Source organism: Triticum urartu, chromosome 6A (genome assembly GCF_056163025.1).
Source record: "Triticum urartu cultivar PI428250 chromosome 6A, HENAU_Tu73, whole genome shotgun sequence".
NCBI lineage: Eukaryota > Viridiplantae > Streptophyta > Magnoliopsida > Poales > Poaceae > Triticum > Triticum urartu.
The window spans coordinates 59,642,111-59,713,656 of NC_141878.1; the positions used below are offsets into that span (position 1 = coordinate 59,642,111).

Sequence of the window (71,546 nt, forward strand, 5' to 3'; positions counted from 1 at the left end):
CGCCGGCCACAGCCGTAGACGCGCGAAGGGCAATCCGCGTAGAGGGATTTTTTTTGATACTTCTCCATCACCAAAAATTATGAAAAAATACCATCGTTCCTATAGCACATGTGCCCACGTTGTGCAAAAAAACTCATGATTTTATCGCACTCCGAGTATTTAATAATATTCACGCCGCATCGTTACCGCAGAACGTCTACTACCGTGTCATCGCCGTCCGTGAGGGGGGGCCACGCCCCCGAGATGCGTGCCGCCTCTTCGGACATGCCACCACACCATCCCGCATGTATGAGGGCCCGGTGCGACGCTCCGGTGGGATGCGGCCAAGTCTCGATGCCAAGGGCAGGGAGACCATTTGGGGACGCTGGAAGCGTGTCCATAGGGAGGAGCGCGAGGAGCATGCTATGGTGCAGTACGCCGGCGTCAAGCATGCCATGTTCGGGGTGCCCACTCCGCCTAACAGTGGGAGTGAATTGCCCAACCAAAAAACTGCCTTCGTCGACATCCTCCAAAACACAATTATGCCCAAGAAACGCGGTCCCGACGGCAGCCAGGAATTCATCATCAACATGAACAGTGCTAGTTCTGAGAGTGTGGACTTTTCTGCTTGTAAAAGAGTGTGTGTTGAGAGAGTTGAGGCTGTAGTTGGGATAGATGGTATAGTCACTCATGTAACTAAGGAAGTAGATGGGGGAGAGGAAGTGAATCAAGGAAAAAAAAGAGAATCTGTAGGGGAGGGGAGAGCTGTAGGTGAGATCACTAAGGAAGCTACCGACCATGGGGCTGTCGGTCAACTGACGGGCGCGGATGTGAGCGCCCGTCAGGAGCCATGAAAATACTTAGTTGGAACTGTCGGGGTTTGGGTCAACCTCGCACAGTTCAGGAGCTAGTGTGTATCTCTAAGATGCACCAACCCAATGTTATCTTTCTCTCCGAGACAAGGAAAAATAAAGATTATGTTGAGCGTTTGCGTTATCAATTTGGTATGAGTAATGTTTTTACCTATTCCTCTCCAGGGAAAGGTGGTGGTCTTGCGGTGTTCTGGGGTGATTCTTATACTATACAGTTGAACAAATATGGGGAGCATTTCATTGATATGTTTATCTGTACTGCTAATGGAGCAAAGTGGAGAAGCACCTTTATCTATGGAGAGCCTAAGGCTAGTCAAAGGTACGTCATGTGGGAACTTTTGCGGAGAATTAAGCCTATGGGTTCTGGTCCTTGGTTCATGGTTGGAGATTTCAATGAAGCGATGTGGCAAAATGAGCATTTTTCTCGGAATAAAAGGTCCAATTCTTTGATGGCTGATTTTAGGAGTGTGCTCTCTGATTGTAATCTTTTTGACTTGGGTTTTCATGGTACGCCGTGGACTTATGACAACAAGCAACAGGGTTCCAAAAATGTTAGAGTAAGATTGGACAGAGCTGTTGCGTGTCCTCAATGGTCGGCACTATTTCCGGAGTGCAGGGTGTCTCATATTATTAGCTCAAGATCTGACCATTGCCCTCTGCTCATTCAACTGTCAGGGTTGCCTCGGCAAGGTAATATTGTTAAACAGCTTAAATACGAGGCATACTGGGAGAGGGAAGGGGTGGTTTTAGAAGAGCATATTAAATCTTGCTGGAACGAAGGTATGTATATTGATGATTTGAAGGATGTGGCTTCTAAGCTCAAGAGAATGCTAGGAAAATTGCATGATTGGAGTCGAAAATATATTGGGTATCTTCCTAGAAAGCTTGAGTTGGCTAGGAGCAGACTCAAGGTGCTTTATAACAGGAATGATCATGCCGCTGTGATGGAGAAAAAGGCTCTTCTCAAGGAAATGGATGAGTTGCTCTATAAAGAGGAAATGTTATGGAAACAGAGGTCGCGGATTGATAAAATTAGATGGGGAGATCGGAATACAAAATTCTTTAGAGCTAAGGCTACTTGGAGAGCAAAGAAAATTTTTATATCTAGCCTGAAAAGGAATGATGGCACGGTTACTGAGGATGTGGCGGAAATTCATAGCATCACTAATTTGTTTTTTAAAAAGTTGTATACTGGCGATGGTATGGTTGATCCCTCTTTGATTATTCCATTGGTAAAACCTCTTGTCAGTGAGGACATGAATAGTGAATTATGCAAACCGTTTACGGACCAGGAAGTTAGTGATGCTCTCTTTTAAATTGGGCCGCTTAAAGCTCCAGGTCCTGATGGCTTTCCGGCAAGATTTTTTCAGCGCAATTGGGGAGTGTTGAAGGAGGACATTATTTGTGCAGTTTAAAAGTTCTTTCATACAGGTATGATGCCGGAAGGTGTTAATGATACGGTAATTTTCCTTATACCAAAGGTAAAGAACCCCCAATCGATCAAAGAATTTCGGCCTATCAGCCTCTGCAATGTCATTTATAAAATTATCTCAAAGTGCCTAGTAACAGATTGAGGCCGCTCCTTGATGGTATGATCTCGCCAACACAAAGTGCTTTTATTCCTGGGAGATTGATATCTGATAATGCGCTTATTGCGTTTGAATGTATGCACTCTTTAAACACTCTCAAGGATGGGCGGGGTGAGTTTTGTGCGTATAAACTTGATCTAGCTAAGGCTTATGATAGAGTGGATTGGAATTTTCTGAAGTGTATGTTGAGTGCGCTCGGGTTTGCAAGTGGATGGATAAAGTGGATTATGGCCTGTGTTACCTCGGTGAAATTCTCTGTTCGCTTCAACGGACAACTCTTGGAGTCATTTATGCCTTCATGTGGTATCAGGCAAGGAGACCCTCTATCTCCTTATTTATTCTTGTTCGTGGCCGAGGCCCTCTCTGTGTTGTTACAGGATGCGTGTAATAGAGGAGCGCTGCTAGAATTCAAGGTGAACAGGCAAGCGCCGGGTATTTCACATCTATTATTTGCAGATGACTGTCTTTTATTTTTCAAGGGAGCCATTGATCAAGCGTTGACAATTTAAAATATTATTTCAACATATGAGAAAGGGACTGGCCAATTGTTGAGCCCAGATAAATGCTCTATCATGTTTGGTAAAAAATGTAGTATGGAAGTTCAAGTGGCTGTCATGGTAATTTTGTGCATTACCGCCGAAGGATTTGAGGACAAATATCTTGGTTTACCGGTGCCTCAAGGTCGAATGAAGGCGGGCAAATTTCAATCCACTAAGGACAAAGCTCTCAAAATACTGACTGGATAGAGAAATATGCTTCTTGTGGGGCAAAAGAAACGTTGATTAAATCTGTTCTGCAAGCTCTTCCGGTGTATGCTATGGGTATTTTTAAATTCCCGGCGTCTCTGTGCGAGGAATTATCTCAGATTATAAGGAATTTCTGGTGGGGGGATGAGGAAAACAGAAGGAAGACTCATTGGTTGGCTTGGGATAAGATGACAAAGCCTAAAGCGGAGGGTGGTATGGGTTTTCGGGATCTCAGATTATTTAACCAGGCTCTTTTAGCGAAGCAGGCATGGAGGCTGGTGGTAAATCCGGAATCTCTGTGTGCCAAAGTGATCAAGGCAAAATATTATCCACAGGGGCATATTTTAGACACAGCTTTTCCGCAGTCGGCTTCTCTCACATGGCAAGGTATTCTGCATGGGTTGGAGCTGCTTAAATCCGGAGTTATTTGGAGAGTGTGTGATGGGGCTAATATACATATTTGGAGAGATAATTGGCTTCCTAGAGCTTCTGGACTTAAAATCTCTGCAAAGAAGAATAGAACTAGAGTTAAATGGGTTGAGGAATTGTTCATGAGTGGTGAAAGGAGATGGGATGAGGAGCTGGTTAGGCATTTATTTTACCCTTATGATGCGGATGAGATTTTGAGGATGCGGATCCAATCAAATGGGGAGGCAGATTTTGTTGCTTGGCATTATGAAAAGTCAGGGTTGTTCTCAGTTAGGAGTGCGTACAAGTTAGCGCTCACCCTTAAGGATAACAAAAAGGATGAGGGACAATCCATTGAGGCGGTAGGGACGGAGAGGAAAATTTGGAATATTATTTGGAAGGCAAACATTCCTCAGAAGATTCGTATTTTTGCATGGAGGGTTGCTTCCAATAGCTTGGCCGTACAGGTTAATAGAGTGGCGCATCATCAAGCCTCTGTTAGTACGTGTTCTATTTGTGGCATGGAGGATCAAAATACCTTCCATGCGCTTGTCTTGTGCCCGAAGGCGCGTGCGCTTCGCATGGCCATGAGGAACATTTGGGCTCTACCTGATGAGGAGGTTTTCAGATATACGGGGTATGATTGGTTTATTGTTCTCCTGAGTCAATTAAACCCCGTATTGCGAGACCAAATTATATTCTTATTCTGGAGGACCTGGCATTTGAGAAATGATTTGATCTTTGGTAAAGGAAAGGAATCAGTTTCAGCTTCTGCTTGCTTTGTGGACAGTTATTGGGCGTCCTTTGGTGCATATCATTCTCCGAGGCCGGTGGATTTTCAAAATAAAGGAAAAGGGCCGTTGGTCCGGATTAGCGAAGTTCCTAATTCTCTGGGTGCGAGTAGTGGCTGGTCCCCGCCTCCTGCAGGTTGGTTCAAGATTAATGTCGATGCTAGCTTCGTGGAGTCCATTAGAGAAGCCAGTGTGGGGGTGGTGGTCAGGGACGAGGAAGGGGAAGTTATTGTTTCGTCGTGGGATTTCATTGGTGCCTGTCAAAGTGTGGAGGAAGCGAAGCTTAGAGCTTGCATTGCCGGTCTCTACATAGGTATTTCTCTTCATAATCCTATAATTTCAGAGACTGACTGCGTTTTTGTGGTAGCGTCTCTTGCATCAGGGGACTATGACAGGTCTGCTATGCGTGACCTGAAGATGAAAGCGTTGAGTATCTCGAAGTTGATCAACAATCTTCAATTGTCAAAGATTAGCCGTACGGCCAATATGGTGGCTCATTTAATCGCTAAGTATAGCTTTGATAATAGATTAGATGGTATTCTTGTAAATGATGTACCGCCCTGTGTGGTGAATATTGTATCGAATGAGTGTACTGGTGTGGTTGGTTTATTAATACTCCCTCCGTCCGGAAAAAGTTGTCCAGCCGTAGTTCAACTTTTTTTTGCAAAAAACCCCCTCAGAGATTTAATTCTCGTGCAAATCACCCCGCCTCCACCTTCCTTCTTCCCAGTCGGCACCGTCGAAATCTTTCCCAAGCGGAGCCGCCGTCAGGCCTCGCGCGCTAGTGCCGGCCCAGCTCGCAGGGCTAGCGTCGCCGCCCACCTGCGCCGGCTCCGCACCTGCGTCGCCTCCGCCCACCTGCGTCGCCGCCGCTCACCTGCATCACCCCTGCATAACGTGTACGGCCTCCGCCGCCTCGCCGAAGCCCCCACTGCCGGCTTCCATCTCCTATGCCGGCGCCGGCCTCCATCTCTCCTCCGTGCGGCACAGGTGACGCCACCCGTTGAAAAGACGGCGTACAGGAGTCGCGCCCCGAGCTCCCGCTGGTGCGCTTGCTCTGGCCGGTGCGCTTCCTCTGGCCGCCGCCACCCACCTGCTCGCAGGACGAGTGCCGCCTCCCACCTCTGTTGCTGCCTCTGCTTCTAATCGATTGGCCTCGACTTCTTCCCGCCTCCTCTTCTGCCTCTGCTGGTACTACTCCATGACTTCCTCCCGCCTCCTTTGCTGCCTTTGCTGCAAAGTGTATCATTCAAGTGAAATTGAGCAATGGATGAGGAAATTGAGCGGTGTGTTCAATTGATGCTTGTTAAACTCAGATCATTTGAGCACTGAATTGAGTGGATCAGGAATAATCAGTGTACACCCAGGAAGAAGCACAACCTGATGCAAACTGTTAGAGCATTACTTGACCTGATTCGCTTAATCTTGTCTGAGAAGTTTATTTGCAAGAGTAATTCTGATTCGCTTAATTTTGTCTGAGAGCTACAGCCAAGAGTAATTTGATGGAGTAAGAGAAATTTGATGGTAACTTGATTCAGTGTACAAACAGACAAATGCAGAGAATATCTAATTTGATTCAGTGTACAAACAGATAAATGTAGAGACTGTAGCTTAAGCATTGAGTGTAGCTAAGTGTACAAACAGACAATGCAGAGATATGTACTGAACTTGAAAGTGAAATTGAAATTCAAATTGAGTAAAGTTTGCTGGAAAATTCTGAACACTTAGTCTGAAGCTCTGATGCAAAATCATTCTGATGCTCTGATTCAAATTGAATTTCAGAATGATGCAAAATCATTTGCTCCGATGCAAAATCATGCAGTGTAACTCTTGTAATTATTCAGATGCTCTGATGCAAAACCATGCTAGTACCATCCTTGGGTGAATCCAAAATTAACAGTACCTCATTTGGCTAACATAAATCAGAGCCGTCGAAAGTCTATTTTGCATCTAGCAACTCAACTCCAACTGGATGACAGGCCTATGTGTAACCTGTAACTAGCCCAACTACAGGGGAAAGGATCACAATTAACTTTGAGCAAGAATGTTTTGTTGAAAGTTTTCTGGAGTGATAAATGCACTCCAAAGAAGTTCAGTTAACTGTTACTGTTGTTGTCTGAATTTACACTGTCAAGAAGAATCAGTAAGATATGTAACAGTTGTCTGAATTTACACTGTCAAGAAGAATCAGTAAGATATGTAACAAAGTCAAGAATATGTTGAGCCATCAGTCAGTCTATGTAAATGCATATTCCAGCATGGTCATATAGCAGCACCACTACATATAGCAGCAGAACAATGATTCCTAGATGCAATAGTAATCATTTTGTTTAAAACTTCACAAAAATATCAGTCAACTTTTGAACACAAGTACAATCAGAATATGATCATGTTCAATAGTGATCATGTGCAGTAGCTGAATCCAAGTCGACGAAAATTTCAGTTAACTTTTGAAGTTTCGGTAACTACAGTAACTGAATTTACAGTAAGATTTCTCACTCCATTACTCTGCTGTTAACTGTCTTATTCTGATGTTAACAATCAGAATTAACTGTATTATTCAGTCAAGATCTTTGTTCAGTCAAGTTGATGTTCAGAACCTGTCATTTTCTTCCAAAACCTGTCAATTTCTGTCAGGTTTTGATCTATCAAGTTTACTGAATTTTTACTCAATTAGTTTTGATCTGTCAGGTTTTGAACTTTTGATCTGTCAAGTTGATGTTCAGGTTTTGATTCCTAGACACACAAGTTTACTGAATTTTTACTCAATTAGTTTGAGATTGTCATGCTTCCTAGTCAAAACTGTCATGGTTTTATCTTATCTTACTGGACAGTGGCATGTTCGTCTCAAGCATATGTTCATGCAAATTTGCAGTTATACAGTCAAGCATACTGTATGTTCATCTCAAGCATACTGTATGTTCATCTCAAGCTAACAGTAGTTGAACATTGGAGATCAAAGCATACTGTATGCCCAATGTTGTTTCAATGTGTGGTTGCTCTCTGGAATTCCATGGCTAACAGTAGTTTTAAAATCATCAAGGGCGCATCTGTACTCGTCTAGCAAGCTCACCTGAGATTAACGGAAGCAGCATCCGTACTCGTACTCCATTCCTCTGCACCAAGTCCTCCTCCAATCGCTGCACAGTCCAAGAGGACAAGAACAAAACCAGCTCAGCTGCTTGCTTCACTAGACAGAAATCAGCAGCTAGAAGACGGACCTGCGCTACCGTGGGCGAGCGGGCAGCAGGAGCAGAGCAGATGCGGCAGCAACGGCGCCGGTGCAGCGAAGAGGGCGGGTCCTCCATCATCAGTCCGCCAGCTCGAGGAGGGAAATGGCAGCGGCAAGACGAGCACGGGGCAGTGGCATGTGGCTGGAGCAAGTCTTCATCTTCCCCATGCCGTGGTCGTCTTCCCCACGCCGTCGAATTCTGCAGCAGCCGCTCGGGGTCTGGAGGAGGAACTGGTGGATGAGGAGCTCGAGGACGAGGAGCTCGAGGATCTTCCATGCCTCCAGATCAAGCCCCAACTCCCTCCAGGACATGAGCACCGCCGCCGGAGCCGGGAAGTCGCGGGCCTTGCAGAAAAGGGGATCCTTCCCTCTGGATCTCCTGGTGCGAAGGAAGAGAAGCGGCGAGACGAGGGGGATGAGGCGGCCGGCGCGTGGCGAGGCGACGGAGCAGGCGGAGAGGCGGCAGAGTAGGCGGCAAGGCAGCGGAGCAGGCCGCCGGCGCGTGGCGAGGCGACGGAGCAGGCGCGATGGGCTGCGTGGCTTGTCGGAAGAAAGGGGAGGGGTTTTTCGTAAAACTTCGGCGGAGACAACTTTTTCCGGACGGAGGGAGTATAAGTTGGTGTTAAAAAAAGTCAAAAGCCAAAAAAAACCCGCACGACTCCTTCGTCAAAAGCCAAAAAAAAACTACAACCCACGCACACACGTTCCCGTGCCGCGATCCCCAACTGCCGCTTGACCTGGGCAAAAGCAAAACCAGTCGTTCTCCCCGCAGGCAACTCCATATCCAGCGCGCGTGCTCCGCCTCCCCAATGCAAATTGGTTTTCCCAACGCCGCTGGCCAGCATCTCCCTCTCCCTCGACCTCCCCAGCGGCCTGCCCTCCTGTCCCCAAATCCAGGCGAGGCATGTGGGCGGCGGCGGCGGCGGCGGCGGCGAGGTGCGCCTCCCTCTCCCTCGAGATTCGACCTCACCGGCGTCCTCTCCCCCAGTCCATGCGGTGCGAGGCATGAGGACGGCGGCAGCGGCGAGGCGACTACGACGCAACGGAGGTGAGGTGAGGCGACGGGACCACGGCACGATCTAGGTTGGGCGCATCGACGGCGCGGAGTCTCCCCTCCACGACAATAAACTCGTCCACGCCCTCCTCTACTCCAGGGCCAGCCTAGGTGCGTTCTATCCATCACAAAGACTCGCTATGGTCCTCTGCTTCCTCGTGATCCGATATTGTTGCTGATGCGCCAGACAGACTCTTCTACAAGAACCATTGGTCTCACGTCACATCACCTATATATGTTCATCCACTTCTGTGAATGCTCACCTTTGTTCTTTTATTTGCAGGTTGAATCATGGGCATTGCGTAAGGCAATGGATTCATGGAGGTAGAGATGGAAGAACAATTTTTTAGGTGATTCGTAATTTCTTCTTTGACTCGATGAAACGGAATCCTCAGAAAATATTCTTGTCTCTTCCTTTATAGCTCATATAAGGCCTATGCAATTCCTTAGTTCCAGACTATTGTGAACCTCGGAGGACTAAGGTAAAGTTGCTGAAAGCAAGAAAACACATAGCAAGTTTTTGAAGTTTGACGAAGTTTAACTTCATGCTTGAATAGAATATTTGTATCAAATCTTCCTTAGAGGAGTAACGTTAGGTTGCTGAAAGCGTTAAAAGAAGTTCAAGCTTGCTAGATTGACAAAGTTTTCACTCCATTCTCTAGCTAGCTATTCCTATCCCATTTTTTTTGGGGGGGGGGGGGGGGGGGGGGGGAGCAGGTCAGGTAGGCATAGCAATAACATTACTATGCAACTCTGCATAGATGACTGATTTGGTAATGTACCTGTCCAAACTTGTTACATATGGATGACATCATTTTATTCCATTTGCTTGCCCACAACTTTTCTATTTAATATATATGGCGGGTACTGCCCTACTGGTTGTGTGAACGTCATCCAGATGATGCTAATGTCTTGAACACAATAGTCTTGTTACGCCATAAGTATTTGATTTTCAGAAGAAGAAAAATGCATTTTGATGATGCACTGAGCACCATATTTTTTGTTGATATGACTTCCTATTGACTATCCATAAGGCCATGTGATCTACCACGTAGAGCCTAAGGGCTGCCCACCGATTTAACATGGGTGAAGCATCTGCTACTTTTCCTTTGCTCATTTGTTAATCTATTTGTTAGTTGCCATCGTATTATAATGCCTCCATGAGGTGTTCGGTATGCTGCTTGTGCTCACGGGCGCAATCCTGAGACGTGCCTATGGGAAGGCATAGATTCATGTTTGATTGTGTTCCTTTTTGGATTTTGTGAGAGATGAATGGACCCGGATTGTGTAATGTCGATGGATGGTGCAGAGATAAATTCCTATCATGGACTCTTAATCGATTGACAATAAACTGGATGGCGAGCCATGAAGCAATCAAGAGCGAGAAGCATGGTGGCAAGGGAGAGAGCGCCAATGGTTGCTGGAGAAGATGTCAAGTCTTCGTCATGACACGCGGTTGAGGCCATATATAGGTTGTGTTCAAGATTTGTTTTGATCAAATATAGCCACCCTGATCAAATCATCTATATTGTTTCGTTGCAATGCGTTGGCACATTGATATATACCATGCATTTGAGAACTGTAGGCCTTTATTTATTGAAATGGCTTAAGATTTTTGCCCATCTGCAGGATAATGTCTGTATGATGTCAAATCATAAAACACAGCATCCAACACTTCAGTTATATTTAAGGTGAGTTTTCTTTCATACCTTGACATGTATGTGGCACATGTAATCTGCTGATTGCACGTAATAATCTAGAATATAATTTTTTCGATCTGCAGATTAATTAAATGTCTAACATATTTCACCTTTGCTACTCTCGCAGCTAGACAGACAGAGTGACTACGTCAGCGACACCAATCAAGAGTGAAAGTGTCACCGATCGACACATTCAAGAATAGTGGCAAGGGACCGGAAGTCAGATGGCTCTAACAAGCAGGAGCACCTGCAGGGCACACATCATTATTTCAAGGACACCAAGGTCGCATCGGAGTTTGACATGATGTCCTTGCCCTACTACACTCCATTCAGCGGCATGGTTAGTATGACTACAAAGATGCACTAGAGAAATGGTCAGGCAAGCTCGCAGAGTTGAGCGTGGGAAGGCAGCCAGAGAACGGCTATGGTTGATGTTCTGATTAGAGGTTCAGAGTGTGGGGGGCATGGTAAAATTCATCCCTTCTTTTGAAATTTGTAGGAAACCAGAAACAAGGGCACTCTTGTATATATGACGACACTTGGTCCTGCTTGTGTTAACAGATAGTTTTGTCAGAGAGGAAAGCAACTCTTTTTGAAATGAACTTGTATGTAAGTTGTGGAGTTTCAATGCAATTTTTTATTTTGTTTATTTGTTAGTTGTAGGCAGCCGGATGTAATGTTGTGATTCCCTTTTTATAATGTTGAAATAAAGCCATATTTCAGATAAATAGTTTGTGTATCACTGACTCATCTTGTTGCGTGATCTTTGTTGCATGTCACTAAGCTTAATCTCTATTAGACATTCTTCTGGTGAACTAATGAATGGCTGCATGGTTACTTGTTATATGTTGCATGGTATTTTCTTGTATTTGATGTACATGATGCAAATAGAAAAACTAAAGTAAATAACGAAGTTCTCTTTTTTTACGCTCGGGAGGAGTGCATTAAGAAGTAAAGTTTCATGGTTTGAGTAACAATCATGGGAAGAACCCGAGCATGATTTCCATCTTTAATTTATCTTGGCCACTGCTACCAACCGTGTAGTAGCAGATGTTGCCGCCGGATGTCTAAGTCCCTGTTTGGTTCATAAGTCCTAAGACTTTTTTTAGTCCCAACTTATAAGTTCCAAGTCCCTAAAAAGTCCCTACATGTTTGGTTTCGGGGACTTATAAGTCTCTATAAGACCATATTACAACTATAAGTCCCTATAAGTCTCTCCTTGAGAGCCTTATTTCATAAGTCCCAAATGCCCACTTTAAGTCCCTATAAGTCCCTCATGTTTGGTTTAGATGAGACTTATAGAGACTTATTTAAGTCCCTAGACCAATAAGTCCCTGGAAACAAACACTCTCTAACTCTTCATTATCCATATAATTGGCTAACCCTTCATTATCCATGTTAATGTGAAGTTCTTAGTACATGACCATATTGTTGGCCTCCTACCTCAATACCTAACTGAGAGCAGAGTTTAAGAGGAGATGGCACACGATGCGTGTAGCCGGAGATACATTGACACTTACAGTTGTTGTAATTTGACCGCTTATTGCCTTTATAAATGTTTATGTCCCGTGGCAACGCACGGGCATCTAATTAGCACATATACAAGCCAAATGCAAAAGGAGGACCTGAGAAAATGTCCACAATCTGAATGCATGGTGGTATACAATATTTGACTCAAATTTTGGTGTCTATATATAAGAAAAACGCTAGAAACCAATTAACAGTTGTACGTACGTCTGGTTTTGTTATGTTGCGGGGTATGTAGCATAGCTAGCGGTTGAGTTCGGAGTCAGAGAAGGAAACATGGAAAACGTGGGTATCAAGCAACTGCATGCGTTTGTAACTGTCTACGGTGCATTCGTGTATATATTACGTCCTCTGAGAGTGCATACATACCGTACCGCGCACGTATTCCAGCTTGCGGTACGTCTTGCCGGTCGACCCTCGTCTATACTCACACGGCCGTTGGATGGAGTGATTCATCATGCATGACAGAATGTACGGCCCTTACGCGCAGAACTCTTCCCAGCCACACATGTAGCAAGCGTGCGGCCTACGTATACATGCAGCAACAAGCGCGCGTTGCGGCTGGCATTCAAACAAACGCAGCAGCCAATCTCTCCCTTTTTAAACATTCGCGAGAACGCCGTCGACGGTCGTGAAACTCCATGCATCGTGAACTTCTCTACCTCTCTATGTGCATCTCTATCACAAACAACGCTATTGCTGAATTGCAAAGCACATTAGTTCGACGATGAGACCGAAGTTTGTTTCAGCGGCGATCTTGATGGTCGTGACGGTGCTGATCCTCCTCGCGTCGAGCTCGGCGCGGGTGTTGGGCGGCGAGGCCTTCTCCGGCGAGCCCATCATCAAGCTGTGCCGGCATTTGTATAGGCGGCGGCTTGGGGGAGGGCCAGGGTCATCGTGTGGTACACACAGCCCACACGGTGGTTGCCCACCCACCGGTTGAGAAGCGGCGCACATACCAACCGGGCTGAATGTGTGCCTCGGCCGATGTTAGCTCATCCGTCCTTCATTTTTGCACTTTTTATTGGCTTCTTCGTTGGTAGATCGCTCGGCATCGCCTGGCAATCTTCTGGTCGTGGATGCGGTCGGTGTGCATCACGTGTGATTGTTCTGTTGCTGTCATGTTCTGGAGGTTTTAATTGCTATTTCGTATTTTGGCTGTAGGTTTCTTCACATAGGTCTGATGCCTGGTGAGGTGCAGTTTCGTAAGGCCCCCTTTGTCCCATGGACCTTGTGAATCTGATCATGTCGTGTGTGTGGTGTTAGTGGGTTTTTGCCCCGTGGTAGACGTCTCTATACTAAGCATCTACAGCGGGTTTCCCATTCATGCCCCAACTCGCTTCCCCTTACCCGCCCCTTTTTCTGTTTGATCAGTGGTTACTTTAACTTGTACTGAATATTTTTGTTAATAAATTAATGGAAAGGAGTATCGTCCGCGTTGGAATTGTTGCACGTTCCAATTTTGTTTAACCAGAAAATGGAATTGTTTACATACTTCCTTCATTCCTAAATATAAGACCTTTTAAGGATTTCATTATAGACTACATATAGAGCAAAATGAGTGAATCTACATTCTAAAGTATGTCTATATACATCCGTATATAGTTCATAGTGGAATCTTTAAAATGTCTTATATTTAGGAACGAAGGGAGTACACCATTTTGGTTGATATTTCTGTGCCCTTCGATCATTTTGTACGACCTTCTTGTTTCTGTAAAACATGTTCCGTCTTAATCTTGTGGTTAGGTGATTGATCGATGCGGATGAAGGAACCATTCTAGAACACTTGTACTGGTTGGGCACCTTTGTGGAACAAAATAAAGAAGCTAATGTGCGCACCCCTGTCGGGTTTTGTTGGGATATCCTCCTCGCGTGGGCTGTAAAAGTATATTAATATTTTTTTTGAAAGATCTAAAAGGATATCAATATTGTCAGTCCTAGATGACACATGGATGGAAGAACTATTTCACCTTTTGCTACTATGCCCTCAACCTCCTGCCTGATCTTGTTCATGTGGGAAATCAACAACCTGTCTAAGAGAACAGCAGCCTATGCACACGAACTGAATGTTAGACCTCTGTATCTTCACGCAGCACAACATCAAAATGTTAAGCTCCTCAACCCTTTTTTTTTAAGAAATTTGTTTCATACCATGTATCAACTATTCACAAATGGGACACATTGCTGCTAGTATTTTGCAAATAAATAACTAAATACAGATTTGCTCAAACATATTGTGATCCTTAAAGGCATAAGTTAAACTAGACCGGATCCCTGAAGACTCCAACGTTATGCATACAACGGTCATTGATTAACGTCCTACACCTTCATAGCTTTCTTAAGATCTTTGGCTTTACTGTTGTCGGTGAAGTGGCCACACACAATATTCATCATCCTGTTCAGCGCCTTTGTAAGAGCCAGCTTCACCTCGGCGGGATGCAGAGCGCCGCTTTCATAAGGGCATCTCCAGCCGCGCTCCCAACAAGTTCTTTCATGGGGATTTTGCCGCGCCGGCGTCAAAAAAATGGCCCAGTCACGCCCTCAGAAGCTCGTTTTTCACCGGCTCGGGCCAAAACTGATGCCGGCGGACCCAGGCCGAACCCGGCACCCTGGGGGGCGCTTGGGGAGCCGGCACAAGCGAAAAAGACGCGTGATCCGCCCTGGCGGCGATCCGAGGGCCTTTTCCCGCCATTTCTTGACGCTTTTCCCTCGCATCTCTCCCGCTCGCTCGTCTTCCTCCCGCCATTCCCTCCCTTTCTCCCGCCAAACCCCCTCCCGCTCGTCTTCCAGTCGCCACCATGCCGCCGAAGAAGTACGCCATGCCGCGCGCGGCGGCAACCGCGAATGGCACCGTGACCCAGCCGAAGCAGAGGAAGCCGAGGGCGCCGCCATCGAAGCCACCAGGCCTGTCGAACGCCGAGTGGAGGGTGAAAGTTCAGCGGCGCGACGCAGTCACCGCCGACCGGCGGGCAGGGCCATTGCCAAGAAGGCCCGCGACAACGCGGCGCGCGCGGCGGCGTCTTCCTCATCTGTCGACCAGGCGAGGATGGTGAATCCACCCGTCGTCAGCCACGCCCAGTATGCGTCCTGGGGACAGCAAGGCGTCAGATCTCCATGGGGTTCGTCGTTGCCCGGCTACGCCGACGGCGACGCGCACGGTGGCTTCAACCCAAACGTGACCTTCCTCCATGGCCACCCTGCGACGCGCACACCCTCGTCCGCCTTCGTCGGCGTGTAGTACCCTCCATACAACTACTCGCCGCCCGCCACCTACGCGTCAAGCTCCCGCGCCCACGACCACACGGACGCCAAGCCCGAACGACGCCTCTACATCGCCGCCCAGCAGCGCCGAAGCCGCGCCGACACAGTCCAGCACCGAAGCAGCTCCGACACCGCCGAGCCCGCGCACGCCGACTCCGCCAACGCCTGGAGCCGACCCCGCCGAGTGAATCATTGCGCACGCGAACTTGCGGCGTGCTTGTTTTTTGTAACACCAGACTACGCCCGATCGCCAGATTTGTAACGTCTTTTGAGAGTGGGAACGACCAAGTTTAAATTTTCCGGATTCTGGGGCCGGCCGAATTAGCGCCGGCACGCCCCCAGGCCGCTCTATTTAGGCGCCCTGGGGGGCCGAACGGCTGGAGATGCCCTAATCAGCGATAAGCTCCTCCATCTTGTGAAACATCCTGCTAATGCCATCACCGTTCTCTTCCTTGCCGGGCACCTCAAAGCATCCAAACCATGGAAGCACAATATGTTTGATGTACTCCAGGCACGGGTTGCCTTCTGCAACTTTCGCAGGATAGTGAGTGTTCGTTATCTTCACAGGTACATCTCGCTCCTCGTCTTCCATGAAGATGGCGAACATTGGATCTTGTATCCTAGCATGTTCATGGTCTAATATCAAATTGGGGAGCTTACTATGGGACAGAATAATAGGCCCATGCTCTTCACCCTTCATGTCTCTGCAGTATTCTCTGGTCAGCGTGCCGACATCCTCATGATCCATGGACAGCAGCCATACGTCCGCCTTCTGGAATAGCACGGTAGCACACTGCATGCAGGTGTAGACGACCCTCGCGCCCACCACATCGCCCCGTTCATGCGGCTTGATGAGCTCTCGGTACTCCACGGACGGTTCCGCGATGCCACAACACCTTACCGTCCTCCCCAAACTGTTGTTTCGTCGGAGTCCGGGCAGTTTATTTCGTCCGACAGCCACACGAACTCCACCCCGTTGAGGTCCAGACCTGCCGCCTTCCATATATCGATCATGCAGCGTCCGATGGCCTGGATCTTGCTTAGGTCTTCGGATTTGCCGAGTATATGGGCGAACCAATCTGCCATCAGGATCTCGACCCTGCAACCGGCTTTGATGAGCTTGTTGACGTTGAACACCAGCATGATCCCCTGGCCGATGTGTACCCATGGGGAGGGGTCGCACCAGACGTAGCACTGTAGCAGACAGGTGCGGCCTTCCTCTCCTCTCCACAAGGATACTGAGCTCGTCCTCGTCGCTGCTCTCCAGCCCGATGCTCCTGATTGATTATAGTGAACCTCTCGTCCAAACTCATCATCGGAAGTAGAGCGTTCCCTGCAGCGCAGATGGGCGCCTCGCCTGAATTTTGCATGGGGGCAAACAAAACTGGATCGTAAACGCGTCTCAGGGTAGTCGAGCCGTTTCCGGGTGATCAGATTCGGGGAGATGACGATGCGACGAGGTTTTGAGCGAGGCAGCGGAGGCGATTGAGGTTTGCCTGGATTGCGTCGTGGGGTATATTTGGGCCTTTAGGACAGGGGGCGCGTGTTAGGCGCCGGTGGACCGTAGGATGAGGCTCACATCAGCCGTACGATCTCGTCCCTATGCCCTGAATGCAACCTTCCTCCTCATCAAAATCAAAAAACGAATCGGCCAACCGTTCAAGTGATCGCGGCCGGCAACTCTCAGTCCGCCGCCGTAGTTGATAGAGGCAAGGGTGCCATGGCCGGTGCAGCAGAAATCAGGGACCGGTCAGACTTGAACAGAATCATGTAAGTTCAGTTTACTCAACTGTGGATATATATATAAACTCAAGGCAATGTCGTACAGTTTCCAGGCGCCACATTTTTCGGGTACAGTATCGCGATAACAGACACCTTAATGCCTGTAGATCATACGGAGCCAGGAGCATGCAACAAATCAATTGAATGAATGAAGGTATTGAAAGAGTTTAACAGAGATGGAAAAAGAACAGCGGCAGCTCATGGTTCTAACTCAGGCAGAGCCAAGAAGAACAAGTATCACAGCAACGTGTGATTCTTATTCAGGGAAAAAGGATAGGCGCCGTGGCAACTCGAACAGATAACCCCCTGTATACCCAGGACAAGAACAAACAACAGAAGTGCTGCAGAATGAACTCCGGAGGCACAGAAATGCTGCAAAATAACCGATGCCTACGCTCGTACTCCTGAAATGCTCTCAGTTCTCAATTTCTCACCGCAACGACTTCCATGCTGAGCAGGCATCAGTTATTTCTAGTTAAGCTCCAGAAGAAGCAGAAACAAAAAGATATATAGAGAGATTCCAATCAAACCATTATTTCAGGAGTACCAGCGTCTTTGTGGGGAGCCAGTACAATCAACTCACACACACACACACACGCATTGCTGTTGAACAGCTCAGACTGGTGGTGGAACCATGGAAGAAGCTGTGTCTTTCAAATCAAGATTTGGAGAAACAGGTGTGGCATTATCTTGATTTTCCATTTAAAAAAGGCTAGCATCCACAACAAAAGACCTAATTTAATGGCTAACATAGCCTTGCTCTAGAATTAGACATTATGGAGAGCACTCAAACTGGAGCAGTCAAACTTAGGAAGATCACTAGTACACTATCCTCTACTTAAACGGCTAAGCTAAACAAATTCCTCACTATCAGCAACCCAGGATACGTCAGGTTTAAGATTCACATCAACATTTTCCACCACGCGGATTGTGATGAACAAACCCAGAGCCCGGCGTACAAAAGACTAAGAGATGAATCCCGGCAGTGGCATGACTCAAAAATGAGCTAAAAAAAACTAGAAGCAAACAGAGGTGTAACATGTACAGTTAAGTCAGACCATGAAAATCACATTGAGTGCAGATACGAATATAAGTAAGCCACAGCCGCAGCCATGAAAATCTCATCGATTGGAGAAATAAAAGTAACAGTAGAGCTAGGGATGTCACATTACATGCAGGTGCAGATAACTAGTACTACATTTTACATATCCAAGTCACGAGAAGTCTCAGTTCATCGGTGTTGCTAAACCCACAACCTTCTGTTGCTGAACCCCAAATCTCCAACGCTCCAAAAAGAGCTGCTAGCTAATGCTACATCAGTTCCCTTTCACAAGGAAATGCGCCATTCAAACGATAAAATGCTCTAGCAGCTAATGAAAACGCTCCATCGATGCCGGCTTAAGAGATAAACGGGTCACCGACAGAAAGATCAGACGCTTCGTCGTACCTCCAAACCTGGCCTGCCGCACGTCCACGGACCTCCAAGGAAGTTCTGCCCCAGACCTTAGTCGCCCACATTTTCTTGGAAGCCAACGGCTGCAGCTTGTTCGTGGCCTCGCGAATCGAGATAGAATCCGCACCGGCCAGCAAGACAATCACCTTCTGCAGCAGCACAGCTCTCCCAAGAACCAGCTTCAGGAACTCAACCTGGTTGGTGCCCCCGGTGAACTGGTCGAACACCAGCTTCTGGACGCGCGACTTGACGCATTTGATCGGACCGACCCCCTGCCAGAATGTGGACTTGAGCATGTCGCTGGGCTTGACTTCACCCGGGTCATCGTAGTGGTCGGTGTCGTTGTCGGACTGCAAAATCAAAGCACACAATTCAGCGAGCCAACGATGGAATGCAAGCAGTAAAAATTGGAAATTTTGAATGCAGAGAGAGTGAGAGAGCCAGAGGGTAAAACTCACAGCCATGATGTGTAAGGTCTCTACTCCAGGGAAGCATCTCAAGAAACACAGCAAAGTTCTGACTTCTTTGGGCACTCTGAAACGGACCTTCAGAGCCAACACCTTCACACTTGGAACCACTGTATTTGGGTTTGTCACCCCAGCCTGCACATAGTCGCAACATCGATCAATTGATGCTACAATTCGATGCAAATCAAACCTGATAAAACTGATAGATTTGTGAGAATTGGACTACCTTGATGATGGTGTTGCCGATCTCAAGCTCGTGGGTGGCCGTGTCCAAGTAGCCGAGCACGGCGAGCTGGGGAGCATGGCCGATCCTGACCTTGGTGACCCCGTCATCCTCACTGGGGTGCGTACAGTAGATAATGATGCGCTGCAGATTTGGGGCGGACACGGCAGCGACCTCGTCGGCCAAGGAATGCCAGACAAGCACGCAGCGGAGGCTGCGGCTGCCGATGCGGACGCGGTCGGGGTAGCCGTAGTTGGAGATGAGCGCCAGGGTCTCCAGCTTGGGGCTACAGGCGAGCACGTAGTCGAGGTCGCTCTCCTCCGTGATGCCGTGGCAGAGGCCGAGCTCCTGGAGGTGGGGGAAGACGCCGGGGCCGCGCGGGAGGCCGGTGGTGAAGGGGAAGAGCCAGACGCCGAGGTAGAGGCGGCGGAGCGAGGTGCCGCAGCGGAGGAGGGTCGCGGGCAGCTGCACGGGCACGTCGAAGGAGTAGGGGCGGTTGACGAGGGTGAGGTCCTCCACGCCCTTGTCGGCGAGGTGGCGGAGCCACTCCGGGAGGAGGGCCTCCTCGTTGGACTCGTCGACGCGGATCTCGGCGATGCGGACGGCGCGGAAGGGGCCGGGGTGGGAGGCGAGGACGCGGGACACCAACGCGGCGGCGGGGGCGGGGGACGGGAGGAGGTGCGCGTCGTCGAGGGCCAGCGGGGTGGCGCGCCAGAGCCCGCGCCAGCGGTGCGAGAGCGCGCCGGTGCGGGCGGCGTCCTTGACGGGGAGGCGGGAGACGACGTTGCGCAGGAGGGTGTCGGAGAGCGCGCTGATGCGGTCCTCGCCGTCGGAGGAGGAGGTGGCGGCGGAGAGGTGGGCGGCGGGGGAGACCGGGGAGGGCGGGAGGCAGCAGTCCGTGACGTGCTCGAGGCAGGCGATGTCGGCCGTCGACATGGCGCCCGGCGACGGCGGCGGCGGCGGGAGAGGAGAAAGGTGTGGGTTTTCCCTTGGGGGGGAGCAGGTGTGTGTCCTTCCTTCCGACCAGTGAGTGAGAACTGAGATAAAACTGAGATGGCAATAAAAACAAAATGAGTTTGGTCTCACTGTACTCCATTTGCTAGGGTTTCGTGTCGGTGGGCCGGAGCAGAATGGGCCTTCTCCCTTGTTCGTTTGTGATTTTATTCTGAACTTCGACTAAACAAATTCTTGCCAACTTCTTGGTTATTTTGAGCAATTTATTGAGGTCAGAATCAAACACCCAACTAGATGGTTTGCGAATATAAATGTAATTTATATTAGTTTTGATGTTCTTTGGACTGTTTTGACAATTAATGAATAAATCAAAAGCTTTCAAATGCATTATGTGTACTCCATTGTAAAGCTATTTTTTATTAATTTTATTAAGATCAAGACTTTTAAATATCCCTTTCAATTTAGATCACTTCAACATTTCTCCTTCACCCACAAAAAAAAAACATTTCTCCTTCACCCGCACTCGTTATGCAACGCCACTCGCCGGTGGACACCAGCAATGCCGCCAGGCCGTTGTTGCTCGCATGAGGAGGAATGGCCTAGCCTACGCCTGTTGCACTGCTACGAGCCCTGAAGGTTGGTGCTCTAGGTGCATGCGAGCTGGCGCCACCCCGAGTCCCCAGTTATTGTCCGCCTACACATCACCTTTTTTGACTATTGACGCTAGCCGTCAGTGTTTTTTCATGTGTCGATGATTTGGTGTACCTAGCTATAAGAAACTTGTTAAAATTGCAACTGTGCAACAAACTGCTATGAAAAAGATTCAAAAACTACTAGATAAAAACGATGATATGTTGGATAAGGAAATGGATCGTAGGTAAGCTCTGATTGCGATCTCAAAAGTCTTGAGTCAAAGTATGACGAACTTCAAAGTCGTCATGTGGCTCAGCCGATCATGAGAAGCTTTCCTATGAATTTTTTCAAAATTTCTTCAAAGGAAGCAAGATCTCGAAGAACTGATAGCGTCTCATGATGATCTTCAAAAAGAAAATGATTCATTGCTCGCTCAACAGATCAGTATCGCTCAGGAATAATTTGTCCCACCTTGCTTGAAATGCCTTGAACATGATAATGAAAATTCTTCAACTGAATGTTCAAATGCTTCTTAAACTGCAATATCTTCAACTGTTTTGTGGTTTCAATCCCCTCATCTGAGGACGCACAGGCGTGTACAAAAGCCTGAAAGGGCATCAAACCCTTTGCGATGTGCTCAAGAAGCAGATTCTGAACAGGAACCCTAGGAAGAGGGTATTGCATTTTTAAGAAAACTCAATGCTGATGGATCTTACTGGAAACCTGAGCAGTACCCCAAAACCACCCGGGTTGCTGCAAAAGGACCTCCTGCAAATCTATCCACTTTTATCTGGCTATGACTGTGATACTTCATATTCCTCTGATGAGTCATTTGACTCTAATTATAAACTGTTCAAAAATCAAAACGATGAAGTATTTGCCAGGTTTGTTGGAACTAACAACAAGAATGGTCCCCCAATGACAAAAATCTGGGTGCCCAAAAGTCTTCTAGAAAGTCTTTTAGGTGAATGTGGTCATGACACCACCAATGAAGAAGAAAAAACCCAGGGAAAATTCTTCACATGGGCCAAACTCGCCAAATGGTCGCAGACCTACTAATGATCGTGCTAATGCTTCTGCTTCGCAGGGAAACAATCACCGGTCTGATGAATATGTGCATTATTCTTCGAACCACTATGTTCACAAACCCACGAAGAATTTCTTTGCATATTCATTTGAATATTCTACCCCCCCCCCCCCCTAAGAGAAATGCATTTTCTTCAATGCCTAAATTCTCAATTGGCGCACTTTGATACATTGCTTCTCAGCCACCCTTACAGATGTGGGTGGTTAAGAAGAACTAATTTCTTCTGCAGAGTCAGGTCTTCAGACGAAATTCAAATCAGATAAAATTGATGGAAACCTTCAAACTGCTTGATGAGACGCAAGCCAATCATGAGGAAATGAATTATTCATTTCTCACGTCCTCTATGCTACTGAAATTACTCTATCACTAGACGAAATTCTCTCTGAGGAATTTGATTGTTATATTCTTCACTCTAAAGTATATGAGTTTGTAAGTCAGACTAATTCTTCTGCAGGAAGACACGCCGAAAGCCACTGAATGGATAATGGACATTGGTTGCACGAATCATATGACTGGTGATAGGAATTTACTTACTGATGCTCCCCTCACTCCGTCTCATCTGAAGCATATCGCATACGCTGACAAAGGGAAAAGTAAGGCATTGGTCTTGATTTCTCTGTAGGACCTCAGCCTATCACATGTCTATTGGCAAAAGCTTGAGAATGCTGGATGTGGCATTGGCGACTTGGACATGCTGGCATGAGGAATTTGAGCACCCTCCTGAAGAATAAACACATCATAGGTGTCGAGAGTGTCGAATTCGTCAAGGATCATCTTTGTGGTGCTTGTGAGTTGGGAAAGATGACGAGATCAAAGCACCCGACAATCATGACCACTACTCATCCCTTTGAATTGCTTCATATGGATCTGTTTGGTCCTACTCATTATGCCACACCAACGAGTGCAACATCACTATATGGTTCGTCATTGTTGACGATTTCTATTGTTACACTTGGGTGCATATCATCATGTACAAAACTGAAATGTAGGATGTCTTCAGACGATTCCGAAACCAGGCCATGATGGTGTCAAGATTAAGCACATCAGGAGCGATAACGACACCGAGTTCAAGAACACAAGTCTCAGTGACTATCTTGACGAACTTGGCATCACTCATAAGCTATCTGCTCCCAATACACCTCAACAGAATGGAGTCGTGGAACACAAGAACTGAACCCTCATCAAGATGGCTTGCATAATGCTTGACAAATACAAGACTCCTTGTCGATGATGGCCCAAAGCAATTGATACTGCACGTCACATGATCCTCATCACAGTTCTAAATTCCTCAAGAAGACTTCATATGAGCTTCTTACTGACAAGAAACCCAATGTGACTTATTTCAAAGTCTTCGATGCTAAATATTGAATTAGAGATCCTCATCACAGTTATAAATTTGCACCGAAAGCATACACAATTTCATGCTTGCTTATGGTAAGGACTAGCACACCTATAGTCTTCAACACCTATCACAACAAGGTTGTTGAAACTATAGATGTGCGGTTCGATGAAACTAACGGCTCGCAAAAAGAACACCTGCCTCTTGTGCTAGATGAAATGACTCATGAGGAATCCATAAAGTTAATAAGCACTGGTGAAATAGTGCCTGCTGAAGAAATAGCTGATGATAAAGTGGTCATCCGTCACCGTGAAGAAATTCCTAAGCTTGAAGAAAATGATGCTTAGGAAAATGCTCAACAACAAACAAGGCACTCGACCAGTACATCCTCGAAAAGCAAATGAATTGCAAATTGACCAAACCAACCTTTTGGTGCCCAATAACTAATTTTTGGTGCCCTATTATAGGGCTGTTGTTGGAGATGATTTAAAGTAGTTATTAAACATGAAGTAGGCCCCCCGCAAAATAAACATGAAGTAGGGCCAACAACAAATCATCTGACCGACATTTTAGTTACATCTCATTAAAAATTGCACTAACATGAAGTAGGGTTTCGATTTGTTCACGGCGCGGAGAAGAATGAAAATGGGGATAAGAGATAGAAAGGGCCAGGAAAAGATCTAGAACCCCCCCCCCCCCCCCCCCCCCTCAATGTGCATGTGTGCATGGCCCGACAGAACTCATGGCATACATGGGAGCGTTCGGCGAAGCATGAGATCAGTCGGCCAAGATTCCCATATAATCTAAGGTCGTTCAGAATCAAACTAGAGTGAAGTTGGCCGATCGATTGACGTAACAATATTGACGTAACAATATCCAGACACTCTGCAAATACTGTTTTCGTGCAGTGAATACCGCACCTCATGAGCTAGCTAAGTTTAGTTTCTATAATAGGTGTCAGATAGTTGGACAATAGTTGGACAGATGAACCGCCTGCATGTGTCGTTAATAGCCTTGTGAACGATGTAATTTATAATAACTAAGTTAATAAAGCTAGCCATGATGGCCTTTCCTTCAAAAAAAAAGTTGACCGATCGAGATTTTGGCCAGCCTAGAATAATCTTGTAGAGGTGAAAATTAGGCATGTAAATGGCAAATAAGCAGCGTCCAAATCCCGTCTAGTTAGCTTTTAGCTAGCTCCATAGTTTATTTTCCCAACAAAAAAATTTATTGAACTTTTAGATCATTATTAGTGGGTTTAAACAGGACCCAGTTTACATCCCTACTGAAAATGCTCCTCTGCCAAGGCAAGAACTTTGGTACCCACTGAATATTCACCAGCAAAAAAAAGAATATCTGAATAGTTTACAACAGCCTTTTCAACCAGGAAGGCAGCCATATATGCTTTTAGGAAGCATAGGGAAAAAAGGAAGGAACAAGTCACTCTGTGCAACATTTGGATCAAATATATACTGTATTTGTTTATGTTTATCTAACGTTGGTTGTCGTGTCTCCTGCAGCTATACATCTCAGCGCCTTCATGGTTTTTACAATGAATGAACAAGTCATTTACAGTGAAATGGTGTGTGGGTCATGTTCAACAAATGTGGGCCCTGTCCTGCCTCAAAATTAGTTTCCTTTTCAGTTAGTCTTCTAATTTACAGACTCATGGCCATGGGTTCGCTCGCATCTATCATCTCACCTTCCTATATGATTCTTCTTCTAACTGAGAAATAATCTGAAACAGATGGATGACAATAAATTGCAAGATGACCGAACCTGGACGAATCATTATAAGATGAAAAAAGAAGTACCCTCTACCTTCGAATATTGTCTCAGGAGAGAAGAACCATGCTAGTCCAAGGACACATCACTCAGGAGAATCCTATGCAGCTCGAGCACATCACATTGGTTGAAGCTTCGACAGCCGTAGTGGCAAATAGTCTGGCTGCTGCACAGAACAAGAAAGGTCCAATGCTTCACTATTGGGCAGTACGACAAGAACCCCAGTATCCACTTGTGATTTACAGAAATTGAATGTAAATAAAGGTAAACACATCTATATGTTTGGTAACAGATTTAAGCTTTAAAACAAATGCTTTCTTTTTACATCCTCCGTTAGTTTTGAAGTGTCATGTCAGCTACTTCTACTTATTGCACAAGTTTAAAACAAACGAAATCTTACTGTATAATGCAAAGGCACAACTTGGCATCATTGTGATGTGCTTGTGGGACCAGGGTTTTTTTTTGTTGAGCAGACGATTGATATAGTGCCTCAAAAGGCACCAGTGTCAATTGAGTCTAAATCATTTTCTCCAAAAAAAAAAAAGATTAAGCCTGAATCTGCTTAGTGAGGGGATCTTATTAAGTCTCGACATTTAGAAAAAATATCAATGATGATCTCACAGATGACAGAAGCATACAAACACTCTCAACAAAATTACCAGCACATAAATATCACTGAGCTACATACCGTACAATCAGTAGTCTACCGCACTTGATTCTTGTCAGAACCTGCAGAAGATTTTAAAAGGTAAATAGACAAATAAGAATCCAAGATAAGATCAATACTGTGATGATCATGTTTGTTCAGTCAACCAAGAGAATCAGAGACTTACTGAATATGCTTGACTTTGGTGGAAGCCAATTCCCTGATTTCTTTGATTTTGGCTCCTTCATGTGCCATATTTTCTGTGTTTTTTCACTTCTAACTGAATGTCTGCTGGATTCTCCCACCAAACTTACTCTCTTTTGTATCTTTTCATGATATATGGCTGGCGGAGAAAGTTTCAACGGGGGTACAGTCTCAATATGAAAAGACTTCTGACCTTTCTGGAGATTGTTCAGTATTTCAAACTGCAAAAGGAAATATCATGGCAAAAACTTTAGCTAGTACTACTATAGAAGTACAGAGTATAGGGCCAGATCCATTTTATCACCATTGCAAAACTAGAAATTAACTTAGATTTTTTATTAACTAAATTTAAAGTATTAGAGTGGACACTAAATTCTATATCACTGACCGAAGCATAACCAAGTACACAGCTGATATAATATCTAACACAGATAACTAAAACAGGATGTAATATTATATTCATTACAAGAGAGATATCACAAGTTATAACTGGACCAGGGCTTCCAAATATCACAAGTCAAGTTTTTGGAAAGCGCCTGGTAATAATAGAGAAATTTATTATACTAGCAGAAAAGAAATATCTCAAGATATTCCTACCCGTGACATCTGGTGAAGCCCACGAGATCTCTCAACATGATCTGTCTCGTGATTATGATGGACGCCATATGGTACTTCATGTTCAACCACGGGATAGTTGGGTAGCCCATTCTCAGCTATTATAGGTGATTTGTTCCGGGCTTGTGTGTCACTCATTGAGAGACAAACCGGACATCCATCTTTAAAATCCTTATTGGATGATTTGCTTTGTTCAGACTCACAGTGAAGATGTGTTGCATGTCCACAACTGAATACTCGAACTGCTGAAATAGCACCTTCTTTAGAAAGTGAGCAGTTGCATACACAACAGACAAAAGTCTGTGGAGCAAATCCATGACAAACCCCTCTCTTTAATAAGCTCAAGGTATAGAACGAATCATCCTCGATAACTGACTTAGCTGTTTCCTGCAAGCAGGTGCGCAAGGTATCAGAGGCACTATAATTTTTACACTACTGGATAAAATACAGAAGAAAATAACCAAAGAAGGTGATGAACTCGTTTCACCATAGTTAACTTAACTGGTCTTCCATATAGAACAGGAAATATTGCAAGAAAATACTGAAGAAACAACATTTAATTGAACAAATTAAGAAATTAGTTCAAGATATCATTGTCTCGACACTAGTTAGATCAGTAGGAATATGTTAATTGATCCATAAAGTGTATAAGCGCTTTACGGCACTTGGTTCATGAATTTAGCTAAAAAATGTAATATTAAAAGCCTTGGGTTATTTTCAATCACTTTAAGCACTGAAGCTTCAGGACAAGGGATACAAATCAACTTGACATAATGTAACAACTCTGCTCTATTGCAATGGAATATGTAATTTGTTATGTCAAAGATAATGGCCTATTGCCCAGTGATTGGTGTTTTGCAAAGCATCAAACGCCATGCATGTTATACTTACTAAGTAAACGGCAAAGGAAGGAAAATCAGTATGTGTGTACCAGTATTCTTTTTTCGTAGAGATACATAGACAGCATTCTATGTATGACAAGTTTAAAATCACCAAACTCTTGACTTCCATTGTCAGATAATAGCTTTGCCATAATTGCTGGCAGGGGTATATACCCAGACATTGCCTCAATTATCTCTCCAACAAATTGTGAGAAAACTCTCCGCAGAGTATTCAAACACCTTTGATAAGCTGAATTCACCATTTTTTGTGAGAATCCTTTGCCTGTTGGATGTCCATTTGTTGTTTCACCACCCACGGACCAACAACCTTTTCCATTTACAACCTTGCTTCCATACAACTTTTTCAGTGGATCTGAGAAACTGCACCAACAACATAATGGCATTAGCAGAAATTGTATCTACCAGCACGATAGAGGGACATTCTGATATGATGGCCCCTCAACAAAGTAAAAGTGCAACAATACTTTACACTGCTTGACAGATATCTATCAGTATTTAATAATAAGCCTTGCTTGAGATAATTGAACAGTATTAGCTTCGAGAATGGCATAAGATCAGCAGTCAGTACATTTTAGGATCATATTCCTAGCAATCTGTACAACTATACAAGGTACAAGTAGGGTGTGATCCAAATGTTTTTAAGCATCCGTGAGATCAGACTCACAAATTAAATTCCACCCCTGCAAATTACCTCAGAATTGCATCAGTTACAAGAGAGTGGAAAGTTAATCATCACTTAAGTGAGATTTAATTGATCCTATTGTTATACTCTCACTTGTCCATGCGCAGCTCCTGTGGCAGTGCCCAGGCCAATGACCAATAGAGATGATGCCTTAAGGTGGATATTTGGACAGTGCACATGCTAAATTACTAGTGAAAAGAGAACCATATCACATGATTCACATCTGCCAAATAACATATCACTACTAACAAAAACCAGCAACGACTATCAAATTTCTAGTTATAGATCCAAATAATAGGACAAAATGCCAATACATTGCAGTGAGAAATGATTTTGAAAGAAATTATTTATGTATATAACTATATATTGGCACAACTTACGAGTCAACCAGTTGAAACCAATGTAACTGAGACTCCTCTGGATCTAAACGCTGTGAATTCCTTTGGCACAATCCAATGGAGGAACGTAACACATCAAGCACAGGACGAGCCTGAATGAGAATATCAAATATGTTATCAACTGTACAACAGAGGATACAAATATAGGTTAGTATTTCAATGGGGCACAAGAAAAAGAACCTCGCTCATGTTTAGAACAATGTCTGGTTGCTCAATTTCAGAGATACTCTTTGACGATGTCCGAGAGAACACATTTTCCACCGAAGCGATAAACTGGTTAACTTTCTCATCTAGTCCAGCTAGAACAAGTTCCAACGCGCTCGCAACATCACCAACTCTCTCTTGCAGAAATGCAGCAGCATCTGTAACTCCATAATCTAGACAAAGGAGCAAACACCTCTCCAATCTGTAGCTATCGAAAGTCTCCAGAAACTTCAGAACTGACCTTGGTTCATACTGACACAGAAGCTGTGCAAGAAGGCGTATTTGATTAACAAAAAAAGGATGATGATCTCGCAAAGCATGTGCTGCCACTAAAAAAACTTCAACCTAACAAATTGCATCATAAAGGTCAACTTTGCACCTCTTCAGAAAAGTGGCAAATTTTGTACCATTCACCGTGACAAAATGAAGAAACAGCAATTGACATATTGGTTTGACAACAACAGTTTCAAATATAATATCGGAGTCTAAAGCTCCAAAAAACTAGAGTGCAATACTGCCCACAAATATGTTCTCAAGGAATCCTCTGGTTTTTCCAACCATGATATCTCACCAGGACTCAATCATCGTAACCAAACAATCAACTCTAGATCTGAAGTACAAAACTGCGCCCAAGGTCAGCCAAATACAACTACAAGGATACAATGATACCATCAGACTTCGAAGTCCATGTGAAGTACCTGATGACCGTACCTTAGTTGCAAGGAAATTTTTGCTTCTTGGTTTCATGTCATGATATTGACTTAGTGTTCAACCAACTGCTGATAGTTTGTTCAGATGAGAACATTTTGTGCAGTATAATGGTCAAGGTTCAAAATAGTGCTGATTCTACACTGGTGCCCCTCGAAGGTCGCCTAAGACCACTGCCTAGAGGTGAACCATAACCAGGCTCCGGCTAGTGAGTAGGCAATGTTTAACATCGCCTTTTGGGACATTTATAATGGTTAACATTAAGCAACTTTGGAATATTGCTTGATATGTCTAACAAGGGAGTGCTACTAACACCAAAGCCTGTAAAAAGCAGCTATGTCTGTGTTGTATTTGCAAAGCACATACTGCTCAATGATTCAATATAACGGTTATGGCAAATCACTGCACTACCAGTTGCCGATAGATTGTTCTCCCAGTACAACTTTTGTGACAATATAGTGGTGAAAGGCTCTACTAAAGTCTACACTGATGGCTTAAGGCTCCAACCGAAGGTATTTCATTATGGTTAAAAAGCTCTATTTCAAAAATACTGATGTTAAAAATCTGTCAAAAAACGTACCTCCAGATAGAGTTCAACTAACTTATCAGTCATAGAAATAGGATTGCGGTCAAACAACTTTGGGAGATTTGATAATCTCTGAAGATAATCTTCGAGTTCTCCAGAGTACAGACTTTCAACAATTTCATAGTTTCTGGCAGTAAGTTCACTGAAGTCAAGTTTTCCTGACAAGTGTACTTCGATTGCAGTTTTCAAGAAAAGAAAGAGGCTGCGGTGATCAGAATGAAGCTCTGCCAATATTTGCTGGATCTCATCATGAAAATGATCAATGACCAAGACAAATGCACACTCCCTAAGAAAATGAAAGGATAGGAGAGAAATTGAGCACATTCGGTAGAAAGACAAGCCAGCAAGTGAAAATTTAAAGGGGAAGAATATTACTAGTTAAAACATTAATTAACAAGCTCACCTGCTTAGATTGACTAGCTCAGCAAAACGAGATATTACTGTGGAACGAAACGACAAAGCTTCATCACTTGCCAATTGAAGTAACTTTTTGTTGATGAAGATAAATGCATGGTATGGTTCCATTGTATCCTTCATGTAACTATCTAAAGCAGCCAAATTCTGATTTCTGGCTGTATATATCATGCCACAGGCCTGTATAGTAACAATACATTTACAGTCATAAGCTGAAAGATATTTTTGAGCAGCAGAGCTATATTATACAGGTGAACTTTCCAAAGGTAGTAGTGACAAACCTGATGAAAATGGGCATCTAAACAAAGATTCAACACATAATCAGAATTCCAGTCAGTTTGAGGAACCACGTTGAAGAGCTGAAGAACTTCTTTCTGAGGTGGCATCTTTTTATCATCATATGATGTAGTGGATGACGTGAGGTATTTAAGAATGTGCTTGAGAACTCTTTGAGATGCATTTGCCCTTTTATGGGAAACAAAAAAGGACACAAATTCAATTATATGACCGAAGTCATTCACTGAAGGCCAAAGTTCCGATTCTTCGGACTCAGCAGTACCCACAACAACGGAATGGATCGCCTCATTTTCTAAACCAACAATATGAATGATGGTGTCAACTACACTTTGTAACAAAATATTTTGACTATCTGGGCTTTGAATATCAGTATCTTCTTCATCCTTAGATACAGATGCATCAAGAGTACTAGAAGTAGATTCAAAATTCTCTTGTGCAAAAGCACACTTGACAACTTCCAAAGTAGCTTCCGTATCCATCCATAGTAGATAGCATATGTTTGGGCATTTTCCAGAAGAAGAACTAAAACCCTTAAATACTTCAGAAGTGAGCATTTTAGAGTCCTCGAGCATGAATCGCAGAAGTTCTTTTCTCACCGCATGAAGTTGGGCTCGGGGAATTCTTCCATGCCCTGCAAAAATAGATCATGTGATAACATATCATGGAGTTGAATTGTCTTATAAGAGGATCCTATATAGCATTAGCATGTTCATATGTATTCCTAGTTCAGAACATAATCCTGTTGGAAGTATGCAGATGTTCCCGTGAAGAAGACACAACACCAGCACATTATAGTAAATCTGAACTTTCCAATTATAGAAAATCACAATTGAAGCACATAGTTTTACTAACACACTTTACAATCTACCAGATTCAAGGCCCACCAAAAGCCCAACAGCACAGGAAAAACAGTCTAAGGTCAACATTAAACTAGCATAGAACTTATGAAATAGTAAAAAAAAAATGCCGTGAATGGCTTACATTACTAACCTGGAGGAAATGCTAGGCCCTGGAAGCAATACTTCAGATAAACAAGCATTCTGTAGCTGTTAAAGTGAAAATATGGTAAGATACTGGCCTTCCGCATAGCACTAGTATTATATTCTAAAAGAAACAGCAATTGCATATACAAAACTAGGCCGCTAGAAGTATCAAACAGAATCAAGCAAGTCTAACCAAGCCCTTTGAAAGCATGGGATGTTTTTTTGCTTAGTATCAACATTTTTATTCACACTCGTGCATATCATAGAGAAATCTCAGGTGAAACATAAAGATGCATTTCAAATGAAGATTCATGTAAAATGCAATGATAAAGATTCATGTAAATTGCAATGATAACCAGGTAACTAATGCTAAGAAAATTATCAAATTCTGATTAATCAATTTACCAGAACAGATATTCAATCAGGAACTTCGGAATAACACAAGTATGCTCAAATCACATATCAATAACTTGAACATAACGTGTACTATTATCTCATCTATACGAGCAAAATGATTGATTATAAGCGAGTTTAATACAACTCTTACTGGCAGGAGTATGGCATACCAAGTAGAAGTAGCATCTTTTCGAGTAGCATTCTGGATGACAGATAGAAGTTCCTCCAGAGGTGTACGGAAATCATTCAACCCTTGGTTAAATAAATAAATTAGAGCACCATATAACCCATGCTCACGACATAGTCTGACTACCTGCATACAGAACAAGTAGAACAATATCGTGCGGATGCATCAAATTACAAAAACGGTACCAGAAGATACTGAAAAGGGTTTTTTCTTGGTCAATGAATGTAAACAATGACAATGAAACATGTCTGATAAAGCTCTACAAATGTGCCTCTTACACTACTGATGCATACCTGATTAAAATCCAGTGATGAAATATCCATATGAAGAATGCATTGCTCGACTCGCTGCAACCATCCTTTGCCACTATAATGCTCTACTAGAGCTTGCATGATCTACAAATCAAATTGGCATAAATGCATAATCATTTGCAAATTCATGTGCTAACACTAGAAAATCCTCAGTGGCACTCACCTCAGGGGGTAAAGAACCCAGCATATCTTTCAATATATATGGCTCTAGTACCTCCAGAAATATACCTGTTATTTATGTCATGTCAGCCTTTTCAAGTTATAGCAGTAATTTAATAACAGAAACATGTGCGTGCACAATCTTATCAGCAAACAGATCAATTGACATACGCAAAACATTTCTTATACTATACCACATGAAAATTAATATAAGATCCTCTAGAATATTCCTTTAAAGACTGGAATCTTCAAAAGTGCAAGTAAAATTATTCCAAATTAAATGGAGTCAGAGCAATAAAAGAAAGAAAAAAATGCCTGGCTACGCAACTAGAGCCCATTAAAGCATCCATCAAAAGAGATTTACAGAATGCCTGCAACTTAGAACTGAAGCAGGAAAGTATCTTCCTTTGCGTTCTTGTAGAGAAAAAATTAGGAGGACCACAGGATGTATCAACGAATGATCTAAAGAAAGATGCACTAAACACGGAAGGGAGAATTTGCATCAACTTCAGGCATGAACAGAATAAACATCAGAGTTAAGCAAAATAAGAAGGTTGCTAGTTCTTATGAGTTAATTAGAACAAGCCTACCTCCACTTTGGGCAGCAACAAACTTAGAGAAGACTGTATCAAACAGGATGTCATTCCGCCCAATGTGAACACAAAACTCAACTGCAACCCCTCCTACACGAGCATATTGTTCTTCTCTCTGTGTCAGCAGGGATCTATCGGCGTCTATCAGGCCATCTGCTGCTCCCCCCTTTCCAGTATGATTTGACAATGCAATTGAAATATATTCAAAGACATAACCTATATATGACAGCAGCAACTCTACTAAATACGGCATTATGGCTCCCCTTATAGAATCAACTGTTCTCGGAAGATCAACAACACCCTGTGTGTGACCGTCATAAAGCTTCATCGCCATGTCCAGTGCACCCATCCAATCACCAGCCATTTTTAGTGCTTCAATCCGCTCTTTCCATGGAAGAAGTCGCGAAACTGTAAGAAAGCTTGGGCCAAGAATATATACTGTAGCACCTCTCACTGCTACTGAGTTGTTAAAATGCCTCTCAGGATTGCCAAACCTGTTAGAAAAATGTGTATGGTACAGTATGCTGTCATCGAAGACAAAACCATCAAGAATAAAGATAGTCCTGCGAAGCTCACTGCCATCTTTTGAGAACAAACAGAGCTGCCCTTTCAAGTTAAGGACAGCTAACATCTGAATGGAAAAAAAAAGTAATTTGATTTTAGAACTGGGAAAAAGACACAGACTAAATGAATAACCAAAAGGGGAGACTTTTGCATGCCTGATCATTTAACCAGGCAACGCCAACAGCGGCACTATCAAGCTTCCAGTCCTTATGTCTGATCATCTTCGATTTAACAAATTTTGCAACTTGTACTTGACGGTCCCATGCAAGCGCAAGCCAAGATACCCGCTCTTCATCTATAGTGTTGTCATTTTTAGCCCAAGAAACTAAAATTTACCAATATAAGGAACCACCAATCATTGTCAATGTCTAAGGAGGTCTAATCTTACCAATCAGCGATGAATCAGTGGAGGGCGATGTGTATTTCCATGCAGCATAAGCAATTGACCCTTCACGTGCTCCTTCTGGTCTAGAAAAGTTCTCAATATGGTCAACATGGTCAATGTTGGTACGGAGTCTAACCTAACAGGAGAAAGACATAACAACATAAATCAGTACAAGAGTCACGGTAAGTTCACGAGATAACAGATAGTGAAAAAACTATAAAATGTTTCCATTATTAAATATATCATCCGTACCACAAGAGCGTGTTGATGCATAATGAACATGACTGTAACACCATCCTCCAATGGAGAAGAACCTTCATTGAAAAACTTCCATCCAGAATCTACTCCAACTACACCTCCCATCATGCTCCCAAGACCACCACTGGAGGAAGTTGGTAGGTTGCCCTGCGTAGATGAGTTGCCAGAACCAAAGGATTCATCCGCTAGAAGAGGACAGGCTGAGAGCACGATTCCAGTGTTTCCATCAAAAAGGCGCTGGCAAAGTGTAGCTATGTTTTGTCAGAGCAGTAATATATTTAAAGGGGGATCAAGTGGATTAATATGTGTACAATGGAAGGAATGATGTTTTTTCATACCTGGGTTCCCTTAACAGTCAAGCGATTAATGACGGGGATAATAGAGAATGTGTGCAGAAGAACAAGCCCTTTTGAATCACCAGTGATGGCTTTAGATTGGCGGATAAAACAAACATGCACTACAGCTCCTGTATGTTCACCATATATAACTTTTGCTGCAGTAGCCTTCTGTACATCCCAAATTGTCATATGACCATCACCATATCCTACTAGCAGAAGATCCCCTTGTGGGTTAAAGCACATGGCAGTCACTGGTGATTGGGTTTTCTCACCTTGGTTCCAAAAGAACTGCATCTGAAATAATAAAAGCAATCTTTACAGACCGAAAAATCAAAGTGACATACAATTCCCAGGACATCAGAACCACTAATCTACAACAACTGTCCTCATTTCAAATCATAACCAGTATTAGGGTTTTATTATGTTCCACATTTGAGTTCATCCAACAAGATTTTTGAATAGCAAATGGCTACAGGCTTATAAGATTAGTAGCTATATGTGCAGCCACTGAATTATTATATGACTGGCAAACATTTGAAATGTGCAGTACACCCCAATCCAGGAGATTACTTTTCAAGTTCATGTACTATCTTGGAAAAATATTAATTTTCAGCGAGCAAGCAAGAGAAGAGAACACAAGGGTTAATTGTTCAGAGATTAATTGGTGAACTGTGGAACAAGAAGTTAAAAGTGCCTTGATGATTTGGGTGAGCAAAACATTAAAAAAAAACAGTTTCTTCTGGTTCCTTGTTTGTAAAAGAACATAGAGATGTATCATAATCATCTGAAACATCTGGATGCATCTAACTATTTCTACCATTTATGTATGGCATGGTAATCAATGTCACACAATCAATCAGCTTTTTAAATAGAAATTATGGCAAATCAATCAAAGTTGGCATGATTAGATTCTGGCACAAAGGAATAGTTGCTTTAAATGTATGAATATTTGAGTAAGGAGCCCTTGTCTTCTTTTGTTGCCATCAACTGCTAAAGACTATAAGTGGGCCCCACTATGAAGGATGTGGTACTGTTTGGCCTATTTTCCACAGCCTTGCCTTAGTGAACTTTGGACATAAGTGTGAGAACAGGGAATAGGCGACACAAAGAATTTAGTGTGTACATAAACCCCACATGGTCAACTTCTGGCAACACCATAAAGCACGCAAATCTGACAGGGTGATGCACAAGTCCTGCTGACAGTACCAATGTACAGCAACAGATAAGTATTTTTTATATATTATTATGTGCTGCATGTAGTGTTTTCTTCTTTATTCCCTATTAAACAACCAGATGGATTACCGAAAATAACAAGCTCCAGTGTGTAGATTTATTCCAATGTGTTACTGTCACTGATGCATAGCATAGCAGCAACTGGAATTTCAGTCATGTTAATAGGGCTCAGATGACAAATGAGCCACTTGAGCAGATTCCTTGTGGGGACCTTATTCTACCTCTTGTTTCTGCTCCAAATCTAAGATTCTGTATGCTTTTGAAATTCTACCTAAATGCCATGTTTGTATTCAAGTCTCGCATACTAGGGCAGTAATGGGAACACCAGATGTTTGCACATCAAGTTCAATATCATTATTTGCAACACACTGAATCTGGATTGACTTAATTATACAAGATGTAAGTGCAACCCCGATCACAAGACTTATTTCAGAATAATGGTGCACAAATACAATGTATGGTCATCCCAGTAAAATTGGTATGACCACATCTTTTTTCCTCTCAAATTTCTCTTCAAGTCAAGGAAGGTGTGAAGTCCGGCAAACTGTAACACCAAGTGATGCCTACAACTCTTGCAAAATTGCGACCCCAAGTAGTGTCTATGACTCAGTGTTATCTAATGAATCATCTTCAAGTCTATACCACATAACCACATAATACTGAAACATCTTGAAGTCCAACATGTGAAGCATACCACTGAACCATATAGTGTATTGACCAAAACAAGCAATATGCACACCAGCACCAAGGAGGCAATGACTAACCTTTGCATCTGTATCATCAGCTTGATGGATGGAGTATTTGCTTGGGACAATGATAACAGATCCAGTGGACATGCCCATGGCAATATAGCTCCTATGTACTGCTAAGACCTGGGGAGAGCCATGGTCCTGTCTAAAAGACGGAGATGCCATGGCACGAGTTATTGGGTTGTCCACCTCAATCTGCATGTAACCAATAGCTGGTTGCCCCTTCCCAATCCCCTCCAGGTGCATGGGTTGCGCTGCTGCTCCCTCCTCCCAGTGCTGCCCAAATGAGGCCTGTCTCTTCTCAAGCTCCTCAGCCCGCTCCAATGGTTTCATCGGTAACTTCGGCCTTTTCTCCGCATTTTTTTCAGCCATCCTGCTGATCTCCAACCTCTCTTCGATCACCTTATCAATGATGCGCTCAGATTCCAGTTGCTCTTCCAAATCAGTGTCAGAACGTTCAACTTCCAGACCATCATCAGTCTTTTCCTCGGAAACTGACCCATCTTGATCCACAATCTCACTATATTCCGCTAAATTTCCATCACTAAGTTGTTCATCACTATTTTCTTCATCAACAAGCCCAATTTGATTCCCAACTTGATATGTTTCTGCCAAATTCTCGCCCCCAAGTTGCTCCTGCTCATTGGCATTCTCCACAGCAACGGAGTCGACATTGCCTAGGTCTAGCAATTCGGAGGGCTCGAAATTCTCTTCAGTCCCAACTTCCCCATGCTTGTCCTCTGCCAATTCTTCACCCGCACTCCCACCGACAGCTTCCTCGGTCACCCTAGCAACCACTTCCTCACTGACCTTCTCAGCTACTTCCTCTGCTTCGAAATTTCCAGCGGAAAGGATCCCCTCCGAGGCTTCGGAGCCGGAGCCGGAGCCCTCGTCAAGGAGCTTCTCGATGGGCGCGGAGGCGGTGCGCCGCGACTTAATTGCAGCGGCGTGCGGGGTGAGAACGGCGCGGGACGCGGCTGCCGCCGCGGCCAGGGCGGCGCCGGGCTTGGGGCTGGGGCGGACACCCCGGAAGAGCGAGGGGAGCGGCCTCGCCGAGGAGGTGGATGAGGAAGCAGCGTTGCTCGAAAAGGTTCTCGAGACGAGGGAGGAGAGCGTCGCCGACGGCGATGCGGATGTGGATCTCCCGGGCGAAGCGGAAGGCGATGGCAGAGGAGATGGGGGAGAAGGTTTAGGGGGCGGCGGTGGGGCTTTGATACGGGTTAGGGGTTTGAGGTTGGTGGCGGGCGTACGGGTTGGCTCGTCGTCGCCTTCGGAGTCGGAGGAGGAGAGGAGGAGCAGCAGGTCGTCGACGGCGCGGCGGTGATCGGCGTCGGCGTCGGAGGCTGAGGAGGAGGCGGGAGACGACGGGAGGAAGGCGTCGAGGTCGAGCTCCTGAGCCGGTGGCCGCGGCGGTGGCGGGGTTGCCATCGCCGGCGACGATGACGGCATGGGGGAGATGGTCGCCGTCTCGCCGAGGTGCGGTGGTGCGGAGCTTGGGAGTTGGGATGCTTTCGGTTCCGATGTTGCTTCGGTTGTATCATCATCAGTCCGTCAGGTGCCAAGTAGGCCTACACGGGCCGAGACCATACGCATTGCGCGGGCTCGAAAGGCTCGTGTCCTAAGCCCAGATCACGTATCCACAAAGAAAAAAAAGGAAATGCTATCCGGAAACCTCAGATTTTTTACATTTCCCAGCGAACGCGTCAGCCACCCTTGGATGAGAGTGTGAATCTTAAAGCAGGGGATTGTTGCCACGCCAGAGAGGAAAACGTTCGCTGAGAATGGCTTATCCGCGAACAAGATGACATCATACATCCCATCTCATCTCTGTGTCAAATCCGAGAAAACTCCACATTTCAACCCCGAATTAACCAGTCGGTTCAATTTATTACCCTCATCTTCGAAAACGGTCACAATGCACCCTCAAGTTACCACATAGTTCAAAAGGTAACCTTTGACTCGGTTTTGGGAGTTGGCTACCTAGTCAGCTTTTGACTCGGTCAAAACAGGTTGACCATCTCAAAATGAAGTCAAGGGTTATTTTTTGAGCACTGTGGCAATTTGAGGGTGCAATTCAACCGATTTCAAAGATGAGGGTTATAAATCGAGGCTAGTTGAGGGTTGAAACGTGGACTTTTCAAGTCAAATCCCTACCCCATTTCCTCGTTGCGGCGCCGCGGAGGGAGAGCTGCTTGTCTTCATCCTCCGCGCTCGATTTGGGGCTCGCCACATTTCGCGCATAGTGCAGTCCTAGTTGCCCAAACGCGCACCCCCCTAGTTACCCGCATGCCCTTTTGTGCCTACCCATGCGCAGGGCAGGGTACGCCTAGTTTTTCCATTTCATCCTTTTAATACTATTCTTTTATTTCTTTTAGGAAAAAATTCAAAAAATATTACACATTTTTAAAAAATATTCACAGATTATAAAAAGTATTAGTGAGTTTGAAAATTGTTCCTAATTTCAAACAAAAAATGTTCATGAATTTGAAAAAAAATCTGATTCTTTTAAAAGTATCCATGCTTCAGGAAATGGTTGTAAATTTAAAAACTTGTCCCCCAATTTCAAAAATTGTTAGTCGATTCAAAAAATGTTCACAAAATCATAAAAGATTCGCATATTTTAAAAATTGCTCTTAAACTTCTGAAAAATCTCATGAACTAGAAAAATGTTCTCGGGTTTCAAAAAAGTAGACAAAAAGGTGCGCTTTGCCGCGCCCAGCTATAACCATGTTCTCCATGTACATTTTATGTAGGTTTGGGTTATGCATTGTTGGTGATGGTGGATTTGAACGTTTGTCTATGTTTATCCGCAAGATCCTATTCATGGCCTATGTGTCCCCTTAGGTTATGAATATTTTGTGATGGGGGCAAATCATGTTCTCCGTCTGAGGCGGAAAACAATAGCCTAATCGCACATGCGAAGCATTCATGCGCATGACCATACATTTCGGTGACTTTTCACGTTAGCGCCACACACACATAGTTTTCTTTTGGCTCTCTGCCATTTCTGCCAATTTTCTTCTAGTTTAATCTTTTTTTATTTTATAGTCTTATTTTCCACCTTTACAAAATACCTAAACATTTTTAATGTGTGGACATTTTTAAGCACATACAAATTAGACATGTAACGAATATCCATTTCTGAGCCCAGACTCATGTGTACCGATCAAGAAAAAATTCACAGAAAATTTGAAAAAATATCCATTTTTGCATGGTAGATAATTTGGTGCATGAGGTGCGCTCCAAATTTTAAATTATTTGAACATATGAGTAGCTATTAGCAAAAAAAATTGAGTCCGGATAATATATGAAAAGAAAACTTTTTTACAGACCCCGAATTTGTCTTTTTTGCTGAGAGCTAACCAGATGTCCAAATGATTTGAATTTTGGAGCGGACCTCACGCACAAAACTATCTACCATGCAAAACAAATTGGAATTTTTTGAATTTTTCTACTATTTGTCTTAAATTTGTTCTTCATTGCGGGTGCAGATGAGCCTGGACACAGAATCACTGCTCTCGACATGTGAACATTTTAGAAATGCATGGTCATCTTTTGAACACATAACCATTTTTAAAAACATATGAACATTTTTAATCGCACAAACATCTTTAACATATTAACATTTTTTTACATGAACATTTTCTAAAAGCACATGCATATTTTTTGTAAACATTCACATTTTTAAAACAAGATAAACAATCTTTTGAAGTATACACTTTACATGTCCTCTATAGCTCATGTGAGAGAAAAAATGTATGTACCATTTTTTAGCAATTGTGATAAATGAAAGAAAAAAATGGAAATAACCATGGGCGTATGTGGCCATATGTGCCCAACCCTTTCCCGTGTCCTATGCTGTTTGGTTGAAGCACTCGTGGCTCCCACTCAAAGAAAAAATCTGAAGTTGCTGTGTCCGAAGAAAAATAAACCAATTGAAGAAAACCATGCTCCTGGCTCTGAAAAACTTGGTTGACAAAATTATGTACCTGGCTAGTAAAAGACTGTTGAAAACCGCATTACAGCATAAAAAATATCTAACCAGTTTAAAAAGCCATGTTCCCAGCTCTTGGAAAACCTAGTTTAGATTTTTGAAATGCTCTTAGTGTTTTTAAATCATGGATTTAAAAAAAGTGTTCAGGGATTTTAAAAGATGTTCGTAAAATAAAAATATTTTGTTAATTTATAAAGGTTTTAATGAATTTTGAACAATATCTAAAAATTTGAAAAATATGAATGAATCAGAAAAAACATAAAAATTAAGGAATGCCAGAAAAAAACAGATAAAAAAGAGAAAAGAAACAGTCAAAAGAACCAAAGGAGACTGTGCCGCGAAAATATAAACAAAATTGATGAAAACTATGCGCCACCCATTTTTTTCTATTGAAATGGAAGCTCGTGGGCTGGTCATTGATGAGACCGCACACAGCACGCTCAAAGGCAGCCAGCTCTACCACACAACCGGGGCCACATTGCGCACAATCTGACGTACAGGGTACACCACAGCAAGATGGCCCACTTGTCAACCACTGTAAATCTGCATGTGGCCTGAGCGATGGCCTAGGTAGCCACGGTTAAGTTGTAGAGGATGTTCACGATTTTTTTAATTATTAATTTGCAAATTGTTATGGTATTTCAATAAACATTAGAATTCAAAAATTGTTTGCGATTTTTGAAAACTAGTGCATGATTTTTAAAAATGTTCACAAACTTGAGAAAATATTCCTCCGTTGCCGCATCAATCTCCACGAACATAGTTTTTTTGACCATGGTTGCTGATAAAGAAGCATGAAATAATAAATGAAAAGTATAAAATAAATAATAAGAGAAAGATGAAGGAAAAAGCAAATAATGCATGGCTGCCCCAAGAACCACCCTGGCCAAGGTCTCTTAGGGGAAAACCATGTAAGGCAAGAAACGAGAAAAAGGCTGAAAGGATCCTTCCAAACCAAAAGTAAAGGTAATAAGGGCATCTCGAATGTTGGCCTCCCAAACTAGACACCATGTCCAGTTGCGGATCGGTAGGGAGCAGTCCACTGACACTGATGTGGGAGCTGCCACCAAACCCTACCCGCATACATTCCAAATTAAAGTGTATTTTAACAAAACGGATGGTTCATGCAAACTGAATGATTTCAATATAAACTGAATGAAAACATTTACATTTCAGACATATTTCAACAAAACTATAGCGGACTAGAATAGGATATTCTAACCTAGTCTATTGCGGTCAAGGCAGAGCCCATTTCCCACGACATGTTTTCCCCATGTCCAACAGCAAGATCACCGGCCCGTCGTGAGCCTAGAGCTAAATGCTTTAGCGGGAGGGAAAGAATAGCCTCCCCTCCGCGAAGACCGAATAAGTGGTTAGTTTTTGGGCGGGAGAAGACGGTCGCGGTACCTATGCCCCCGCAAAGAGGGAAAGTCACGGGTTGTGTAATCCGGCAAGATGGTGGCGGTGGCCTTCCTGAGACCCAAGCGGCGGCGGCTTCCCATGGTCTTGTTGGGGAAGGTTGCATGGAAAACAAAACAAATCATACGAAACACCCAAGATCTATTCTATGGAGATGCTAGCAACGAGAGGGGAGTGTCTACATGCCCTTGTAGATCAAAAGCGTTAACGATCTAGCGATCGTGTACGGCGTAGCTGTACTCCCTTCGCGGTCCAATCTGATCTAGCGGCAAACGAACGACACCTCCGAGATGTGCACACATATGGCTCGGCGATGTCTCCTCCATCTTGATGCAGCAAGGGAGGGTGGAGAGGTAGATGGGATCTAGGCCAGCTTGATGGCACGGTGGTGGTGGTGGCAGCAGAACTGCAGCATGGCTTCGCTAAGCGTTTGCGCAGAGGAGATGGGAGGAATTAGGGAGAGGCGGCGACCAAGGGTGGAAGGGCTGTTGCCCCCCGCGCCTCCCCACCTTTATATATGCACTAGTAGAAAACAGGGCTTTGGTTGGAGCCTTCCAAGCCCATTAGTCCCAGTTCAATCAAGAACCGGGACCCATGGGGGGCATACGTCCTGGTTCGTGCGCCCAGGGGCCCGGCCGGGCCTCGGAGGCATTTGTCCCGGTTCATGTGACCCATTTGTCCTGGTTCTAGCCACGAACCGGGACCAATGGGATCGCTCCTGGCCCACAGCCATTGGTACCGATTCGTGAACCGGGACCAATGGGACTCGCTCCTGGCCCACAGCCATTGGTCCCGGTTCGTGCCTAGAACCGAGACAGAAGGGGGGCCTTTAGTCTCGGTTCCAGCCACAAACCGGGACCAATGAGGTGGCTATATATACCCCTCGCGCGCGAGCAAAGCACTCCACACTGCTCTATTTTTTCTGGCCGGCAAGGGGAGAGCTTTGTGGTGCTCTAGCTCACCTCCTATGCACACAAGGTGTTCGATGAAATGCCCGAGCCACACTAGTTAAGCTTTCTCCTCTCGAAGCTCGACCTCCAAACTCCATTTTCCCCGAGATTTGTCTAGATTTAGCGGTCCGTCCCATCCCGTCCCCGTCTTCACCGCCGTCGATCGCCCGCGCCGATCTCGTCGCCTGCATCACCGTGGTGAGCCTCTTGTTCTTATCTTCTTCTGAAAGAAAAAAATTCTTACTTTAGATAGATACTTGTCTAATTTTCTTACTTTTATTATTGCTTGTTATTATATAGTGCGATGGTTTTGGTATCCGCCTCCGTCGGCCCTCGTCCTGTCTATGATTCGGATGTGGTATATATTATCTTTTATAACTATTTGGTTCATTTGTTGTTTATGACAATTATGCCCATCAAGTTGACATAGATTTTATTTATCTAGGAGGTAGTTGAACCAGAAATTTCAACCGACCCTATTGTCGAGAGGTTAAATTTAGTTGAAGAAGAAAACAATTATTTTAAGGAAAAAATAAAAAAATTGAGGAGGAGAAGATGATATTGGAGTTGCATGTTGCGGATGTCGTCGATGATCACAAGATCAAGATGGATGCAATGCAGTTGAAGATTAGAAAGATTAGAAAGTATGTCATTCATATTGAGGCTTGGTATCATTATGCCGTTAGATCAATTGTTACCTTGGTTGTGATTATGATCGCATTTGTTGTTGCATTGAAAGGTTTTACATAGTTTCAATGTATGGTTTAACTAGATGCTCTGGAGAGCTATACGTTGTTCAATGAGAACTATGTATGTACTTTGGTTTTAATGTGATGATGAACTTCTATTAATTTGGTCACTTATCTATTCATGATGTTCTGTAATGGTTTTTGACACACTTAGTTATATATAATGCACGTAGATGAACCGACAATGGATGTACGGTGACAGACACACCTCCGAGTACATTAAGGGCGTGCATAATTTTCTCAAAGTGGCTGAGGCGAACAAGTAGAATGGTTTTATGTGTTGTCCATGCCCTAATTGTGGGAATACGAAGTCTTACTCTGACCGGAAAATCCTTCATACCCACCTGCTTTATAAGGGTTTCATGCCACACTATAATGTTTGGACGAAGCACGGAGAAATGGGGGTTATGATGGAAGTCAGCAAAGAAGAAGAGGACGATGACAACTATGTGCCCCATGAATACGGTGATGCTGCAATGAGGGAAGCTGCTGAAGATCAAGAGGAACCAGACGATGTGCCCGATGATGATGATCTCCATCGGGTCATTGTTGATGCAAGGACACCGTGCGAAAGTCAAAAGGAGAAGCTGAAGTTCGATCGCATGTTAGAGGATCACAAAAAAGGGTTGTACCCCAATTGCGAAGATGGCAACACAAAGCTCGGTACCGTACTGGAATTGCTGCAGTGGAAGGCAGAGAATGCTGTCGCTGACAAAGGATTTGAGAAGCTACTGAAAATATTGAAGAAGAAGCTTTCAAACGATAACGAATTTCCCGATAGTACGTACGCAACAAAGAAGGTCGTATGCTCTCTAGGATTGGAGGTACAGAAGATACATGGATGCCCTAATGACGGCATCCTCTACCGCGATGCGTACGAGGATTTGAACGCATGCCCGGTATGCGGTGCATTGCGATATAAGATCAGACGAGATGACGCTGGTGATGTTGACGATGAGCCCCCCAGGAAGAGGGTTCCTGCGAAGGTGATGTGGTATGCTCCTATAATACCATGGTTGAAACGTCTGTTCAGAAACGAAGAGCATGCCAAGTTGATGTGATGGCACAGAGAGGACCATAAGAAAGACGGGAAGTTGAGAGCACCCGCTGACGGGTCGCAGTGGGGAATAATCGAGAGAAAGTACTGGGCTGAGTTTGCAGGTGACCCAAGGAACATATGGTTTGGTTTAAGCGCGGATGGTATTAATCCTTTTGGGGAGCAGAGCAGCAATCACATCACCTGGCCCGTGACTCTATGTATGTATAACCTTCCTCCTTGGATGTGCATGAAGCGGAAGTTCATTATGATGCCAGTTCTCATCCAAGGCCCTAAGCAACCCGGCAACGACATTGATGTGTACCTAAGGCCATTAGTTGAAGAACTTTTATAGCTGTGGAATGGAAACGGTGTATGATAACCCACAAGTATAGGGGATCGCAATAGTTTTTGATAAGTAAGAGTGTCGAACCCAATGAGGAGCTAAAGGTAGAACAAATATTCCCTCAAGTTCTATCGACCACTGATACAACTCTACGCACGCTTGACATTCGCTTTACCTAGAACAAGTATGAAACTAGAAGTACTTTATAGGTGTTTTTGGGTAGGTTTGCAAGATAGTAAAGAGCACGAAAATAAAACTAGGGGCTGTTAAGGTAAAGAAACAATAAAGTAAATATAGCGAGTGTGGAAAAGTGGTGGTAGGAGTTGCGAAATTGTCCCTTAAGCAATTGACTACTTTACTAGACCGATAGCAAGTATTATGTGGGAGAGGCCACTGCTAGCATGTCATCCCTGACTTGGAATTCTATGCACATATGATTGGAACTATTAGCAAGCATCCGCAACTACTAATGTTCATTAAGGTAAAACCCAACCATAGCATTAAGATATATTGGTCCTCCTTCAATCCCGTATGCATCAATTTCTATGCTAGGTTGAAGCTTCTGTCACTCTTGCCCTCCAATACATAGTCCTATCAACATACAACTAACCCTATGGTGTGATCCACGCGCACAATCATATGATGGGCACCAAAGGACAGAAACATAACCACAAGCAAATTAAATCAATCATAGCAATTCATCAACCACCGATAGGACAACGAAAATCTACTCAGACATTATAGGATGGCAACACATCATTGGATAATAATATGAAGCATAAAGCACCATGTTCAAGTGGAAGGTACAGCGGGTTGCGGGAGAGTGGACCGCTGTAGATAGAGGGGGGAAGGTGATGGAGATGTTGGTGAAGATGGCGGAGGTGTTGGTGTAGATCGCGGTGATGATGATGGCCCCCGGCGGCGTTCCGGCGCCACCGGAAGCGAGGGGGAGAGAGCCCTCCTCCTTCTTCTTCTTGCTTGACCTCCTCCCTAGATGGGAGAAGGGTTTCCCCTCTGGTCCATGGCCTCCATGGCGTGGAGGGGCGAGAGCCCCTCCGAGATTAGATATGTCTCTCTGTCTCTCTCTGTTTTTGCGTTCTCCTCTGGCTCTGTTTCACCGTTTCGTATATATATGGAGATCCGTAACTCCGATTGGCCTGAAACCTTCGCCGTGATTTTTTCCGAATATTAGCTTTCTTGCGACAAAAGAAGAGCGTCAACCGCCTTATGGTGGGCTCCCGAGGGTAGGGGGCGCCCCCCTGCCTCGTGACCACCTCGGGCACTGGTTCGCGTTGATTTTCCTTCCGAATTTTCCATATTTTCCAAAAATAAGCTCCGTCCGTTTTTATCCTGTTTGGACTCCGTTTGATATGGATATTCTGCGAAACCAAAAACATGCAATAGACAGGAACTGGCACTGGGCACTTGATCAATATGTTAGTCCCAAAAATAATATAAAAAGTTGCCAAAAAGTGTATGAAAGTTGAATAATATTGGCATGTAACAATCAAAAATTATAGATACGACGGAGACGTATCAGCATCCCGAAGCTTAATTCCTGCTCGTCCTCGAGTAGGTAAATGATAAAAAAAGATAATTTTTGATGTGGAATGCTACCTAGCATAATCTTGATCATATGTCTAATCATGGCATGAATATTAAGACACGAGTGATTCAAAGCAATAATCTATCATTTGACATAAAAACAATAATACTTCAAGCCTACTAATAAAGCAATCATGTATTTTCAAAATAACATGGCCAAAGAAAGTTATCCCTACAAAATCATATAGTCTGGCTATGCTCCATCTTCACCACACAAATATTCAAATCATGCACAACCCCGATGACAAGTCAAGCAATTGTTTCATACTTTTGACGTTCTCAAACCTTTTCAACTTTCACGCAATACATGAGCGTGAGCCATGGACATAGCACTATAGGTGGGATAGAATATGATGGTGGAGGAGACAAAAAGGAGAAGATAGTCTCACATCAACTAGGCGTATCAACAGGCTATGGAGATGCCCATTAATAGATATCAATGTGAGTGAGTAGGGATTGCCATGCAACAGATGCACTAGAGCTATAAGTGTATGAAAGCTCTAACTGAAACTAAGTGGGTGTGCATCCAACTTGCTTGCTCATGAAGACCTCGGGCATTTGAGGAAGCCCATCATCGGAATATACAAGCCAAGTTCTATAATGAAAATTCCCACTAGTATATGAAAGTGATAACTCAAGAGACTCTCTATATGAAGAACATGGTGCTACTTTGAAGCACAAGTGTGGAAAAAGGATAGTAGCATTGCCCCTTCTCTCTTTTTTCTCTCATTTTTTTTGTTTTGTTTTCTCTTTTTTTGGGCCTTCTCTTTTTTTGGCCTCTCTTTTTTTTAATTTTTTCGTCCGGAGTCTCATCCCGACTTGTGGGAGAATCATAGTCTCCATCATCATTTCCTCACTGGGGCAATGCTCTAATAATGATGATCATCACACTTTTATTTACTTACAACTCGATATTACAACTTGATATCTAGGACAAAGATATGACTCTATGTGAATGCCTCCGGCGGTGTACCGGGATGTGCAATGATCTAGCGTAGCAATGACATCAAAAAACGGACAAGCCATAAAAACATCATGCTAGCTATCTTACGATCATGCAAAGCAATATGACAATGAATGCTCAAGTCATGTATATGATGATAATGAAAGTTGCATGACAATATATCTCAGAATGGCTATGGAAATGCCATGATAGGTAGGTATGGTGGCTGTTTTGAGGAAGGTATATGGTGGGTTTATGGTACCGGCGAAAATTGCGCGGTACTAGAGAGGCTAGCAATGGTGGAAGGGTGAGAGTGCGTATAATCCATGGACTCAACATTAGTCATAAAGAACTCACATACTTATTGCAAAAGCCTATCAGTTATCGAAACAAAGTACTAAGCGCATGCTCCTAGGGGGATAGATTGGTAGGAAAAGACCATCGCTCATCCCCGACCGCCACTCATAAGGAAGACAATCAATAAACACCTCATGCTCCGACTTCGTTACATAATGGTTCACCATACGTGCATGCTACGGGAATCACAAACCTCAACACAAGTATTTCTACAATCCACAACTACCCACTAGCATGACTCTAATATCACCATCTTTATATCGCAAAACTATTGCAAGGAATTAAACATATCATATTCAGTGATCTACAAGTTTTATGTAGGATTTTATGACTAACCATGTGAATGACCAGTTCCTGTCATCTCTCTAAATAGATATAAGTGAAGCAAGAGAGTTTAATTCTTTCTACAAAAGATATGCCCGTGCTCTAACAAATATAAGTGAAGCAAAAGAGTATTCTACAAATGGCGGTTGTCTAAGCGAAGAGAAACAGGCAATCCAAACTTCAAATGATATAAGTGAAGCACATGAAGCATTCTATAAAGCCATACTCAAAAGATATAAGTGAAGTGCAAAGAGCATTCTATAAATCAACCAAGGACCATCTCATACTAGCATGGTGCATAAAATAAAAATAAAAACCTAAATGCAAAAGACGCTCCAAGACTTGCGCATATCGCATGAACGAAACGAATCCGAAAACATACCAATATTTGTTGAAGAAAGAGGGGATGCCTCCCCAGCATCCCCAAGCTTAGACGCTTGAGTCTCCTTGAATATTTACTTGGGGTTCCTCGGGCATCCCCAAGCTTGAGCTCTTGCCTCTCTTCCTTCTTCTCACATTGAGACCTTCTCAATCATCGAACACTTCATCCACACAAAACTTCAGCAGAAAACTCGGTAAGATCCGTTAGTATAATAAAGCAAATCACTACTCTAAGTACTGTTGCAAACCAATTCATATTTTGTTTTTGCATTGTGTCTACTGTAATATAACTTTTTCATGGCTTAATCCACTAATATAAATTGATAGTTTCATCAAAACAAGCAAACTATGCATCAAAAACAGAATCTGTCTAAAACAGAACAGTCTGTAACAATCTGAACATTCACCATACTTCTGATACTTGAAAAATTCTACCAAAATTAGGAAAAATAAAAAATTTGTATAGGAAGACAGTGCAAAAGGAATCAGAACCATTTGACGTTCCAGCTAAAAACGTAAAATCGCGCACTACAGTTAAAGTTTCTGTCCTGCACCGTACAAACCATCAAGCAAATGTAAACATCCTAAAGGCAAACCTTGGCACATTATTTTTATAATACAATGGAATTGTACAAGGGGATAATTATTTTTATTGAAAAGTTTCTGTAATCAAGATTCACAAGTTTGCCGTGAGCATGAACAAAGTTCAAGGAGCTCTCCCACTTCAACAGTGCTTGTCTTTCTCACTTTCACTTTCCTTTTTGAAAAGTTTTGGGTTCCCCTCTTTATTTTTGTTGTTTTTAAACTATATGAAAGCACTCAACAGAAATAAATGACTCTCTAAAACTTCCGAGTTGTCTCCCTAGAAGCGCTTTCTTTAAAGCCATTAAGCTAGGCATATAGTGCTCAAGTAGTGAATCCACCCGGATCCCAAGGTATATCAAAGCCAATTTTAATTAACAATGATTTGTAATTTAGTAGTGAGCACAAAGCAACATATATCAAGCAATGACGAAGTCTAACTCTCTTCCTATGCATCGACATGTCATAAAAGAACAATTCATGCACACCTAGTAAAGGCCAATGCATAGTATAAACAGTTTCTTGCAATTTTATCATGTTGGAGACATAGAGAGGTGGAGATATAGTTCCTCTCTCATAATAATTGAAAGTAGGAGAAGCAAGCACATGCATATTATATCTATCAAAATCATCATGTGTAACTGATGGAGTCCTGGATTAGGGGGTGTCTGGATAGCCGGACTATAATCTTTGGCCGGACTCTTGGACTATGAAGATACAAGATTGAAGACTTCGTCCCGTGTCCGGATGGGACTTTCCTTGGCGTGGAAGACAAGCTTGGCAATACGGATGTGTAGATCTCCTCCCATTGTAACTGACTCTGTGTAACTCTAGCCCTCTTCGGTGTCTATATAAACCGGAGGGTTTTAGTCCATAGGACGAACAACAATCATACCATAGGCTAGCTTCTAGGGTTTTAGCCTCTTTGATCTCGTGGTAGATCTACTCTTGTACTACCCATATCATCAATATTAATCAAGCAGGAGTAGGGTTTTACCTCCATCGAGAGGGCCCGAACCTGAGTAAAAACATTGTGTCCCTTGTCTCCTGTTACCATCCGCCTAGACGCATAGTTCGGTACCCCCTACCCGAGATCCGGCGGTTTTGACACGGACATTGGTGCTTTCATTGAGAGTTCCTCTGTGTCGTCACCTTTAGGCCCGATGGCTCCTCCGATCATCAACAACGATGCGGTCCAGGGTGAGACCTTTCTCCCCGGACAGATATTCGTGTTCGGCGGCTTTGCACTGCGGGCTAATTCGCTTGGCCATCTGGAGCAGATTGAAATCTACGCCCCTGGCCATCAGGTCAGATTTGGAAGTTTGAACTACACGACTGACATCCGCAGAGACTTGATCTTCGACGGATTCGAGCCACAGCCGGGCGCGCCACACTGTCACGATGGGTATGACCTAGCTCTGCCACCGAACAGTACCCTAGAGGCCGCGCCCGCATCAGCTCCGACCCTTAGCTCGGAGCCAACTGCGCCGATCGAGGACGGGTGGCTAGACACCGCCTCGGGGGCTGCAGTCTCAACGGCGATCGAGCCGAACACCAGCCTCATCCTCTACGAAGCCCATGACTCCAAGGTGCCGGACTCTTCTCCGGAATCTGAACCTTCCGCGCCCCTACCAATCGAATCCGATTGGGCGCTGATCATGGAATTCACCGCCGCGGATTTCTTTCAGCACTCGCCCTTCGACGACATTCTAAATCCACTAAGGTCTCTCTCTTTGTCAGGAGAGCCCTGGCCGGACTATGGCCAACAGGATTGGGATGCGGACGACGAAGAAATTAGACGCCCACCCACCACCCACTTCGTAGCCACTGTCGATGATTTAACCGACATGCTCGACTTCGACTCCGAAGACATCGACGGTATGGATGACGATGTAGGAGACGAACATGAACCAGCACCTATAGGGCACTGGAAAGCCACCTCGTCATATGACATATATATGGTGGATACACCCAAAGAAGGCAATGGCGACGGAACAACAGGGGATGACCCCTCCAAGAAGCAACCCAAGCGCCGGCGTCAGCGGCGCCGCTCTAAGTCCCGCCAAAGCAAAAATGGTGATGCCGGCACGGGAGATAATAACACCCCGGACAGTGCCGAAGACAATTCCCTCCAGCAAGATTCACCGCAGGAGGATGGAGAAGCCAGCCCCCCTGAGAGAGCGGCAGACGGAGAAGAAGAGGATGATAATTACATGCCTCCCTCCGAAGACGAGGCAAGCCTCGGAGATGACGAATTTGTCGTGCCTAAGGATCCCGTCGAACAAGAGCACTTTAAGCGCAGGCTTATGGCCACGGCGAGTAGCCTTAAGAAAAAACAGCAACAGCTTAGAGCTGATCAAGACCTGCTAGCCGATAGATGGACTGAAGTCCTTGCAGCCGAGGAATATGAACTCGAACGCCCCTCCAAGAGCTACCCAAAGCGCAGGTTGCTACCCCGTTTAGAGGAGGAAGCACTTAAACCTACATCACCAGCGCATGATGCGGCTGACCGGCCACCTCACGGCCACGACAGAGAGTCCTCCCGGCCCTCTACTCAAGCCGCACCCCAGCGTCACTCAAAAAATACCAAGGCACGGGGAAATACGCTAGACCTACAAGATATGTTGGAAGACAGGGAAAGGAAAACAAGATTGATCTACGGATCGCGCGGGCGCCCCACGACACGAGACAATAACCGTCACGCTGGATACAGTAAATCCGGCCGGGCCGAACACAACAGACAGAGCCCATTTGAGCTACGTCGTGATATAGCCCAGTACAGAGGCGCCGCACACCCACTATGCTTCACAGATGAAGTAATGGATCATCAAATCCCAGAGGGTTTCAAACCTGTAAACATTGAATCATACGATGGCACAACAGATCCTGTGGTATGGATCGAGGACTATCTCCTTCATATCCACATGGCCCATGGCGATGATCTACACGCCATCAAATACCTCCCACTCAAGCTTAAAGGACCAGCTCGACATTGGCTTAACAACCTACCAGCAGAATCAATTGGTTGTTGGGAGGACCTGGAAGCCGCATTCCTCGACAATTTCTAGGGCACTTATGTGCGACCACCAGACGCCGATGACCTGAGCCACATAATTCAGCAGCCAGAAGAATCTGCCAGACAATTCTGGACACGGTTCCTAACCAAGAAAAATCAAATCGTCGACTGTCCGGACGTAGAGGCCCTAGCAGCCTTCAAGCATAACATCCATGACGAATGGTTTGCTCGGCACCTTGGACAGGAAAAGCCAAAATCTATGGTAGCCCTCACGACACTCATGACCCGCTTTTGCGTGGGAGAAGACAGCTGGCTGGCTCGTAGCAATAACATGACCAAGAGCCCTGGTAATTCGGATACCAAGTACAGCAATGGCAGGTCGCGTCACAACAAGCACAAGCGCCGCATTAACAGCGACAACGCTGAAGATACGACAGTTAATGCTGGATTCAGAGGCTCTAAGCCCGGTCAGCGGAAAAAGCCATTTAAGAGGAACACTCCGCGCCCGTCCAGTTTGAACCGTATACTCGATCGCTCGTGCCAGATACATGGCACCCCTGAAAAACCAGCCAATCACACCAATAGGGATTGTTGGGTGTTCAAGCAGGCCGGCAAGTTAATTGACGAAAACAGAGACAAGGGGCTGCACAGCGACGAGGACGAAGAGCCCCGACCGCTGAACAATAATGGACAGAAGGGCTCCCCCCCCAAGTGCGGACGGTGAACATGATATACGCAACCCACATCCCCAAAAGGGAGCGGGAGCGTGCACTCAGGGACGTATACGCGTTGGAGCCAGTCGCCCCAAAGTTCAACCCATGGTCCTCCTGCCCGATCACTTTTGATCGAAGGGACCACCCCACTAGCATCCGCCATGGCGGATTCGCCGCATTGGTTCTAGACCCAATCATTGACGGATTTCACCTCACTAGAGTCCTTATGGACGGCGGCAGCAGCCTGAACCTGCTTTATCAGGATACAGTGCGGAAAATGGGCATAGATCCCTCAAGGATTAAACCCACAAAAACGACCTTTAAAGGCGTCATACCAGGTGTAGAGGCCAACTACACAGGCTCATTTACACTTGAAGTGGTCTTCGGATCCCCGGATAATTTCCGAAGCGAGGAGTTAATCTTCGACATAGTCCCGTTCCGCAGTGGCTATCACGCACTGCTCGGACGAACCACATTTGCAAAGTTCAATGCGGTGCCGCACTACGCAAATCTCAAGCTCAAGATGCCAGGCCCTCGAGGAGTCATTACGGTCAATGGAAACACCGAACGCTCTCTCCGAACGGAGGAGCACACGGCGGCCCTCGCAGCGGAAGTATAGAGCAGCCTCTCAAGGCAATTCTCCAGTCCGGCTATTAAACGTCCGGACACCGTCAAGCACGCCCGGAGTAACCTACAACAAGACCGCCTGGCACGTTCCGAGCAAGCGTAGCAATACGGCCCCAACCCCAGCCCTTGCGAAACTGTGAAATCAGTACTACGCGTACATAACTATGCTCTGAAAATACCATGGACACAGGGGGAGGGGCACGACCATGGCACGCCCAAAAATGCGGCTCAACCGCACTAGGGGCTCCCGATTTTGTCATTATTTCCTACTTTCAGGACTCCACTCTTCGGAAGGCCTGTCCGGCAGCACAACCGCCGAACACACGATGCAACAACCAAGGAGGCAGAAAGCTACGTCGAATTCCCAGGTGGTCTCTATAACGAGCAAAATACCTGTCTTACGTACCGTCTCACAGCTCGCCCCTGGAGGGGGACATGTCAAATAGTCCCATCTCTTACTTATCACACTATTTGTATCGTTCTGCATTCACAGCAGCCTTTTAAAATAAACAATGCTTAGCTTCAGCTTATTATTGCATTCTTTATTCATTTCTTTTTCAATACATATGTTCAGTTATGACATTTAGCACCCGTACACTTTGGTACGGTCCATACGCCAGGGGCTCAAGCACCCCATAATACGGCGTGAGAAGTCCAAACACTTTCACAAAGTGCGGCCCTCCGAACTTATAGCATTATATGCTTTAGCTCCAAATCATGTCTTTGGTCAATAGTTGGGTTTGCCCGTCTCCCATGTTTTGGTACCTTACGTTCCGCTATATCGGCTAAGGTAGCGCTGGGAGAACTACTGCGATTGTGCCCCGGTTGAGCTGGGCTAAGCACCTCAGTAGAGAAAGCTAAAACTGACTGTCATGATAGGGCGAGAGCTGGTCGCTGTTCAGGAGGTTTCGAGTCCCTAAAGACTTATGCCGCTTAGAGCGAGGAGTCGGCTTTGTCCGGCCTAGGCGTGTATAGCGCCCCGAACTCGGTCTTCCGAACACTAGGGGCTTCGCTGAAATTTAAAATTATAGAATTCTCTGGCTAAGTGAGAGTGATAATGCATTATAATCCGATTGCCTTGTTCGTTGTGCTGAGCACCTCCCTCGAAGGACCCACGAATGGGAAAAAGAGTGCTCAGGTTTATCCCGAACACCCTAGCACTCGTCGCATGGGGGCAGAAGCCGACGACTCGCCATCTCTCAGACTCGATAAACGACCGCATAGAAGGTAATATTTTAAATTAAAACAAGCGTTGCATAGAGCATATGAACAAGTTTTCAGCGCACAGGATAAAACGAACAAGTTCACTCAAATATTACATCTTTGGAACATTCGTCCGCCACAAGGCGGGCGCCCTTCAGGACGCCCTCATAATACATCTCGGGGTGGCGATGCTCCTTGCCCTGCGGTGGCCCGTCCTTCACAAGCTTCTCCGCATCCATCTTGCCCTAGTGCAGTTTAGCACGGGCAAGCGCCCTACGGGCACCTTCGATGCAGACAGAGCGCTTGACGACTTCAAGCCACGGACATGCATCCACCAGCCGCCTCACCAGCCCGAAGTAGCTCCCAGGCAGGGCCTCTCCAGGCCACAGCCGAACTATAAGGTCCTTCATGGCCTGTTCGGCCACCTTATGGAGCTTGACCAGTTGCTTCAGCTGGTCGCTCAAGGGCACCGAGTGTCCGGCCTCAGCATACTGAGACCAGAACACCTTATCCGTCGAGCTGCCCTCCTCGGCCCAGTAGAAGGCGGCGGCATCTGACACGCTACGGGGCAAATCTGTGAATGCTCCTGGAGAGCTCCGGATTCGGGTAAGTAACAAGTAATTCACTCTCACGTGCTTGCTTTGCATAAAGAATGCCTTACCCGCCGCTATCTTCTTCATCGCCTCAACTTCCTGGAGGGCTTTCTGAGCTTCGGCCTTGGCAGACTTGGCGCTTTCAAGGGCCGCCGCAAGCTCGGACTCTCGCGTCTTTAAGTCAAGCTCCAAACTCTCATGTTTTTTCATGAGAGCCTGGAGCTCTTGCTGCACCTCGCCAACCCGCGCCTCATGTTTCTCCCGCTCGGTGCGCTCCGTGGCCGCCTTCTTTTCGGCCTCGGAAAGCGCTTGCTTAAGGGTCGCCACCTCAGTCGTGGCCCCTAGGACACCAATAGTGATCCTGCCATTTTTTGCAACTGCATCTTTTTAAATATACTCCACAAGGTATTACTTACCTTCTTTTTCCTCGAGCTCCTTTTTAGCAAGGCCGAGCTCTTGCTCAGACCGCTCGAGGCTCTGCTTCAGCGCATCCACCTCCGCAGTCAGTGCGGCAGAGGCTAGTAGCGAAGCCTGCATACGCATATTGACTTATTTATGTTAGACTCCTGCGAATGTTGTTAGATCCTCTATTCGGCTTTTCTTTCCGAACGCCAAACAGAGCATCAGGGGCTACTGTCTATGCGGTAATATTTTCACATATTTTTAACATACCTCAAAGCCTGTTAGCAGGCTGGCACAGGCTTCAGTCAGCCCGCTTTTGGCGGACTGAACCTTCTGGATCACCGCATTCATAATAGTGCGGTGCTCCTCGTCGATGGAGGCGCCGTTAAGCACCTCCAGCAAATTATCCGGTGCCTCCGGTTGGATGGAGGTCACCGGCGTCGTAGGCTTGCCCTTCTTACTAGGGGGCCGCCTGCCGGACTCCGGAACCATTGAAGGTTCCGGTGCGGTGTCCGGCCCAGGGCCGGACTTGGAGCCCTTGGGGTTTTTTCCCCTTTGCGCCTGGAGTCCGGGAGGTCTCCTTGCGGCGCCTCCAGGACCACCTCCTCCTGGCTTGGATCCTATTGGGACAGCACCTCAGCGTCGTCCGTAGGGCAGGGGGAGGTAGCGATCGGAAGTGAAAAACTATTCACATCCGACGAATCCAGGGAGCCGCTCAACGACACGTCGAGCCAGGCTTTGGGCGGACTGCATAATTATATTCGGCGTCAGGAGAAGCTGTGCAATAAAAGAACGCCATGAGTCACTCAGGTATCCGAATACTTACGATTTTGCCAGTGCTTGGCCCTGAGCGGCCACTCCTCTTCGCCGTCGTCGGCGATGGTGGAGTAGTCCGTAGGGAGGGTCCTCCCTTTCTTGGACCCTCCGGCCTCCCCAGTTGGGGTGGCCTTCCTTTTATTTTCTCCCCCTGCTGGGGAAGAAACCTCTCTTTCCTCCTCCTCGTCTTCATGGGAGGAGTGCGCCTCAGAGTCATCAGACGATGAGTCCGACTCCACCGGGCGCCGGGAACTCTTCCGGGTTCCCGTGGCCTTCTTCTTGGCCTTCTTCTCCGGCACCACGTAAGGTGCCGGAACCAGCAGCTCCGCCAAGCGGGCGTCCGCTGGGTCTTCGGGCAATGGAGCCAGACAGTTGATTTGTTCGGCCGTCCTCTGCCAGTCCTGCCAAAGGCATGGGGGCTTAGATCCCACATAGAGTCAAACTATGCAAGACAAATATCCTGTAAGAGGTAAAAACAGCTTAACGCATTGGCTTGACGCTGCGCGCTGAATCCGCGATCCTCGGTAGCGGATGCGGGAGCCTCGGCGCCCTTGAATAGCACCTTCCAGGCATCTTCGTACGTTGTGTCAAAGAGCCTGCACAGAGTTCGGTGCTGGGCCGGGTTGAACTCCCACAAGCTGAAATCCCGTTGTTGGCATGGGAGGATCCGGCGGATGAGCATGACCTGGACTACGTTAACAAGTTTGAGCTTCTTGCTCACCAGGTTTTGGACACATGTTTGGAGTCCGATCAGCTCTCCTTTTTTACCCCACGGCAGGCCCTTCTCTTTCCAGGAGGAGAGCCGCGTAGGGATTCCGGATCGTAACTCGGGGGGTGCGACCCATTCAGGGTCACGCGGCTCGGTGATGTGGAACCACCCCGATTGCCACCCCTTTATGGTCTCCACAAAGGAGCCCTCGAGCCATAGGACGTTGGGCATCTTGCCCACCATGGCGCCTCCGCACTCCGCCTGGCGGCCACCCACTACCTTCGGCTTGACATTGAAGGTCTTCAGCCATAGGCCGAAGTGGGGCTGGATGCAGAGGAAGGCCTCGCACACGACGATGAACGCCGAAATGTTGAGGATGAAGTTTGGGGCCAGATCGTGGAAGTCCAGGCCATAGTAGAACATGAGTCCCCGGACAAATGGGTGGAGAGGGAAGCCTAGTCTGCGGAGGAAATGGGTGAGGAACACCACCCTCTCATGGGGCCTGGGGGTGGGGATGAGCTGCCCCTCGTCTGGGAGCCGGTGCGCGATGTCGCCAGACAAGTATCCGGCTTTCCTCAGCTTCTTGATGTGTCCCTCCGTAATGGAGGAGACCATCCACTTGCCTCCCGCTCCAGACATGGCTGGAGAAGGTTGAGGTGGGGAATGCGGACTTGGGCGCTGGAGCTTGAGTGCATGAAAATGGATGAGCAAAGGGGGAAGAAGGCATGGATGGAAAGGCGGATCCTTATCCCCTTATATGGGCGGACGAAACTATGCGTCCCCACCAGCTTGGTAAAACTCACTTATCTCCCAAGCGCCATAATCAATGGCGCGGTTGGGTTATCCACGCCCGTATTGATGAGAATCCCGGGATAAGGGGACACGATCTCTGCTTCAACAAGATGTGCCAAGGAAACCGCCTCGCAAAACGCGCTGAGGTGGGACAGTAAAAACGGTTCAAATAAAGGCTTGGCTGTGGCATGATGACACGCTACGGAATTCGTCAGCAGATTAGATTTGTGTAAATATTATTCTCTCTATGGCAGTATGTGGAACTTATTTTGCAGAGCCGGACACTATCTCGTGTTCAAAATCTTCTATGAAGTATTCCGAGGAGGAACCCGCCTTGCAATGCCGAAGACAATCTGCGCGCCAGACTCGTCGTCATTGAAGCCTGGTTTAGGGGCTACTGAGGGAGTCCTGGATTAGGGGGTGTCCGGATAGCCGTACTATAACCTTTGGCCGGACTCTTGGACTATGAAGATACAAGATTGAAGACTTCGTCCCGTGTCCGGATGTGACTTTCCTTGGCGTGGAAGGCAAGCTTGGCAATACGGATGTGTAGATCTCCTCCCATTGTAACCGATTCTGTGTAACCCTAGCCCTCTCCGGTGTCTATATAAACCGGAGGGTTTTAGTCCATAGTACGAACAAAAATCATACCATAGGCTAGCTTCTAGGGTTTTAGCCTCTTTGATCTCGTGGTAGATCTACTCTTGTACTACCCATATCATCAATATTAATCAAGCAGGAGTAGGGGTTTACCTCCATCGAGAGGGCTCGAACCTGGGTAAAAACATTGTGTCCCTTGTCTCCTGTTACCATCCGCCTAGACGCACAGTTCGGGACCCCCTACCCGAGATCCGCCAGTTTTGACACCGACAGTAACGGTAAAAGGCAACCCATCAATATAATCCTTAATAAGTGCAAACTTCTCCGATATAGTGTAGTCGGGAGAATTCAAAAAGATAATAGGACTATCATGTGTGGGTGCAATAGCAACAATTTCATGTTTAACATAAGGAACTATAGCAAGTTCATCTCCATAAGCATAATTCATATTGGCATATTGGCCACAAGCATAGCAAGAATCATCAAAAAGGGATATTTCAAGAGAATCAGTGGGATCATAACAGTCATCATAGAAATCATCCTTCGGTAAGCACGAAGGGGAATTAAACAATTTATGAGTTGAAGAGTTACTATCATTAGAAGGTGGGCACGGGTGATCAATCCGCTCTTCCTCCTTTCGTTCTTCGCTCTCCTCCTCATCTTTTTCATCCAATGAGCTCATAGTGTCATCAATTTCTTCTTCCATAGACTCCTGCAAAATATTAGTCTCTTCTTGGACAGCGGGGTATTCCTCAATATATTTTTTAACATAGGTATTAGAAGCATAATTATCATAGCAATATTTAAGTATAGCAAAATTTTCAGATTTTTGAAAAGTAGCATCATACTTTTCAATCAAAGAAGCAATTTCATAAGCACCCTCAAAAGCAACAAATTCTTCAATTTGTTGAACATCATAGTAACTATAAACACCTTTAGCATAAGAAGATAAGATTCCATTATCAATAAACTCACATTGGTAGGGAAGGTGTTTCTTAGGGTTTTCAGAACAACAAGTAAAATCATATATTTCACATAAATTCCAAGCATAGCATTGCAAACGTTGAATTTGACTCCATAATAATTTCCCTTTTTCAGATATACGGTGTCGCACATAACAAGCATGCTCATCTAAGGATTTGCCCTCAACTAAGCTAGTTGGGGTTTCAGCACGAGCACATAGGGATCGAAGATGATCCAAGTAATAAGCTTCAGCAGTGTGATAGATTTTGATTGGTTCTTCAACCATTGGTTCAGTAGGTACAACTAATTTTTTTGGTATTTTGCGTTTCCTACCCATAGCTAAAGATAGAAAACACCTAAGAACAACAAATAAAAATTACTTAGTGATAAAGCAAACAAGCACACACGAGAATATTCACCCCACGCTATTGCTCCCCGGCAACAGCGCCAGAAAAAGGTCTTGATAACCCACAAGTATAGGGGATCGCAATAGTTTTCGATAAGTAAGAGTGTCGAACCCAACGAGGAGCTAAAGGTAGAACAAATATTCCCTCAAGTTTTATCGACCACCGATACAACTCTACGCACGCTTGACGTTCGCTTTACCTAGAACAAGTATGAAACTAGAAGTACTTTGTAGGTGTTTTTGGGTAGGTTTGCAAGATAGTAAAGAGCACGAAAATAAAACTAGGGGCTGTTAAGGTAAAGAAACAATAAAGTAAATATAGCGAGTGTGGAAAAGTGGTGGTAGGAGTTGTGAAATTTTCCCTTAAGCAATTGACTACTTTACTAGACCGATAGCAAGTATTATGTGGGAGAGGCCACTGCTAGCATGTCATCCCTGACTTGGAATTCTATGCACATATGATTGGAACTATTAGCAAGCATCCGCAACTACTAATGTTCATTAAGGTAAAACCCAACCATAGCATTAAGATATATTGGCCCCCCTTCAATCCCGTATGCATCAATTTCTATGCTAGGTTGAAGCTTCTGTCACTCTTGCCCTCCAATACATAGTCCTATCAACATACAACTAACCCTATGGTGTGATCCACGCGCGCAATCATATGATGGGCACCAAAGGACAGAAACATAAGCACAAGCAAATTAAATCAACCATAGCAATTCATCAACCACCGATAGGACAACGAAAATCTACTCAGACATCATAGGATGGCAACACATCATTGGATAATAATATGAAGCATAAAGCACCATGTTCAAGTAGAGGGTACATCAGGTTGCAGGAGAGTGGACCGCTGTAGATAGAGGGGGGAAGGTGATGGAGATGTTGGTGAAGATGGCGGAGGTGTTGGTGTAGATCGCGGTGATGATGATGGCCCCCGGCGGCGTTCCGGCGCCACCGGAAGCGAGGGGGAGAGAGCCCCCCTCCTTCTTCTTCTTCCTTGACCTCCTCCCTAGATGGGAGAAGGGTTTCCCCTCTGGTCCATGGCCTCCATGGCATGGGAGGGGCAAGAGCCCCTCCGAGATTGGATCTGTCTCTCTGTCTCTCTTTGTTTCTGCGTTCTCCTCTGGCTCTGTTTCACCGTTTCGTATATAGATGGAGATCCGTAACTCCGATTGGCCTGAAACCTTCGCCATGATTTTTTTCCGAATATTAGCTTTCTTGCGGCAAAAGAAGAGCATCAACCGCCTTACGGTGGGCTCATGAGGGTAGGGGCGCGCCCTAGGGGGGGCCTGCCTTGTGACCACCTCGGGCACTGGTTCACGTTGATTTTCCTTCCAAATTTTCCATATTTTCTAAAAATAAGCTCCATCCGTTTTTATCCCGTTTGGACTCCGTTTGATATGGATATTCTGCGAAACCAAAAATATGCAACAGACAGGAACTGGCACTGGGCACTGGATCAATATGTTAGTCCCAAAAATAATATAAAAAGTTGCCAAAAAGTGTATGAAAGTTGAATAATATTGGCATGGAACAATAAAAAATTATAGATACGACGGAGACGTATCAGTGTACGTGTGTGGGATGAGCACAAACAGGAGGAATTTAACCTGCACGCGTTGCTGTTTGTAACCATCAACGATTGGCCCGCTCTCAATAACCTTCCCGGACAGACAAACAAGGGATACCGCGCATGCACGCACTGTTTAGCTGACACCGAAAGTATATACCTGGACAAATGCAGGAAGAATGTGTACCTAGGCCATCATCGATTTATTCCGACCAACCATCAATGTCGAAAGAAAGGCAAGCATTTCAAAGGCGAGGCAGATCACCGGAAGAAGCCCGCCATGCATACTGGTGATCACGTTCTTGCTATGGTCAATGATTTACACGTAATCTTTGGAAAGGGTCCCAGCAGACTATCTGTTCTGAATGACGCTGAGGGACGCGCACCCATGTGGAAGAAGAAATCCATATTTTGGGACCTACCCTACTAGAAAGATCTAGAGGTCCGCTCTTCAATCGATGTGATGCACGTGACGAAGAACCTTTGTGTGAACCTACTAGGCTTCTTGGGCGTGTATGGGAAGACAAAAGATACACCGGAGGCACGTGAGGACCTGCATGTCTGCACAAAAAAGATGGCATGCCTCCAAAGCAGTATGAAGGTCTGATAACCCACAAGTATAGGGAATCGCAACAATTTTCGAGGGTAGAGTATTCAACCCAAATTTATTGATTCGACACAAGGGGAGCCAAAGAATATTATCAAGTATTAGCAGCTGAGTTGTCAATTCAACCACACCTGGAAACTTAATATCTGCAGCAAGGTATTTAGTAGCAAAGTAATATGATAGTAGTGGTAACAGTGGCAAAAGGTAACGGTAGCAAAATTAATATTTTTGGGTTTTGTAGTGATTGTAACAGTAGCAACGGAAAAGTAAATAAAGCGAAGAACAATATATGGAAAAGCTCGTGGGCATTGGATCGGTGATGGAGAATTATGCCGGATGCGATCGATCATGTAACAGTCATAACATAGGGTGACACAGAACTAGCTCCAGTTCATCAATGTAATGTAGGCATGTATTCTGAATATAGACATACGTGCTTATGGAAAAGAACTTGCATGATATCTTTTGTCCTCCCCTCCCGTGGCAGCGGGGTCCTATTGGAAACTAAGGGATATTAAGGCCTCCTTTTAATAGAGTACCGGACCAAAGCATTAACACATAGTGAATACATGAACTCCTCAAACTACGGTCATCACCGGTAAGTATCCCGATTATTGTCACTTCGGGGTTAACGGATCATAACACATAATAGGTGACTATATACTTGCAAGATAGGATCAAGAACTCTCATATATTGATGAAAACATAATAGGTTCAGATCTGAAATCATGGCACTCGGGCCCTAGTGACAAGCATTAAGCATAGCAAAGTCATAGCAACATCAATCTCAGAACATAGTGGATACTAGGGATCAAACCCTAACAAAACTAACTCGATTACATGATAAATCTCATCCAACCCATCACCGTCCAGCAAGCCTACGATGGAATTACTCATGCACGATAGTGAGCATCATGAAATTGGTGATGGAGGAAGGTTGATGATGACGATGGCGACAGATTCCCCTATCCGGAGCCCCGAACGGACTCCAGATCAGCCCTCCCGAGAGAGTTTAGGGCTTGGCGGCGGCTCCGTATCGTAAAACGCGATGAATCCTTCTCTCTAATTTTTCTCCCCGAACACGAATATATGGAGTTGGAGTTGAGGTCGGTGGAGCGCCAGGGGGCCCACGAGGCAGGGGGCGCGCCCAGGTGGTAGGGCGCACCCCCACCCTCGTGGACAGGGTGTGGGCCCCTGATGTGGATCTTTCTTCTAGTATTTTTATATATTCCAAAAATAATCTCCGTTGATTTTCAGGTCATTCTGAGAACTTTTATTTCTTCACAAAAATAACACCATGGCAATTCTGCTGAAAACAACGTCAGTCCAGGTTAGTTCCATTAAAATCATGCAAATTAGAGTCCAAAACAAGGGCAAAAGTGTTTGGAAAAGTAGATACGACGGGGACGTATCAACTCCCCCAAGCTTAAACCTTTGCTTGTCCTCAAGCAATTCAGTTGATAAACTGAAAGTGATAAAGAAAAACTTTTACAAGCTCTATTTGCTCTTGTTGTTGTAAATATGTAAAGCCAGCATATCAAGTTTTCAGCAAAGATTATGAACTAACCATATTCACAATAACATTTAGGTCTCATGTTTACTCATATCAATGGCAAAATCAGCTAGTGAGCAATAATAATAAATCTCAGATGACAACACTTTCTTAAAATAATCATGATATGATATGACAAGATGGTATCTGGCTAGCTCTTTCTGAGACCGCAAAACATAAATGCAGAGCACCTTTAAAGATCAAGGACTGACTAGACATTGTAATTCATGGTAAAAGAGATCCAGTCAAGTCATACTCAATGTAAACTAACAGTAATGGATGCAAATGACAGCGGTGCTCTCCAACTGGTGCTTTTTAATAAGAAGATGATGACTCAACATAAAAGTAAATAGATAGGGCCTTCGCAGAGGTAAGTAGGGATTTATAGAGGTGCCAGAGCTCGGTTTTGAAATATATATGAATAATATTTTGAGCGGTATACTTTCATTGTCAACATAACAACCGAGAGATCTCGATATCTTTCATGCTACACACATTATAGGTGGTTCCCAAACAGAATGGCAAAGTTTATACTCCCCCTCCACCAACAAGCATCAATCCATGGCTTGCTCGAAACAACGAGTGCCTCCAACTAACAAGAGTCCTGAGGGAGTTTTGTTTGCAGTTATTTTGATATGAATTACATAAAGCATGGGACTGGGCATCCCGATGACCAGCCATTTTCTCGTGAGTGAGGAGCGGAGTCCACTCCTCTTTAGAATAACCCGCCTAGCATGGAAGATACAGACATCCCTAGTTGATACATGAGCTATTCGAGCATACAAAACAGAATGTTTATTTGAAGGTTTAGAGTTTGGCACATACAAATTTACTTGGAACGGCAGGTAGATACCGTATATAGGTAGGTATGGTGGACTCATATGGAACAACTTTGGGGTTTATGGAATTGGATGCACAAGCAGTATTCCCACTTAGTACAAGTGAAGGGTAGAAAAAGACTGGGAAGCAACCAGCTAGAGAGCGACAACAGTCATGAACATGCATTAAAATTAATCAACACCGAATGCATGCATGAGTAGGATATAATGCACCATGAACATAAATATCATGGAGGCTATGTTGATTTTGTTTCAACTACATGCGTGAACATGCGCCAAGTCAAGCCACTCGAATCGTTCAAAAGAGGATACCACCCTATCATACCACATCACAACCATTTTAATAGCATGTTGGCACGCAAGGTAAACCATTATAAACTCCTAGCTAATTAAGCATGGCATAAGCAACTACAATCTCTAATTGTCATTGCAAATATGTTTCTTTCATAATAGGCTGAATCAGGAATGATGAACTAATCATATTTATAAAAACAAGAGAGGTCGAGTTCATACCAGCTTTTCTCATCTCAATAAGTTCATCATATATCATCATTATTGCCTTTCACTTGCACGACCGAATAGTGTGGATAATAATAATAGTGCACGTGCATTGGACTAAGCTGGAATCTGCAAGCATTCAATTCAAGAGAGAAGACAGAGTAATATGGGCTCTTTGTTAGATCAATAATAATGCATAAGAGAGCCACTCAACATTTTCATTATGGTCTTCTCTTCTCGACCCCAAAGAAAAGAAACAAAACTATTTACACAAGAAAGCTCCCAACAAGCAAAAGAAGAACGAGAAATCTTTTGGGGTTTTCTTTTTAATTACTACTACTACAGTATGAAAAGTAAACTAACTAAAAGCTACAACTATTTTTTTTGTTTTTCTAAGGTTTATCAAACACACAAGAAGAAAGCATAAAAGGGAAATAAACTAGCATGGATGATACAATGAAAAAGTACGAGCACCGACAACTAGCATGAGTGTGTGAACAGGAATGTAATGTCGGTGAGAAGTACGTACCCCCCCAGCTTAGGCTTTTGGCCTAAGTTGGTCTATGGCCACGGCTGGCGTGGCGGATATCCAAAGTTGTAGCTGGGATCATACTGAGATGCAGCGGCAATTGCCTAATGAGCTGCAGCTTGGAGGCGAGCTGCCTCCGCCCTCCTCTCGTACTCGGTCGCCTCCTCCCTGGTTATAATATATCTCCCTTTTGCCTGAAAGTCAAAGAAAGCAGGAGCAGGGAGAGCGACGTGATAGGTGCGTTGTTTGTCAAAGATTAGTCGGTACTGGAGGAACTGATCGTTCCTCTCAACAAACTGATGAGGAACCATAGCATCATAATCTAGATAAGAAGGAGGCAACTCAATATCATCTCTATGTATGAGTATCTCAATAAAGTTAGCTATACGAGTTGCATAAATTCCACCAAAGAAATCTTCATGAATACGATTATTATGCAACCTACGTGCAACAATTTCCCCCAAGTTGTATTGTTTATCTCCTAAAATAGCGCTCCTGAGAACGCTAAGATCAGGTACACACATGTGACATGCTTCATCTTTACCGTTTATGCACCTTCCTATGAAGAGAGCAAAATAATGTATAGCGGGAAAATGAATGCTCCCTATGGTGGCTTGTGTTATATCTCTAGATTCCCCCACTGTAATACTAGCAAGAAAATTTCTAAGCTCAGATTTTCTAGGTTCACTAGCACTACCCCATTGTGGGAGTTTGCAAGCAGTATTAAAATCCTCTAAATCCATGGTATAAGATTTATCATAAAGATCAAACATGACAGTTTGTGAATTGCGCGAGGATGAAAATTTAAACCTTCTCACAAATGAATCAGTTAAATAGAGGTATTGCCGGCACTTATCTGCCTCGAAGCTCTCAAGATCGGCATTACGCACATATGCTTCAAATTCCTCTTTAATTCCTGCTTAGACCATGAAATCCTCTGACGGCTATTCACAAGGCCGCACTTGAGCGTCCCTCGGTGGTTCATCGTCCGCATCGCGTATTGCGGGCCTGGGTCCTTGCTTCCTTGAAGAACCACCTTGGTACATTTTCCTAAACATATTTCTTCCTCTGGCAAATATCTGAATTTTTTTAGTAACTTAAAATAAAAGTGAACCAAACTCAACAAAATTGATAGAAACTACTCCTACAAGTGCCTAGAGGCAATATCATGCATTAAAACTACTTTTGACCATATAAATTTGACATGCAAGCTCAAGAACAGGGTCACCTAAGAAGAAAAAATTTGTAATGAATAAAGCACTAAAACAAAAACTAATTGGACCATTGGAGGAGTCACATACCAAAGAACAATCCCCCAAAGCAGTTTTGTGAATGGAGCTTTGAGCTAGGAGATCGAAAATGGCAGCAAGATGAGCTAGAACTCATGCTTAAGCTGGTTGGTGATTTTTTTGGGAGGAAGAAGGAGTGTGTGGTGGCTGGAATAAGTGGAGGGGAGCCACCATGGGCCCACGAGGCAGGGGGCGCGCCTTGGACCCTCGTGGCCAGGTGCTTGCTCCCCCTGGTGTGTTCTCAGTGCCAGATATTCTCAAATATTCTAGAAAAAATCATATTTAATTTTCAGGGCATTTGGAGAACTTTTATTTTCGGGGTATTTTTTATTGCACGGATAATTTAGAAAACCAACAGAAATTACTATTTTTGCTTTATTTAATATAAATAACATAAAGTAAAAAGATGGTACAGAGAGTTGTGTTTTCTAAATTCACCCATCTCATGCTCATCAAAAGGAATCCACTAACAAGGTTGATCAGGTCTTGTTAACAAACTCATTTCGAATAACATGAAACCGGAGAATTTTCGAATAACACTAGGTTACCTCAACGGGGATATGAATGTCCCCAACAATAAGAATATCATATTTCTTCTTGACAGTAGGAAGAGGAAATTCAAAACCTCCAATAGTGATTATTGAAAATTTTCCAATAGAATTGACACTGTGGACTTGAGGTTGTTTCCTCAGAAAGTGTACCGTATGCTCATTACCATTAACATGAAAAGTGACATTGCCTTTGGTGCAATCAATAACATCCCCTGCAGTATTCAAAAAGGGTCTTCCGAGAATAATAGACATACTATCGTCCTCGGGAATATCAAGAATAAAAAAGTCCGTTAAAATAGTAACGTTTGCAACCACAACAGGCACATCCTCACAAATACCGACAGGTATAGCAGTTGATTTGTCAGCCATTTGCAAAGATATTTCAGTAGGTGTCAACTTATTCAAATCAAAACTACGATATAAAGAGAGAGGCATAACACTAACACCGACTCCAAGATCACATAAAGCAGTTTTAACATAGTTTCTTTTAATAGAGCATGGTATAGTTGGTACTCCTAGATCTCCAAGTTTCTTTGGTATTCCACCCTTAAAAGTATAAATAGCAAGCATGGTGGAAATTTCAGCTTCCAGTATCTTTCTCTTATTTGTAACAATATCCTTCATATACTTAGCATAAGGATTCATTTTAAGCATATCAGTCAAACGCATACGCAAAAAGATAGGTCTAATCATTTCAGCAAAGCGCTCAAAATCCTCATCATCCTTTCTCTTGGATGGTTTAGGAGGAAAAGGCATGGGTTTCTAAACCCATGGTTCTCTTTCTTTACCATGCTTCCTAGCATCAAAGTCTCTCTTATCATAACCTTGATTCTTTAATTGTGGGTTATCAAGATCAACAGCAGGTTCAATCTCTACATCATTATCATTGCTAGGTTGAGCATCAACATGAACATCATCATTAACATTATCACTAGGTTCATGTTCATTACCAGATTGTGTTTCAGCATCAGAGATAGAAATATCATTGGGATTCTCAGGTGTGTCAATAACAGGTTCACTAGAAGCATGCAAAGTCCTATCATTTTTCTTTCTCTTCCTTTTAGAAGGACTAGGTGCATCTATAGTACTTCTCTGAGAATCTTGCTCAATTCTCTTAGGGTGGCCCTCAGGATACAAAGGCTCCTGAGTCATTTTACCACATCTAGTCATAACTCTAACATCATTATCATTCTTCTTACTATTTAATTCATTGAGCAAATCATTCTGAGCTTTAAGTACTTGTTCTACTTGAGTGGTAACCATAGAAGCATGTTTACTAATAAGTTTAAGTTCACCTTTAACACTAGCCATATAATCACTCAAGTGTTCAATCATATAAGCATTATGTTTCAGTTGTCTACCAAAATAAGCATTAAAATCTTCTTGCTTAACCATAAAGTTATCAAATTCATCCAAACATTGGCTAGCAAACTTAGCAGGAGGGATTTCGGCTTTATCATATCTACAGAGAGAATTTACCTTTACTACCTGTGTCGGGTTATCGAGACCGTGTGTTTCTTCAATAGGTGATGAATTAAGACCATGTATTTCTTCAACAGGAGGTAAATTCTGAACATCTTCAGCTTTTATACCTTTTTCTTTCATAGATTTTTTTGCATCTTGCATATCTTCAGGACTGAGAAATAGAATACCTCTTTTCTTCGGAGTTGGCTTAGGAGTTGGTTCAGGAAGTGTCCAATTATTTTCATTAGTCAACATATTATTCAATAGAATTTCAGCTTGATCAACTGTTCTTTCCCTGAAAACACAACCAACACAACTGAGGGAGTCCTGGATTAGGGGGTCTCCGGACAGCCAGACTATCTCCATTGGCCGGACTGTTAGACTATGAAGATACAAGATTGAAGACTTTGTCTCGTGTCCGGATGGGACTCTACTTGGCGTGGAAGGCAAGCTAGGCAATACGGATATGGATATCTCCTCCTTTGTAACCGACCTTGTGTAACCCTAACCCTCTCCGGTGTCTATGTAAACCGAAGGGTTTTAGTCCATAGGACAACAACCATAACATACAATCATACCATAGGCTAGCTTCTAGGGTTTAGCCTCTCTGATCTCGTGGTAGATCTACTCTTGTACTACCCATATCATCAATATCAATCAAGCAGGACGTAGGGTTTTACCTCCATCAAGAGGGCCCGAACCTGGGTAAAACATCGTGTCCCCTGCCTCCTGTTACCATCCGGCCTAGACGCACAGTTCGGGACCCCCTACCCGAGATCCGCCAGTTTTGACACCGACATTGGTGATTTCATTAAGAGTTCCTCTGTGTCGTCGCCATTAGGCTTGATGGCTCCTACTATCATCGAGAGCGATGCGGTCTAGGGTGAGACTTTTCTCCCCGGACAGATCTTCGTATTCGGCGGCTTTGCACTGCGGGCTAATTCGCTTGGCCATCTGGAGCAGATTGAAAGCTACGCCCCTGGCCATCAGGTCAGATTTGGAAGTTTGAACTACACGACCGACATCCGCGGAGACTTGATCTTCGACGGATTCGAGCCACAGCCGGGCGCGCCGCACTGTCACGATGGGTATGACCTAGCTCTGCCGCCGAACAGTACCCCAGCGGCTGCGCCCGCATCAGCTCCGACCCTTAGCTCGGAGCCAACTGCACCAGTCGAAGATGGGTGGTTAGACACCGCCTCAGGGGCTGCAGTCTCAACGGCGATCGAGCCGAACACCAGCCTAACCCTCTGCGCAGCCCGTGACTCCAAGGTGCCGGACTCTTTTCCGGACTCCGAACCATCCGTGCCCCTGCCAATCGAATCTGATTGGGCGCCGATCATGGAATTCACCGCCGCGGATATCTTTCAGCACTCGCCCTTCGGCGACATTCTGAATTCACTAAGGTCTCTCTCTTTGTTAGGAGAGCCCTGGCCGGATTATGGCCAACAGGATTGGGATGCGGACGACGAAGAAATTCGACGCCCACCCACCACCCACTTCATAGCCACTGTCGATGATTTAACCGACATGCTCGACTTCGACTCCAAAGACATCGACGGTATGGACGACGATGTAGGAGACGAACATGAACCAGCACCTATAGGGCACTGGAAAGCCACCTCGTCATATGACATATACATGGTGGATACACCCAAAGAAGGCAATGGGGACGAGATAGCAGAGGACGACCCCTCCAAGAAGCAACCTAAATGCCGACGTTAGCGGCGCCGCTCTAAGTCCCGCCAAAGCAAAAGTGGTGATACCGACACAGGAGATAATAACACTCCGGATAGTGCCGAAGAAAACAACAAACCCCTCCAGCAAGATTTAGAGCAGGAGGATGGAGGAGCCAGCTCTCCTGAGAGAGCGGCAGACGGAGAGGAGGAGGATGACAATCACATGCCCCCCTCCGAAGACTAGGCAAGCCTCGGCGACGATGAATTCGCCGTACCAGAGGATCCCGTCAAACAAAAGCGCTTCAAGCGCCGGCTTATGGCCACGGCAAATAGCCTGAAGAAAAAGCAGCAACAGCCTCAAGCTGATCAAGATCTGCTAGCTGACAGATGGACTGAAGTCCTCGCGGCCGAGGAATATAAACTTGAGCGCCCCTCCAAAAGTTACCCAAGGCGCAGGTTACTACCCCGATTGGAGAAAGAAGCGTATGATACGGCTGATCGGCTACCTCGTGGCTGCGATAGAGAGGCATTCCAGCCAAAAGCTCAGCTCCACCCCAACGCCATTCAAATAAAAAGGCATGGGGAGATACGCCAGACCTATGAGACATATTGGAGGACAAGGCAAAGCATACAAGATTGATCTACGGATCACGAGGGTGCACCACTCTGCGAGACGACAAACGTCACGCCGGATACAGTAAAAGCAAATCCGGCCGGGCCGAACACAGCGGGCAAGACCCAT

General features: G+C 44.8%; 3 protein-coding genes and 1 pseudogene across 4 annotated transcripts; all 4 read right to left on the reverse strand.

The window, feature by feature from the left end:
- Window positions 1-4,891: 4,891 nt before the first annotated feature.
- On the reverse strand, window positions 4,892-8,187 carry LOC147963918 (uncharacterized). Its single transcript, XM_087528186.1, has 3 exons — window positions 7,607-8,187; window positions 7,459-7,525; window positions 4,892-5,618 (listed from the first exon to the last, which is right to left on the reverse strand). The coding sequence occupies exons 1-3, from the start codon at window positions 7,892-7,894 to the stop codon at window positions 5,191-5,193; spliced, it is 783 nt and encodes a 260-aa protein (XP_087384312.1). The 5' UTR covers window positions 7,895-8,187; the 3' UTR covers window positions 4,892-5,190.
- A 6,030-nt stretch (window positions 8,188-14,217) lies between these two features.
- Window positions 14,218-16,472, reverse strand: LOC125513493 (tyrosine--tRNA ligase 1, cytoplasmic pseudogene; annotated as a pseudogene).
- Window positions 16,473-18,031: 1,559 nt separating this feature from the next.
- On the reverse strand, window positions 18,032-20,221 carry LOC125513492 (F-box/LRR-repeat protein At3g26922). Its single transcript, XM_048678620.2, has 3 exons — window positions 19,088-20,221; window positions 18,853-18,996; window positions 18,032-18,744 (listed from the first exon to the last, which is right to left on the reverse strand). The coding sequence occupies exons 1-3, from the start codon at window positions 20,018-20,020 to the stop codon at window positions 18,340-18,342; spliced, it is 1,482 nt and encodes a 493-aa protein (XP_048534577.1). The 5' UTR covers window positions 20,021-20,221; the 3' UTR covers window positions 18,032-18,339.
- A 4,176-nt stretch (window positions 20,222-24,397) lies between these two features.
- SETH5 (transducin family protein / WD-40 repeat family protein) lies at window positions 24,398-38,230 on the reverse strand. Of its 2 annotated transcripts, none has more exons than XM_087531355.1 (21): window positions 36,710-38,230; window positions 34,713-35,006; window positions 34,369-34,611; window positions 34,120-34,252; window positions 33,887-34,026; window positions 33,165-33,798; window positions 32,579-32,643; window positions 32,398-32,499; window positions 32,088-32,230; window positions 31,529-31,584; window positions 30,523-31,169; window positions 30,231-30,421; window positions 29,822-30,113; window positions 28,510-28,797; window positions 28,312-28,421; window positions 27,279-27,609; window positions 26,330-26,734; window positions 25,716-25,953; window positions 25,571-25,611; window positions 24,919-25,045; window positions 24,398-24,835 (listed from the first exon to the last, which is right to left on the reverse strand). In XM_087531355.1, exons 1-19 carry the CDS (start codon window positions 38,141-38,143, stop codon window positions 25,586-25,588), a joined length of 5,772 nt encoding a protein of 1,923 aa, XP_087387481.1. In that variant the 5' UTR covers window positions 38,144-38,230; the 3' UTR covers window positions 24,398-24,835; window positions 24,919-25,045; window positions 25,571-25,585. The 2 variants fall into 2 exon arrangements, with proteins under 2 accessions (XP_087387481.1, XP_048534570.1); XM_048678613.2 differs by having other exon boundaries at window positions 24,919-25,048.
- Between the last annotated feature and the right edge of the window lie 33,316 nt (window positions 38,231-71,546).

What these genes read in the sequence shown, in the direction of transcription:
- LOC147963918 (XM_087528186.1), bottom strand. Translation starts at nt 7,894, where the DNA reads ATGGAAGATCCTCGAGCTCCTCGTCCTCGAGCTCCTCATCCACCAGTT. An exon ending in GCTCGCCCACGGTAGCGCAG is followed by an intron (nt 7,526 to 7,606) that starts GTCCGTCTTCTA and finishes TGGACTGTGCAG; the next exon opens with CGATTGGAGGAGGACTTGGT. An exon ending in GCTGCTTCCGTTAATCTCAG is followed by an intron (nt 5,619 to 7,458) that starts GTGAGCTTGCTA and finishes TACACTTTGCAG; the next exon opens with CAAAGGCAGCAAAGGAGGCG.
- SETH5 (XM_087531355.1), bottom strand. Translation starts at nt 38,143, where the DNA reads ATGCCGTCATCGTCGCCGGCGATGGCAACCCCGCCACCGCCGCGGCCA. An exon ending in TTGCCTGGTTAAATGATCAG is followed by an intron (nt 33,799 to 33,886) that starts GCATGCAAAAGT and finishes TTTTCCATTCAG; the next exon opens with ATGTTAGCTGTCCTTAACTT. An exon ending in CATCACTGGATTTTAATCAG is followed by an intron (nt 32,231 to 32,397) that starts GTATGCATCAGT and finishes TTCTGTATGCAG; the next exon opens with GTAGTCAGACTATGTCGTGA.
- LOC125513492 (XM_048678620.2), bottom strand. Translation starts at nt 20,020, where the DNA reads ATGTCGACGGCCGACATCGCCTGCCTCGAGCACGTCACGGACTGCTGC. An exon ending in TCGGCAACACCATCATCAAG is followed by an intron (nt 18,997 to 19,087) that starts GTAGTCCAATTC and finishes GACTATGTGCAG; the next exon opens with GCTGGGGTGACAAACCCAAA. An exon ending in AGACCTTACACATCATGGCT is followed by an intron (nt 18,745 to 18,852) that starts GTGAGTTTTACC and finishes TTGATTTTGCAG; the next exon opens with TCCGACAACGACACCGACCA.